The following is a 72,089-nucleotide window of genomic DNA, read 5'->3' on the forward strand; positions in this document are numbered from 1 at the left end:
TACTTTTTATAAAATATTATTGTTGAATAATAAAATCAAAATACTTAAAAAAATACTAATATTATGTTTTAGTGTGAACTAAATTAAATACCTTTACTCTAAATTAAAAGAAAAACTTATTCATTGTTTTGTTTTTTAATTAATATATGTCTTTTAATGTTTATATATAAAAACATAATATACTAAATAATTTTATGTAATATATACCTATATAATTTTAAATTAATTATGAAGTTACCCGATTTAACCGGTTCGACCAGTAAACAAGTTGTAGTATTGACCGGTTAAATCTACAGTTTCCAAAACATGTTTGTGATGTTTTTAATGACATGGTTCATGAAGATGTTGCTTTCAGATAATAAAAGCCAGATAGAAACATATTTGTGACTCATAGTTAAAAGGAAAATTCAGATCTAAGAGAATAAGAACATAATATAATGGATACGATGCTTGAATCTGTATAAATCTGGATCATAAATATATAAAAGAAGTACATAAGGTTCGAACTAAACCCAAAATTCAGATCTACACCTTCCGAATTAAAATTTGAAACTCATATTAATCGAATAGACACATCATAATTAAACACATAGACATGTGAGAAAATTTTACATACATATTTCTATAACACAATTCATGTATCTGATCATATATAATTCATGAACTCAAAATTAAATCAAATTCACGAAATATTTTGTAGTAAAAATTTACAGAGAGCACCTCCGTCGTTTCGACTCAATGAATTCGAAACTCGACTTAAAGAATGAGTCGATCTCGTCTCTAGCAACCGCTTCAAAGAATTCAAATTCAGAAATTCTTCTCTTGCACGCTCGAGCTGTCCTCCGCTGCTTTTTAGGTGGGGGAGGACAGCTCAGGACCGTTGGAATCCTGTGTTCCAGAGAGGTCGGCGTCACACAGATGTCGACCTCTTCTTCTGATTGAATTATGCATGATTCGTCTGTTGACTCGTTATCCGATGGCGGGATGTTGAGTTCGAGAGACGGTAGTTGGACCGGAGTCACCGGACGGAGGTCTTGTAGCCGGAATTGTAGATCTGCGGACATGGTGTCTGGAGAGAAATGGAAATGGAGGGAGATGCGTGTAGGAGTGTGGTTCTATATGTACAGGTATAATATATATGAGGGAGGCGTGCAATGTAAGGTAATCGAGTCATATGACCAAGGGTACTTTGGTCATTTCACTAAAGCATTTTCTAGAATATATATATGATTATTAACTAGTTTGAGATCCGTGTATTACACGGAAAATTAATGAAAATTACAATATTTTTAAACGTTAAACAAAATGCAATCAATAACAAAATTATCATTTATTGTTAATACAATTACAACTTTCATTAAAATTACAAGAATTACAAAGCAAAATATTACGCAATGAGTTTACAAATAAGAAAAAATTTCCTTGTACACTACATTTGTGATTGTATTGGTCAGATTACCTTGTTTATCAAGAATCAGAATCTTGAGCCCAAACCTGCTTGTAACTCTTGACAATGCGACGTATAGCTGTCCATATGAGAACACAGGTTCTTTCAAGTACAAACCAACCCTAGAGCACAAGCCATTATAACGCCCATGATTATTTGCTAACTATTAACCGAAAAATAAACTTACGGGCCATCTCCAAAATTACAAAATATATTCTCTCAACTTCTGGCCCACGTTTGCTAGACTGATCAACCACAATTTCATACTCCCGGAGCCTAGTATTTCAAATAAAATATTAAATGTCTTTTTAGCACAAAAAAATAATAATCACATTTAAGCTGAATTTATAATTCTCACATGTCTTTAATATAACTTGTATTGGCAAAATATATAGGTGAATCAATTCTAACAATCACAATGCCATTGTATGTGTATGCTTCCGGATATTGTTGGATGTTCCTGTAAACGGTGGTCCCCGGAAGTCGTCCCAACACAACTGCAATAATACAAATTTATAATCATTAATCATTCAGAAACATATTTTCTTAGAAAAGATACCCAATAAATAGCATCAGTTAAAAAAAATGCAAGTAGAAAAAAACTCGAATAATAAAATAATAATAACAACAACAACAGCGATTACGATTACCCCAACAGGAGTATGCTCGAAGTAAATGAAGAAATACTATAGCATCAACATTCCAATCGAGACTCCAATTCCAAATCCAAACGTCCTGGCAGTGGCGATGACAGAGGCGACGGCGGTGGCGATTTGATGCCCAATAAATAGCATCAGTTAAAAAAAATGCAAGCAGAAAAAAAACTCAAAGAATAATAATAACAACAACAACGATTACGATTACCTCAACAGGATTAGGCTCGAAGTAGATGAAGAAATAAGATCCCATGAACATTCCAATCGAGACTCCAATTCCAAATCCAAACTTGCCGGTGGTGGCGATGACCGAGGCGACGACGGTGGCGATGAAGGTAGAAGACACGATATCGTAGGCGGCGATGGCGGCGGCGAATTGGAAACCACATGTATCGATGGCGATGGCAATGGAAGAGATGAACGGCGGTTCCGGGAATTAAGCTTGTAGTCTTTGGTGTTGAATTAAAAGAATGAACGGCTGTTGAAAGAGTTAGGGTTTTCATCTTTGGTGTTGAATGAAAATAATGAAAGAATAACAAAAATGGATCCAAATAGCATTATTGGGGCGGGTTAACGCGAAAAAGATACCATTTTATGAAAATGGGTTAAAAATTATGAGAGTTAAGAAAAGATTAACAAGTGACATATAGTAGTACTCATTTATTAGAATAGTAAGATTACGTACACTGTTAATATGGATATGCCACTGTTTTATTCTAAAGTTAGAATTTTGGCTTTTTTAGGTCATTTTTTGTATGAATTGTGAGATAAGTTGGTTATGAAAATGTGAGATCTAGCAAGGAAATATTGGATATTAATAATTGCACTGGGGATGATTAAATACAATGCATTAAATCTCAGTTAATGTTTTTAAATGAAATAAATTGGCGTTCAGAAATTATATATTAAGGTTTTTATTTTTTTAATTTTTCTTTTTGAAATTAAATCACAGTTACGTTAAATGATGACTCCTTCCTTAGAGATCGAGGGATCGAGTCAAGCAGTAAACTGTGAAATAGAATTAGGAGTAAGTTAAATTGTGTGTGAGTTGGTGTTTTAAAAGGAAAACGGAAATAGCTTTTAGATTATATTTAAAGGTTTTACTAAATCAAATTACCTAATGCTCTTCAATTGCTTGTGTTTTTTTGTCTGAGTTGGATTTGATTTCAACAATAGGGTTTCATGATGGAGTGGATTTCATTTCTAACACTAGGGAGAAATTTTATCAGCAGTCGGCTTCAAGTTTCAAGGAATAAATTGTTCTATGATTCACGCGCAATTTGTGTAAAAATCACAAAAAGATTTGGTATTTTAACAAAGGTTAGATTTTCTTTAGAAAAGGTTAAAGATGAAATTAAAACGTAGTTATTCACATGGGTCATGTTCAAATTTGGAAATCTAGTAATGAATCGGTCTTGTTGGCGTCATTCTCCGGTTGCATGGTTTTATTATTATTTTTTTCTTTCTTATGGTTTTCTAATTTTAGGTTTGGTTAGGCTGCATTGTTTCTTTGATTTCATTGCGGTGTACATGTCTAATCCTGGATGTTTTGTCTAATAATTTTTATTTTGTTAATCTTCATCAAAAGATCAATAAAGTTCTTTTTTAAACGATCAACGATAAAACCTAGCTACCCAGGGTAACCTGATAACAAAAGAAAATCTCATACGTCTAGGATAGTAGAAATGCTTGGTAGCAAAAACCTATCAGCTTCAGTTTCGAAGAAAATCCGCTATATGTTTATTTGTATATATGTTTTTTTTACAAAGTGCATTAATGTGAAATAAAAGAAAATAAAACTATGAAATGCTATCATTATAGATTTTTTTAATCATTATAGATGATTAATAGAAGGATTTTAAGCATATAATTTTCTTTGATTTTTCTTTTAAAAAAAAATTAATAGGTCAACCCATATGCATATGATTTGAAATGTATGATTGTTTTTGGATCTGGGTGCTGAAGAAACACTAAGTGACCCTGGGCAGATTACGGATAATCTGGGGGCTAAGTAATGTTTCCCACGAGGGTTAGGTCCGGCAAAGATGGATGTTCTTCAGATGACCTGCAAAACAGACACCGTGAGCTCGTCACTGAGAAGGGGGGGGGGGGGTTCCTCCTTGTGACCATCCTCCGACGTGAGAATCAGACTAGATTGCTCTGAATATAAGTGTATATTGAGAGAAATAGCTAGTGAAGGTAAGATGATGATACCGTTCCAAGGTGTTGGAGTATTTATAGCCGAAGGTAGGTTTCCAAGCAGGTACAGCCAGCTGTATAATATTCCTTTTCTACCAACTGTGGGCTACGCACGTGCCATGCTGGTTGGTGGGTAGGCAGCGGCTGATAGTGACAAGGCCGGCTGTGTACTGTTCCTTTTCCACCAACTGCAGGCTATGTACGTGCCACGACAAGGGTTGGTGAGTAGGCAGCGGCTGATAGTGACATTTTGTACTAGAGCGTGCTCCTCCTCGTACTGTTGTCGATGAGCTGTCACCCTGTGATTGGTTCATGGGCTGCTCTGGTCAGATCTTGTCTATTTTGTCCATACCTTGGCAGGTATAGTACAAAAGACCTTCCAGAAGCGTACGACTGGCTCATTTGGGCGGGAGTATTCCCGCCTTGCTCATTCCTTCAGGTGACACTGAATTATTGAGTTAGTGCTTTGTGCGTGTAGCCTTGCTATTAGTGCGGGTAGCCTTCCCTGATGGCTTGTATCCGCAGCTGCGGGAACAGGCGAGATACTTCACCATTGGGAGGCTTTTCCTGCGGGAACAGCTGGCGTACTGCGCGTAAGGTCTTCATCTCTGAGCATGGTGGGTCCTGCGGGACCAGTTGGTCCTTGCGCAGACGTCCCTCTTCAAGGTGAGTCTTGCGGGTCCAACTGGGCTCTGCTGGAACCTACCTCTTCAGGTGCTTTTGACACGGCTTCGGGATTGCTAAAAACACAATCTTTCATAATAACTACAGCCCTAGTCTTTTGTCTCTGGTTGGTACTACAATTTGTTACAAAGTTGTTTCTTTGTTTTGTACTTTCTTTTCTTTCTAACGAAATGAGAATATATATTCTTGCTTAATAAATCAATTTATAATTTGTTATTATAATAAAAAAAATGTAAATGGACGAATTACCAACAGCTTGTGATGATTTTTTTAAATATTTGTTGGACCAATCATTTGTTCAGGTAAATGTTAACATATTTTATCAGGATGAAATACGTACAGTTTTATATTAGGTATCATTTTAAAGACAAATCTCTTTCTTTACTAGCTTGATTGTTAGGTGCACCAATTAAAATCATATTTTTATTTGTACGAAATACCTCTAAACAACTAGCTAGTAAATAACAAGTAGTTCATAATAGACCTTAGTTGAAATGTACGTTAATGCTAGTAGAATCGGAGGCAGTCTTCGTTACATCACCGTGGAAAATATTTACAAATGGAAAGCTTTTACTATTCCTAACCTCAGTTTTCATTTACTAGTTACCTAAATGCACACAAACTGATTGGGAGTGCTCACTTTTCTCACTTCATTATATAATTTCTTGTGGTTCTTCTCTAGGTGTTATGCACATAAATTGCATAGAACTCACATTAATATAGTCAATCTAATTGTAACCACCAAGGTAAAGTAAGGCCTAATAAAGGTTGAAGTAAGGCAAATGAACCTGAACTCAATGAGTATTTTGTCATGTTCTGGACGTCTTTCAGGTTGTCTTATGAAGCTAAGTTATTTTGTTGTAATAGAGTAAAAGCGTTAGTTATTTTGCTGCAATAGAGCGCATGACATGTTGATATGCCAAAGGGTTTGATTTTTGCGGTGGTTGATTGAAAATAAAAAGCTCAGATTGAATATATGAGGCAACTAGTGAAGCTACAAACATAATGAACAATTGATCTTAGGAGATTGTTATATCTCGAGGTGTCCCACTTTGACTAGATTACCCTTTGCATGCTCTCTTACTGATATACAAAACACAAAGATAACTCGAACACAGCCTACAAGCCATTAACTTGATTTTAACCCAAATTGACAAACTCGATTCACTTGTACAAGAAGACCCAAATGATTGTTCATCTAAAAATAAAGAAAAATTGCTTTGTGTTCAATAACTCGGTTAACCGGAAAAATTGAGCCAAAAAAACCCACCCATGTTACCCATAATCAATTTTTTAAAATTCTGGTTATAAGTAACCAATTTAATGAGAAATTACCGATTTAGAAATGTTAACACCTGTATATAACCCGTTGGCTTGATTTTACTAAAATTAGGTATATTAGTTTTAATAATCTCAACCATCACCTCGCCATGACATTTGGTTTTCCGCCGATGATTTTCACCCCACAATGAAATAGTGACACGTGTTAAGATGTTGACCCACACCCATGAGATTTCAAATGAAATCCGTCTGACCTGTGAGATATCAAACCAAAACAGTCTTCTCCGTGAGTTAGTGAAAAAAAATTAAATCCACCTCATTCCACCATTAATTCACCACCACCACCATTTGCCAGAAAATGGAAAAGACGACGAAACCATTGATTCACCATCACCATCGCCACTTGCCGGAAACCGGAGAAGACGACGTGATGCAGATATGTTGATGTTGGAAGATGATGAAGTTGATTCGTCACGAAATGGAGGCTAGCACGAAGACAACGGTGGCCGGATATGTTGATGTTGGAAAACGACAAAGTTGATTCACTACGAAATGGAGGCTAGCATGAATACAACGGTGGGCGGTGTTAGGATTAAACGCACACACGAAACTGAACACACACACGAAAGCAGTAAACGAACACGAGGATTTAACGTGGTTCGGTCTAAACTGACCTACGTCCACGGGTGGCAACTAGGTATTTCTTTATTGAGTGACCAAATATTACAAGTACATAATGTTGTTTATATAGAGACTGAACTAGGGTTAGTAAATTATTATGCAAGAAATCTAAACCGGGCCGGGCTTGGGCCCGACCGCCCACACCCGTCTCCTCTTTTGACTTCATATAATAAACCGGGCCAACAAGGCCTACGAACCCAACAATCTCCCACTCGGAGGCCTTGAGTACTCTCGTCTGCACTCCTGATTGTACTTCTGTAATCTGAACATTAAACTTCTTCTAGTTGCCACCGCCTTCTCATCAATTAACCAGAAGGCCCGTTGAAGCTCCCCGGAGCTCCAACACGTCAGTCATGGCTGAAACTGCCCTGACCCGTTCTCTGTCCCTACCGGCTCCCACTGTAACGAACTACCGGATCCTGAGATAACCTGAGAACAAACACTCTCCATATTCAGCAAGTAATTCATTGGAGAGACTTTTACAGCTGGAATACTGGTTTTCTTAATCCACTGTCGACCTGGAACTGTAACTGAAACACGACCTGTGCTCCCACTGTCACGATGTCCCCCAACTGATTTAACCTTCCTAGCTCGTTCATCCTGAATCTTCACTTTGGCTCTGGGTTTGTTACTTGCAAAACGAACCTTCTTCTGCCCACGAGATTCTGTGAACCGGATTTTGTCTTTCACCAAAACTGGATCCACTCCTTTCGGTGACATGCCGACCATATACAATGAACCCATTTTCGTGCCACGAGCAACCACAAGATTCCCTTTGACTACTTTCCACTGCCCATTCTCGAACTTAACATCGTGCCCTTGGTCATCCAACTGCCCAACTGAAATCAAACGTTTATTCAAACTTGGAATAACCCTCACGTCTTTCAAAGTCCAAGAAGTACCGGCTGAAGTTATCAAATCAACGTCTCCCATACCCGTAACCTCTAAAATATCATCATTCGCTAGTCGAACCTTTCCAAAATCCCCAAATTTAAGATTCTTTATCGTTTCACTACAGTGAGTGGCATGAAACGATGCACCAGAATCCATCATCCAAGCATCAACGCTACTCTCAACACTACAAACCAAAGCCTCATCACTACTGACCCCGTCATCTGTGTCGTCTTCTGTAACGTTCACCTCTTTCTTACCATTCGGACACTGATTCTTGAAGTGTCCTTTCTCTTTACAACCCCAACATTCAATATCCTTACGAGTCTTAGACTGACTCCTCTTCCTGCTCCCACTGCCTCGCTGTTTTCCCCTACCTCTACCTTCTGTGACTAGCATATTGCCTGATGATTCACCTGAACTTCTGCGTCTTGAATCTTCTCCCAGAATCAGATCTCGAATCCCATCGAAAGTAATATTTGTAGACGAACTACAAACTGCAGTCACTGTTTGCGACCAACTGTCGGGCAAAGAAGATAATAACAAGAGGCCTTGAACTTCATCATCAAACTTAATGTCAACTGACACTAAGCGGGACAAGATCGAATTAAGATTATTGATATGAGTTGTAACTGACCCACCCTCTTTCATTCTTGTTGTCACTAGCTCTCGGATAAGATAGACTTTATTCGCTGCCGAAGGCTTCTCATACATGTTGGATAGCGCCTCCATCATACCACGTGCTGTGGTTTCTTTCATGATGTTAAACGCCACATCTTCCGACAACGACAAAGTAATACAAGCCCTAGCTTTCTTGTCTAACTTCTTCCAATCTGCTTCTGACAGCTTTTCTGGTTTTTCATCCTCAAGCACTACATCCAAGTCTTTCTGACAAAGTAGTGCCTCAATCTGCATCTTCCACCAACCGAACTTCTGTCCGTCAAACTTCTGTATCGAAACCTTTCCGTCTTCTGCCATAACAATGACTAAAACGAAAAACTGGATAAAAACAGAGACAGACACAACAATGGCACGAGCCTGAACTTAACGGCTGTTCTACTGAACTCTGTTAAAAATCAACCTATTTAAACCGCAGCGGAAATACGAACTGTATATTAGAAACTGAAATTTTAAACTGAAACGATAAAACCTGACAAACGCGGTTGGCACTGGTTCTCTGTTTCTTTAAATGACTCCTTCTGATTGACAACGGTTCTTCAATGAAAAATAGAATCCTGATTCAACTTGTTCTTGGTTCGTTAACTTGCTTAATCGGTAATGAAACAACCCACACCAATAACAAAGATCGAAACAACGATCTATATTGGCCAAACAAAAAGTTCAGAACTGGTCTGGTAACAAAACTCCCTTTTGGTAAAATATGATCTTGACCAAAAATAATATATTTGGCTAACCTGCCAAAAAATATACATACCACCCAAATTAAACCAATTGGGCCTTTTAATCTAAAGCCCAAATAAAAAATTATTTAGCAGGCCTTTACTAAGCCCAATAAGGAGGGTCTGGTAGCAACAAGAATTTTTTGGTCAAACGAGGTCACATCACACCGCTGCTTTCCCACAAAAGTAATTTAATACGACTGCAACTTCAGCTCCGCGTTCTGATCTTCTATGGTGGCAATGGAACTGCCAACAATGAACCGATCAACGGGGGGAAACTAGCGACGGTACACGGTGGCGACGCGCGGATGACTTTCGAACAGAACCTCCACAAAAAGAACGTCGGTGGCTGGGAAAAAACCCTAACCGACTGTGACGACGGCGAACAGAAACTGACGGAACCCTAGCTCCGACTTCCGCGGCCGCGATGAGCAGAACTGGTTCACGCGTTCTCGTGTGATCCGAACCTAAGCTCTGATACCACTTGTTAGGATTAAACGCACACACGAAACTGAACACACACACGAAAGCAGTAAACGAACACGAGGATTTAACGTGGTTCGGTCTAAACTGACCTACGTCTACGGGTGGCAACTAGGTATTTCTTTATTGAGTGACCAAATATTACAAGTACATAATGTTGTTTATATAGAGACTGAACTAGGGTTAGTAAATTATTATGCAAGAAATCTAAACCGGGCCGGGCTTGGGCCCGACCTCCCACACCCGTCTCCTCTTTTGACTTCATATAATAAACCGGGCCAACAAGGCCTACGAACCCAACAGGCGGATATGTTGATGTTGGATGGAGAAGGCGACGGTGACCGGATATGGTGATGTTGGATGGTGAATACGACGGTCGGAGATGGTGAATGCGACTATGGTTGGAGATAGTGTAGCCGACGGCGGCCGGAGATGGTGATGTTGAAGGAAGGAGATGCTGACGAAGATTAATCGGGTTATTTCAAAGAAATGAGGTGGTGGTGAATCAATGGTGGATAGAGGTGAATTTAAAATTTTTCCAAATTTCACAGAGGAGATGGTTTTTAAGGAAATGGTTTTGGTATCAAAACTCACAGGTAAGGCGGATTTGGCTTGAAATCTCACGAGTTAGACGGATTTGGCTTGAAAATCTCGTGGGTCAGGCGGATTCAGCTTAAAATCTCACGGATTTGGCACGAACCCAAATGTTACCGACCAGGCAGATTTTGCTTGAAATCTTACGGATCAATGGATCAATATAGGATTTTTCAAAATTTGTAGCATAAATTAGAAATCTCTTACCTCACTTGACCTATTTTGAGAATTTTCCTTAAGTTAATTCATTTGTTACCTTTAATAATTTATAATATATATTTACGAAATATATTACCATCCTGATGGTAATTATATTTACGAAATATATATATAGGTCCCCATGCCATTATAGCTGTGATTTCATGCTTGAGTTTTTCCTAGAGATCCTTGTGTTTGAGAATTTTAAATCTATACCCAAAATCCTATCCTAATCTCTCCCACATTTTCAGGTTCAGTTTATTGGGATTTGAGTTATATCGGGTTTCGAGTATTTGACCTAGAAAACTAAAAAAAAATTCAAAATAATTTTTGACCTAAGTATTGAGAATAGAGACGGATCTGTTGTTAATCCTATATTAAACCAGTAACAATAACGCAGAAATAATAAACGAGAAAGGTTGAACCGGGCTTGTGTCTGACACAATTCCCTTAAACAGAATCGCGGTCTGTTCCCAGGGTACGCCAGTTCGTAACAGCCGTAGCGTGCTGCCGAACGAAATCAATAATAATGATGTTGCAGCAGAGGAAGAAAGAGCTGTGTGTATTAAACTTCTGCTTATGGTATGGTTTTATAACCACCAGATCATAACCGCATATTCAACTCCATAATGACCCCATTAATGGTCATTAGTGCAGAATATGAAACTGACAATCATGATATTAATGACACCATTAACAATTAGTTATGACCATTGACCGGTAGTTACGATTTCAATATCTCAAAAACAAATGCAAAAAATCGCCTCAAGTGGGGCTTGGGTTTTCGAAGCTGCATTCGCGTCTGCGGGCACGCATGAGTTCGATAGATTTTAGTCCGGAAACCCAAATTTGCACCCCCCCTGCGCGCGGGTAGGAGTTGTAGTAAAACACATCACAAATTTTCAAATATGTAGTGAGAATGACACCTTATAAACCATTCTCAATTTTGTTCCTCAACCGATGTGGGACAAAGTTTCACCACTTCAATTTTTGAGACATTTATTCACACTCACTTTGCTTAATCTTCCAACAGGATCCAATCGAACAAAACATATAGAATCAAACGAACTTGAAATCAATCGAGCAAAAACCTATAAAATTGTTGTTGATGAGAAATTGAAAACTGTAAAAATCGTAGGACTAGTAGAATAAATAGGCAATTAGAGCTTAGAAATAAAATAGCCATAGAATTTGAAATCAATAAAATGCCAATGAATCTATGATGGAATGCTAAATGAATGAACACACACTAATAGGGGGTTAACTCAAAACCAAGTTTCAAGTAACCATTAACCGAATTAAAATGGTTCGGGTTTGGGTAGCGTGAATTCAGATTCGGGTTCATGGATAAGAGAACTTTCAGGTTAGGGTTAATGATTTCTTAGGTCAGATTCCAGGTTGCAAAATAATATGACAGATATTGTGGTAAAGGTGTATTCCCCTAATTAAAAAAAGAAAAGGAAACATGCATGTGCTTAGATGTTTTTACAAGCGTAATATAAAGAGGGCAAGAGGGAAAAGGCTTCGATGAAAAAAATAAAGAAGGTGGTGATTGTTAGCCAAATATTATACACTGATATTATTGCCACTTATTGTGTATATAATATTTTGTAATCACATTGTAATTTGGATTGATTTGATTGTCATCCAATTAATCACCAATTTGAATCCTAAGTTAGAAGGAAAGGGACTTTAGGTCAACATTTTGGGGCTTACATATAAGTAATTGTGGATCTTGATAGAATACACATAAACATCGCGCCCATGAGGGCGAGAAGGGGGTGGGGGGGGATAGAAATTGATTGTTTTGCTCTCACATAGGGGCCACACGTCCTGATATAACGTCTAATAAAATAGACCAATGTCAGGCTCTAGAATGAAATGGGCAAGTTTTTAGATTAAGAAAAGAATGTTTTCCTTAATTTCTTAGTCTAAGGATTAAAGATAAATGTTACTGTAATTTCTTTAGTCTAAAGACAAAAGGTAAAGTTTTCAATAAAGTAAGAGATGAAAAGCGTAGTTTACTTGTTTAAATATTATTATATGGTTAACACGCAAATAATAAACCTTTATATGAATGCATACGTTTTATGCACTACCCATATAATACATAATATAGTTTAGATATAAAGAATACAAAAGTATACTAAGCAATACTCATCAACCAGAAAAGGAAGATTAGAATCCAAGAAATGTGAAAAGTAAGAGAGATACCTTTTTGCGAATTGAAGCAATACAACAAAGTGTGTCTCTTACTCTCAACCCTTTTTTTAGCCTTTATTCACATTATTGATATTGGTATCGATTACTTAAAAGTGAGATTGGTGAATAAAATGATTATCAGAACCAAGACCTACTAAGTTATATTTAAATGTACAGGTTTTACATAACATAATTAGAGGGTTTGGTTTATAACTGATAATAATAATCATTGATGGGTTAAAAGTCTTTTTAACCACTATAAATCACATAGTTTTTGTGACGGACATATGACAACCATCAGTTATCCATCGCCCATCAGTAAAGTTCCACAAGACAACCGGACATGGGTAAATACTTCACAAAAGGATATACACGAAAGTAAATTTACATATGGAATACCTATGGATATTCCTGAAAGATCACCGACAACTCGCCATTGACTGATCACAATGAACCTATCCGACAAACTTCGATAAATATCTTTTTATCTTTTTTGGGGTATCCTTCTAATCGTAGGTGATCACCAATAAACGAGGCATCAGCAAAAATTTGTTAGAATCTAGTAGTGAACGTTTTTTAAACACATAATTATTCTTAGTTTATGTAATTATAGTCTATAGTTTATAGATGTAAGGCTTTTTAATAATGTTTAACATGTTATTTATTTTTAAAGCCATAAAGTAGAACACAAGGTTAACTTAGCCCATCATTGTAACATTTTTTTAAATATACTTGCAACCACTATAAATCCACCAATTTTCCGATTTTTATCTCATGTTGGTCATTTAGTAGCAAGGTATTGGAAGTTCTTTAGCCTTTATACAACGTCTTAGTTATGGGATTAGGGAATTTATAATTTCTTTATTTATCTTAAAACTGTAAAGTGGTATTTTTTTTTATTAAAATCAGTACTGACATAACAAAGGTTTTATATGACAAACTATATCATACTTTGAATTACTTATATAACGTTTTCCACTACGTAAAAATGTGAACTAGCTATATAAATAATCACAAAAAATCTTGTTTCGCATCCTCACTCCATCATATTGTTGATGTTACACGGCCTCCCACGCATTAATTTGCTGTATCTGATGAATGCAAATGTTACAACCTTACAATCTATAAATAGACTAGATACATCATGGAGAACTAATACGTTGGCTCGATTGTTGTTAGATCCAAGTGTAGGGCCTAGCCCAAGAATTAAAAGAGGTTATTAATAGCTGCTTAACGACCATGCTAGGATTATTAGGTTTATTGTAAGCTAAGTTGAGTTAATTTTATAAATAGGGGCAACCAAGTTAGGGATTGTAAGAAGATGAGATGCAACCAAGTTAGGGTTAATCAAGAGTCAAACCGAGTCAGGGTTTGAGAGTTGTAATCAATCTTTTAAGTTATATTTTCTGATTCATAAACGAGAATTATTCGTTTAGTTTGTATTTGATTATCGATCTAGGACATGTATTGGTATCAGAGCCAAGTTCAAGAAATCGATAATCAAGTTAACCAAGAATCGGCGGCCAAGAGAGTTACGAGTCGGCGATCGGATTGCAAGTGTTTATTGGCGGTAGGTAAGTCGGCCCTACGGCGGAGGGCTAAGAAGTGTTCAGTGACAATGGTACACGAACTGATCGATTTTGAATTAAGCTGTGATCGAAGACGTGATCCAGAAGAAGACCAAAATTCACCAATCAAAGTTGCGAACAGATTCATAAGTTTTTGTTTGCAAGCCGTTGAACAACCTGAATAATTTTTTGGTGATTAATCGACCGAGTCGTGCTCTAGAATTTTTGGGTTCCAAGCGTTCTTGCAATTTTGGTTATAAAAGTCAAAAGGCAGGTTCATTATTTGGTGTCGAGGAATTCAAAGAAAAACAGGTTGATTTGGATTGTTTCATTCGTTGGTTCACCAAGTTTGTGTTAAGCAATGCGTATGTATTTTAATTGGGTTGGATAAGCATGTTTTATTCAAAGTTCGTATTTTGTTGGGTTAAACGAGTAAGGTTTTAACCATGGTTATTTTATTTTACGAGCAAGCATGCTCGGTTATGAAAAGAGGTCTGTTTTGTTTGTGTTTGTTCCAACGAAGTGGAGCAAGGGGGTTCGACATCGTCAATGACAGGTGACAACAAAGATCCCATATTCCAATCCAAAACGACCGGGGGGTGGGGGTGGGGATATCTCTGCAGGTTCCAAAGTTGACAGAACAAATTACATCAAATGGGCGATTGTGGTGGAAGCGATTTTAGATGATCAAGGGCTACGAGAGGCCATTCAACCAGATGCGGTTGGCGATTATTAATGTGAAGAAGAATAAAATGGCAAGATCATTTTTGTTTTAAGTGGTAGAATGTGATATTCTTTTTCAGATTGCTCAATACAAGAATGTCCGAGAAATATGAACAGTTTTGAAAACACGGTATGTTGGGGCCGAACAAGTTCAAAAGGCTTGACAGCTAACTTTGAAAAGTGAATTTGAGAAACTCAAGATCAACGAAAAAGCTCGACTTCTTCAGATTGCTTAATAAAAGGTAATCAAAAAATGGTTTTTCTGAATGAAGACGAGCCAATGGAGAAAGATGTTTGGTATCTCAACAATGGAGCATCTAATCGCATGACGGGTAGTAAAGCGTAATTTTATGAATTGAATAAACAAGTCACGGGAAATGTGGAGTTGAGAGACGAATCTTGTATTGATATTCAGAGAAAGAGGTCGGTCTTAATTGAAAGGAAAACGGGGGAGCATCACCTGTTGACCAATGTCTACTACATCCCGAGCCTACAGTGCAATATCATAGGTGTTGGTCAAGCAACGGAAGGTGGATGCGAGATTCACATGAAACACGATTTGCTAACCATTAATGATGATACAGGTAAGTTTTTGATGAATGCAACAAGGACCAAGAATCGATTGTACAAGCTAGAAGTCCTGGTAAGCGAGCTAGCATTGGAATGAGGAATTTTGCAGGTCGGGATCTTCAAAGAATTAGACGGAAAGAAGACGAGCCGAGTACGAGTCAGATTCTAATCAAAGATCATAGTTCCAAAATTCAAACTCCAAAGAAGAGAGTTCAAGAAACAAAAAGCGTGGTTAAGAAAGAGATTCAAACTCGAGGGAAGACCTGTAATGATCAAACGAAGCAAGTGTCTCTTCAAGCCATGTGGAGCCCAAAGAAAACTGCAAGAGATCGATCATGAAAAGCCTCAAGAGAATCAAATGATGACAATCGTGAAGTTGAAGACTCGCATATTTTGAGTAGGAAATTAGGGGGTGTGTCGGATGCGTCAGATACAATAATTTTTTGGGAAGGGGGGGGGGGTGATTGTTGGATCGATTGTTGTTTGGCCCAAGTGTAGGGCCTGGACTAAGAATTAAAAGGGGTTATTAATGGGTTGGCTAATGACTAGTTAGGGTTATTAGGTTTATTGTTAGATAAGTTGAGTTAACATTATAAATAGGGGCAACCAAGTTATTCGTTTAGTTCGCGCTTGATTATCGATCCAGGACTTCATAATCCACGTAATGTTAACCCGACTTTGACATTATAACATGTTAACACTCATATGTTGTTCATTTGTTCCATAGCAATATAGCATATTATATATTTACACATCGTAGGCAACAATGACATGACTGCCGAGTGCAGACATACAAAGAAGCTTGTGAAAATAGTATATAATGTTGGCCCAGATGGATCAAACAATCAGATCAAACACACAAACAAACACGAGATATTGGGGTGACAATCCTCGACTCTTTTCATATAATCAAACGAACATAACTTCACGAGCATACAAGGAGAAGAGACTTCTCTTGACTCTCTCACACATAAACTAATATTCTAGACCCTATTTATAGACCTACTAAACTTGCTCTCCAAGCCAAATCTAACTTGGGAAGCAAGCCAAACTTATTCTAGAATAATCCATAATATTCTTACCATACTAAACAAATATTAATACCAAACTTAACAAAACAAACCCTCAACTTTATTAATAATTCAAGATTATCCTTTATTCACCCTTTAATCTTGAATTGTTCCTCTTCTCACTTTTATTCCTTCTTTTCAGCTGACCACAACATACTTGCTTCACCGATTCCTCAAACTTAGCATTCGTTCCTTTCGTGCTTAACTTTGAATCCATACTGTTATTTTCCTTCTCAACTCGCTTCTTCTCATCAACTCGTTCTTGACCAATACTTTCATGAACTCCAACAAAATCATTTGGAATCGTTCCAAACTGAATATCCTTCATTTCATAATCGGTTTCACATCATAACTTACTTTCTTTTCAACTTCAAAGTTGTTAGAATTACAACATACCTGAAGCCTGATGTTGTATGTCCTATTCAGATTTCTCTGAATCTTCATCAACAATCTCTCTTTCTGATCATATAGCCTCAATATCCCATTGGCTATTTCAATATTACATCCTTCTTCATCCAATTGACCCAAGCTAAGAAGATTGGTCTTCAACTTAGGCATATAGAAAACATCACAAAACATTTTCTTCTCACCAGTCTTACTTACCACGGTCACATTACCTTTACCTTTGATTTCGATCTCGGATCCATCACCAAACTTCACTTGACCCGAAAATCGTTCATCCAAGGTAGTAAAAAACTCTTTCTTTCCTGACATATGATGACTTGCACCATTGTCTAAGTACCACGTTCCTTCATTCTTTTCATCTTTTTCAAACACACCAGGGTTAACCCTCTCTTCATTCAAACTTACTTTCTTTATTGAACAAACCGTCATGAATAAAGAAAGATCAACATCATCTTCTTTCCTTGTCAAATTCACTTCTTCTTTCCCTTTGCTTGGCTCTTTACATTCATTCGAGTAGTGCCCAATCTTATCACAGTTGTAGCACATTACGTACTTCCTTCTATCTTGCCATTCTCCCGGGTTCCTTTTCCGATATTCAACCCGTTCATCATTCTCACGTTCATTATTCCATCTTGGATTCCCTCTTCCTCGTCCATTATATCATCCACGGCCTCTGCCACGTCCTCGGTAGGTTTCTACTTTCTTTTCGGTATGGGTGAACATGAGCTGACTTGGGATGAACTTCCATTCACATTCTTGAACTTGTTTCTTTCTTCATATGCCTTTAAACGTCCAACCACATCTTCAAACGCCATTAATTGTTTCGATGTCTGCGAGTAGCTCCATCGAAGAAACAACAGGTAAATATTTATCTGGCATAGAGTTCAAGAATTTTCTTACCAAAACTTCTTCTTCAAGTACCACTCCCAAGCTCATGTACTTTGACTGTACTCCACCCAACTTCGCTGCATAATCATCAATGCTTTCTGTCTCCCCCATCTTCAATCCATCTAACTTGGCTCTTAGCATTTGAACACGAGCTTTCTGAGTTCTTTCTGCACCAAGATAATGAACTCTTAATGCTTCTCAAACATTTTTCGGTTCTGAATACTTGGACATCTGAAGCATCACGTCTTCAGGTAGGGTTGGAAGATAACACCTGAGGCCATAAACTTCTTTCTTTCTTCAATTCCAATCTCCTTTTCCTTATCAATCGTATCATGCAAACCATTCGCACCCAAGATAATTTTCACCATAACCGACCATGATGCGTAATTGGTCGAAGTTAACTTCGGTGCTTGCAAAACGAAACCACCCATTGGTTCTGTCATTGTTCCTGAACTCCCAGCTTCTTTATCACCGGACATACAACAATCCTAACGCGGTCGGCGACGAATCGAACAGTTACGGGTTTTTTTTCTTTTTCTTAGATCCGTAAGTCGGTTGAACGTGGCTTTTCCCTTCTCGATCAAACTCAGAAGCTGTGGCTTTTAGCTTTATTAATAACCTGCTTGCTTCTTTTTACCTTAATATACAAGAAACAGTTTGTTTCTTTCTCGTGAATGGTGCACAAATTTGAAGATAATGAAATTCTTTTCCCCTCACAAACAACAAAGGGCAAACGGAAGTACCCAACGATCGAACAAAATAAAGCAGATAATCAAACTCCCTTCTTTGAATGAGCCGAATCTCTTATACCAGTTGTTGGCCCAGACGGATCAAACAATCAGATCAAACACACAAACAAACGAACACGAGATATTGGGGTGACAACCCTCAACTCTTTTCATATAATCAAACGAACTTATCAAACGAACATAACTTCACCAGCATACAAGGAGAAGAGACTTCTCTTGACTCTCTCACACATAAACTAATAATCTAGACCCTATTTATAGACCTACTAAACTTGCTCTCAAAACCAAACCTAACTTGGGAAATAAGCCAAACTTATTATAGAATAATCCATAATATTCTTACCATACTAAACAAATATTAATATCAAACTTAACAAAACAAACCCTCAACTTTATTAATAATTCAAGATTATCCTTTATATAAGGTGTGGGGATAAAGTGAACCCACAGGTTTTCTCTATGTTATATATATATATATATATATATATATATATATATATATATATATATATATATCCTAAGAGATTTCAAATAAGAATCACTTTGAGTTTTAAGAATTTGAAAAAACTCAGCATAACAATTTTTTTTTGAATTTTTTTTACACATACGTAATATATGTAGGTTACATATACGTAAAAAATTACAGAATTTTTACACACCGAGTCGACTTATTACATATATGTAACGGACGTTTAAATTTGTGTAATCACTGTATATCTTTATTCTCTCTCTTACTTTAATTTTTAAATCGCATTTAATCTCAACCACATAATCTAATCTATTTTATTAAATGTGTGGTCAAGAATGAAGTTCTTAAGTTCTTAAAACTCAACAAGGTTCTCAAAATATCCCTCCCCTATATATCATTATTCGATCGACCTCCCAGAATTTTGAACGCCGACAATACAAAGAAAAACTTACCTCCCCTGTAAGTTTTTATAAATAAATTTTTAGCCCATAAAAAAATAAGATAGAAGCCCATATTTTTAAGTAACAAGCCTTGATTGAAAGTCCATTTTTATTAAATATAATGAACCAAAAATCCATGTAGTTTTGATTGTTGATGGTAAATAGTAAATACAAATTTGAGTTGAACTTCGACCCACATTGATCATTTAAAGTGGATTATGAACTAGATTGTTACATAAAGAGGATACAGACACTAGGATTAACCCTTGTTTAACCATTTTATTTGTTTTTCCTACTTGTACATCATCCGTTAGATGTCAGTTTGAGCCTTTACTGTTCGTTTGTTAAACACACCAAAGCAACTAGTTAGCCTTGAAGCCTTTTGTTTTAATTTGTGTGATGAAATCCGATATGGTTAGTACTTAAGCCATTTGTTCTTTATATACAAATCTTGAGTTTAGCGAGAGGAATTCAAATATGGTGATACTTCGGGCTCACAATTTGGGTGCATTCCATGACACACTTAATGGGCATGGCCCGTATGTTTCCCAGTCGCTTACAAACCCTAAGAACACCTATTTAAGTCACTTTGCCGGCTATTACTCGCGTTCTTCGACCATGGTAACTTTTTTGGCAAAAAAACAAACAGTTTTCTTGGAGCTTCTTAATACCTCGATTCCACTTTTATTCGTGTTTCCATCATCTGAATCAAGATTCAAAGATCATATGATGCCGAGGCAAGACTAAACATTCGCGATGATCACTTCCGGGTGTAGGATTCGAGTAAGTAATCATTTGATTGTGGATAAAGTGTGTTTGGTTTATTTAATTAGCCGGATATTGTTTAATTTCAATTTGATTTCGTCATTTCTTGATTTCTTTTCATAGGGAATAATTCAATATTGATTTGGTTTTATTGTCTAAATTGGACTGAACAATTTAAACGAAGTCAGGTAATTGTGATTTCCTAATTGTGTAATTACATCAATTGGTTTTCTATTGAATCTGAAATCCAGAGTGATTACTTCGTTCTTAATTATTTTTGCAAACAAAATCTATTTTGCTTGTTTCTAAAATTAGTTTTTATAATCAATTAGAGCAACAACCTCAAATCTTCTTTTCGATCACAACTAGTAGTAATGGCAACTGTTTACTAATTAGCATTTTCAATTAATTTTAGTGGATACGATAACATACCCTACTTCTTATACTACACTCTGAAGAGGTAGGTCCCAGCAGAGCCCAGTTGGACCCGCAAGACTCACCTTGAAGAGGGACGTCTGCGCAGAAACCAACTGGATCCGCAGGACCCACCATGCTCAGAGACGTGACGTCCTTACACGCAGTACGCAAGCTGTTCCCGCAGGAAATGCCTCCCAATGGTGAAGGACTCCGCCTGTTCCCGCAGCTTCGGATACAAGCCATCAGGGAAGGCCACCCGCACAGCAAGGCTACACGCACAAGGCACTTAGCTCTCAATCACTAAGTGTCACCTGAAGGAATGAGCAAAGCCGGGGACAATCCCGCACAAAGGCGGGAGGGGGAATACTCCCGCCCATAAGCCAGTCCGTACGATACGAGAAGATCTTCTGTACTGCACCTGACGAGGTATGGGCAAAAGATCTGACTAAAGATACGACAGCTTATTGACAACAGTATGGCGAGCAGCATGCTCCTGTACTGTATGTCACTATTAGCCGCTGCCTACTCACCAACTCCTGTCATACCACGTGCATAGCCGGCAGTTGGTGGAAAAGGAATAGTGCACAGTAGGCCTGGTCACTATCAGCCGCTGCCTACCCACCAACTACCAACAGGGCACGTGCGTAGGCCACAGTTGGTGGAACAGGAATACTATTCAGCAGGCCACACCTCCTTGGAAAGCTACCTTCGACTATAAATACCACAAATGGTATGACCATCTCATCTCATCATATCTTATCATATTATCATCATATTATCATCTGATATCTCATCTTATCTAGCAATCTCTTAATATACACTTATATTCAGAGCAATCTAGTCTGATTCTCACGCCGGAGGGTGGTCACAAGGAGGAACCCCCCCCCCCTTCTCAGTGACGAGCTTACGGTGTCTGTTTTGCAGGTCATCTGAAGAACAATCTTCTCTGCTGAACCTCATCCTCGTGGGAAACATTACTTAACCCCCAGATTATCTATAATCTGCCCAGGGTTCACTTAGTGTTTCTTCATTGGCGCCATCCGTGGGACAAGTTAGAACTTCATTTTTCTCCAGTTTTTTCAAACTTCTGGAAAGATGGTTAAAGAAACTCCGGTAACCACAACCCCAGCTACTGGGGGGAATACCGGCTACACAGTTTTTACAAACACTACCCCGGTTACCCAAGCCGGGGCAAGTGAAGTAATTTTTACGAACACTACCCCAGTTATCCAAGCTGGGGCAAGTGCAGTAAATAATCGCTCACCGGGATTCACCGATACCCAGTTAGAGAAACGAACAAGACTCCCCCGCCAAACACTCGATGAAGTTAAGGCATGGGCGGAGGCACGTCAAAAGGAATTCCAAGCTGAGTTGGACGAACGCTTGCGTTCCGTCCAACAGGCTGACGAATTCGAAGAATACGACGATGACTCGGAGGAATCCGACTCCGACGCGAACCCTCGCCATAGGGCAAAAGGGAAGCGTAAGGAAACGGACTCCCAACCGAGAAGGCATTTTGGAGAAGCCTTCAAACCAAAAAACACAGGTGGAAGTCCACGTGACTTCACCAAAACATTCAGACCAAACGTTGCAAATGCGGGAACGTCCAAATTTGCAAGGGACATTGCGGAAGCAATTGCCCCAAAAAGTGCCAAACAAATGTCCAGCATAGGCACATATGATGGTATATCTGACCCAGATGATCATTTGAACAGATTCATAGCGGGGGCAACCGTCAGTAGTTGGACGGAACCTACGTGGTGTTACATGTTCCAAATGACGCATGTTGGGGCTGCTAGAGCGTGGTTCGATCGTCTACCGGTCAACCACATCTATGACTGGGCAGACTTCCAACAGAAGTTTAGCCAACACTTCAGCCAGCAAAGAAAGTATACCGAGGAGCAATGGACAATCCTCAAATGCATTCGAGAGGAGGATGAATCTTTGCTAGACTTCATCACTCGCTTCAACTCGAAGAAGCTAAGTCTGGGTAACATTCACGAAGATCTTGTTCGCGCTGCTTTTATCCAGGGCGCGAACGACCCAGAGCTCATCCGCACCTTAACGGGTAAAGATGGCATGCCATCCACATGGGATGCCATCATGACAGCAGCAAAACGCTTTGCGGAAACGGAGAAGCAACTGGGTAGAGATCTCCCTCAGAGCACAAACCTCTACACCCAGAAAACAAGGGAAGACAACGTCCTTACCGCCCGATTAAACAAAAAGCGAAAGCTAGGCATTTGGCAGTCAAGGGTAAACTTTGACACCTCATCCGGCTTGCAACATCGGTTAGGCGGAAGGGATAACGTACGGTCGAACCAGAACTCCAGATGGACGCCACTCACCAAAAGCGTCACCGAGATATTCGCCACTGAGGAGCTCCCATGGCCAAAGCCTCCAATAATCCGACATCGTCACAATGCTGATCGGAGCAAATACTGTGACTTTCACAGGACAAAAGGCCACAACACTGAAGAATGCATAGACGTAAAGGACATAGTCGAAGCATTTGTCAGAGATGGGACGCTCGCGCAACTCGTGGCGCAATGAACGCTGAGCAGGCTGATGCGTGTAGAACCCCAGCTGGGGAAAACACGAATAAAAATTCCAGCTTCAATGTGGAGACTACATGTTGCGTAAAGAACGAGATCCCGAACCAGGTGCGTATCGGCTCGATGGCACTCCCATCCCAACAACATGGAAGGGAGCTCAATTACACAGTTTGCATGTAGATCAATTCCAAATTTGTAAAGAAAAGGCCAAGAGCCACTTCTAATGGAAATGATTCTCCTTAGAACATCGATGCTGATGATTTTACATTTATACTTCATGAACTATCAACACGGATATGCCGGTTTTCACCGCATAATTACGTGAAAAGTCGTTGCATGGGGAAGGCGGCAAAACCCGCATAAACCCAAAAAACGGCAAACCTTCACGCAGGTCAGTTGAAGGGGAAAAGTTCAGTCATCCCACTAAATGAAAGTGCCGGTCTATCCGCATGAATCATGATAGAGGAAACTGAACACTAACCTATTAACAACCGAGCGTCGAACGGTTAATTTATTCAACACTAATATGCCGGTTTTCACCGCATAGTTACGTGGAAAGTCGTTGGTTGGGGAAGGCGGCAAAACCCGCATAAACCCAAAAAATGGCAAACCTTCACGCAGGTCAGTTGAAGGGGAAAAGTTCAGTCATCCCACTAGATGAAAGTGCCGGTCTATCCGCATGAATCATGATAGAGGAAACTGAATACTAACCTATTGACAACCGCGCGTCGAACGGTTAACTTATTCAAGAGAATTTCTAACAAAAGGATGAGGAAAACCTACACGCAGGTCAGATATAGGTAAAGTTTAGCCATCCTACTAAGTGCAAGTGACGGTCCTACCCGCACAATCACGAAAGAGGAAGCAAAACTTCACACCTATTATTTACCACGTTCAAAGGTTAACTTATCCTAAAGACTTAGAAATTTCAAAAAAGATGAGGAAAACCTACACGCATGTCAGATGGTAAAGTTTAGCCATCCTACTAAGTGCAAGTGACGGTCCTACCCGCACAATCACGAAAGAGGAAGCAAAACTTCAACCTATTATCTACCACGTTCAAAGGTTAACTTATTCCAAACACTTGGAAAATTGCTAATTTAAACTAAAGTATGTAAGTCATATAACGTTTATAAAGCAAGGAATCCAATGAAAGTAGCGGTCTTACCCGCATAAAGATTTATATTTCATAATATTCATTACAAGAATGGCCGGGTAACTACCCACCTACAAGAAAATAAATCTGTACAAGCTAAATCTATCCTAGCAGTGGGAAGGGATCTTCAGGATCAGGCTTCAGGGCCACTTCCACTTGGACCAGCACCATCAGTAGAGCGTGGCAGTTCAAGGAAAGCCTTAAGGATAGCTAGCCCATCATCAGCAGCAGCAACTTCGTTTACCTTCTCCACCACTGGATGCGGGAAGGCGGCATACTGATTCACTGCTTGGTCGTATACAGCTTCAGTATCTACATCGAACAAAGGGAAGTTGGAAGGCGGGATGCCTTTCTCAACGAACCCTAGACCAAGCAGGAAGCCGGCCTTTTCCCCATCCTCATGAGAAGCGTTGAGGGCTGCGCTCATAGCATCGTCATAAGACGTCTCAGTAAAGACTCGATGCACAACCTACAAAAGAAAAAATACAAGTGTCAAAACCTTTTCTATTTACAAAGAAAAGCGTGAAGACATGAAGCTAAACATACCTGAGACAACGCTTCTCGAAGAAGCCATTCCTTGGCAACCAGAGCTTCTTGGAGGGCAGCTTGAGCTTCGTTATGGGCGCGTTCGGCTTCACTCTTGTTGAGGTTGGCAAGCAACACATCTTTAGCCGCAGCCTCTTCGACGCCCTTTAGCTTACGCTCGGTATGGTCAAGCACCCCCCTTTGGTCCAGGATTTCTTGAAGCTTCTTAGCGTCCTCCATCGCCAAGGCATCATGAGCCTGCTGGAGAGCCTCTAATTTGGCTGTAAGCTCTTCATTCTCCAGGCGTAGAGGCTCAGCAACAGCTTCAGCCTTGGTGACCCTTTCAGTTGCGTTCCTAGCAGTCTCCTTAGCCAGCCGAAGCTGTTCATTAACAGCTTGGGCAGCCTTGGAGCGAGCCTCGAGACGGGCCTGAACCTCAACTTCAAGGGCCTTGAACGCCTTCTCCTTCTCCGCCGCCGCGGCGGAGAGCCTCCTATTCTCCTCCCGGACAGCCCGCGCCTGAGCTACTTCCTGAAGGCGAGCTGCTTTTAACTTGTCGTTTTCACGACAAAGCAGCTCGACGCGTGGCTGCATCCGGGCCAGGAGAACTCGAAGCTCATTGCTTAGCCTACCCTCCTGGTAGCTAGCCATGGCTTCCCCCAACGCACCACTAGGAGCAGCGTGACGAGCCCACTCCACGCACTCCACAGGGGTGCGAAGGGTTGTTCCTCGGCGAATGTTCCATCGTGGAACATACACTTCATTGGAATCCGACACTACAAAAAACAAAGAGCAGTTAGGAAAAGATGATTGAAAAATATAAAATAGGCCAAAAGAACCCTACGCACCTGTAGGGTCAATAACAGGCCAATAGCCGCCGAACCCATCACCTGAACCCAAGGGAAATCCATCCAAGAGGTCAGGCAGATGGGAAGGTGGCAGAGTTTGGCGATACGCCCCATGCATACCTGAAGGATCGGCCGTCGTTGCCGATGACGGAGGAGGCATGGTAGCGGCCGCCGCGGTAGCCGCTGCGGAATCCACAGCAATATTAACCGCCGGCTCGGTGAAAGATGCTGTAAAAATAGCACTCACAGCCGGCGGTGACGTTATCACAGCTGGAACAGTCGGCTCAAAGGAGTGAGCAACTGAACCAGCGGAAGCAGGCGCAGGCGCCTGGGTCGTCGCCTCAGGTAGGCTGACCAAGCCTACCGTCATTGGCGGAGAGGTACTCCTCTGCGCTCCACCCTGGAATGCGTCAACATCCACGCCTGCGTAAAGAAGATAAGTGTTAATGATATTAAGCTATGAAGTTAAAGATAAAGGAAGTTTGTACTTACGGGTTTTCTTGAGCCTAAAGGTACGGAGAGGCGGGGACGAACCCGATGGAGCCGGCCTCTTTGCGCCGCTCACCGTCGTCTTCTTGGGCTCTCCGGAGGTGACAGTCGCAGCCTCCGGAGCGGTGGTCTTATCACCACCGGGATTCCCCGCCACCTCTTCGCTCTCGGTCTCCGAATCAGACCGAGGCACCGGATCGGCAGTGGAGGCCACCTTCTCCTTCCCCTTCCCGCCGGCAGCCTTCTTCTTCCGCACCAACGGAGGACCATCTGCGGATTCCTCATCAGAACATACGATTAGAGGAATTCCAGCAGAGGTTTCAACATTGAGGGGTCGAGGGTTGAATAGCGCCTTACCTGGCCGCCTGGCGCTAAGGATCTCGTGGCCTAGCGGGTAGACCTCCACGAACCGATCCGCCGTTTGTTCTAGGATGGGCAACTCGTTCTCGTCTAGAGCGCGAGTACCCATCCGAGCGGGACCGTCAGCCTCCCGCGGGTTCAGGAGCGACTGCAAGTCGTTCCCCTCTGAAATAAACAGGAAAGAAGTTAGAAGAAATTCAAAATCAACAAAAAGAAACAAAGCATACCGTAAGGAACAGAGTTCGAACCTTATTCAAGGACGATTGGGATCTTTTGCGCATCCGCCTCCTTCCACACCCGGCTCATCCCCAGCATCACCATCCCGGACTCCGCAAACCGGTAAACCGGAGATTGGACCCGGGATATCTTCGAAAACCATTCCGCCTCCTCGTAGTTGGAGGCGTGAAGGCTGGGAAGTGCTTGCCCGTTCTTGAATTTCATGGCAAGTGGGATGGCGCGAGCGGAGATGTAGAAGAACTCCCGCTTCCACGAGCGAAGACTGCGCTCGGTTGCGCAGATTTTCAAACCCTTAATCCGGGTTATCAATGTATACCACCCCTGGATGCACCTCCAAATGTAGAAGGTCATCAGGCGGTCAACATAGGGCTCAATGCCCAGAATCCGGCACACCCACTCGAAGTGCCGAATCTTGGCAATCACCATCGGGTGCACCTCGGTCAGGTGCACACCGTGCCTCTCCAGGACACGGTAAACAAACTTTGTCAATGGGAACCTAAGATTCCCATAAACAAAGAATGCAGCATATACTTCGATCTTGGCTCTGGGGGCATCGTACACCGTCTGATGGGGTTCAGGAAACTCAGGCTCGAGAGACTCGAGCATGAACTTCCTGACGACGTACTGGTACAGATCGACAGGCAGAGCACACTGGCACTCGCCAGCAGTACTCTTGTCATCGGCTGTAGATTCGAGATCATGAGACGACATCTTGCAAAAGAAAGAAGAAAACGATTTCAAGAGAATGCTCGGCTGAAAGATGAGTATTCGCCGGAAATCGTTCTGAAGATGAAGAGAAGAGTGAAAGTATGAATTACAAAGAACCCTCTCCCCCTTTATATACTAATCGCAATTAATGCGATGCATTTAATGAGGAAGAGAGAGAAATCGAAGGTGCAATGAAACTATGACACGTGGCAAAAAGCAAGCTGGCAACAGCTGTTGACAGGACGCATACCATTAATTTGGCGGCCACGCGCCCGAAAAATCGCGCCCACGCGCCTGATAAGGCGTCTGGAATGACCATGTACTGTCACGTCACCATAACTTCCTGCACGTCCTGACACAGTCAGAAGAAACCGTCGCACGACGTTTCAGAGGTTTGGACTGTTCTTATCCTTTCACCAACTCTTCGAATTTCAAAAAAATTCAAAAAGATTCAAAAGTAAGCGGGAAAATACCCCTTACCTTGGCAACCAAGTAACCGTAAGACGGATGCGGGTACAGTGTTAAGGCAAAACCCTTCACATACCTAGCACCCGCAGGGAATTGAAGCCAAGAATACCTTGGCAACCAAGTAACCGTAAGACGGATGCGGGTACAGTGTTAAGGCAAAACCCTTCACATACCTAACACCCGCAGGGAATTGAAGCCAAGAATACCTTGGCAACCAAGTAACCGTAAGACGGATGCGGGTACAGTGTTAAGGCAAAACCCTTCACATACCTAGCACCCGCAGGGAATTGAAGCCAAGGATACCTCGGCAACCAAGTAACCATAAGACGGGTGCGAGTACAGTGTAAAGGCAAAACCCTTCACATACCTAGCACCCGCAGGGAATTGAAGCCAAGAATACCTTGGCAACCAAGTAACCGTAAGACGGATGCGGGTACAGTGTTAAGGCAAAACCCTTCACATACCTAACACCCGCAGGGAATTGAAGCCAAGAATACCTTGGCAACCAAGTAACCGTAAGACGGATGCGGGTACAGTGTAAAGGCAAAACCCTTCACATACCTAGCACCCGCAGGGAATTGACGCCAGGAATACCTTGGAAGTAAAGTAACCGTAAGACGAGCGCGGGTACAGTGTTAAGGCAAAACCCTTCACATACCTAGCGCTCCGCTGGGAATTGAAACCAAGAAGGATCTTCTGGGCAATGCTTGCAGAAACGGAAATAACATCCCCGCATAGCGGGAACGTCGAGAACTACGTTGTCTGAAGCTCCAGGATGGAATTGGTGGTTTTAACATAATTGATCACTATGTTCAAAATTACCAAAACCTCATGGAGACTCCACACAAGTGGGACTCAACGCTCCTGACTTGCGAGGAGGTTACAGACCTACCCGCATCATACCCAAAGATCAAGCAGGAAACTCGGGGATTTCTGCAAGTGACAAGGACTTCCGCCGGAAGAATCCCCATGGAAAACCTTAAAAAACCCTTTTCAAAACCCTTTGCTTAAGTCCAAAAGTTCACCTCACTTTATTAAACACTCATGAGAAGAACATTGGACTGGGGGGACTTGAAGAGGTAGGTCCCAGCAGAGCCCAGTTGGACCCGCAAGACTCACCTTGAAGAGGGACGTCTGCGCAGAAACCAACTGGATCCGCAGGACCCACCATGCTCAGAGACGTGACGTCCTTACGCGCAGTACGCAAGCTGTTCCCGCAGGAAATGCCTCCCAATGGTGAAGGACTCCGCCTGTTCCCGCAGCTTCGGATACAAGCCATCAGGGAAGGCCACCCGCACAGCAAGGCTACACGCACAAGGCACTTAGCTCTCAATAACTCAGTGTCACCTGAAGGAATGAGCAAAGCCGGGGACAATCCCGCACAAAGGCGGGAGGGGGAATACTCCCGCCCATAAGCCAGTCCGTACGATACGGGAAGATCTTCTGTACTGTACCTGACGAGGTATGGGCAAAAGATCTGACTAAAGATACGACAGCTTATTGACAACAGTATGGCGAGCAGCATGCTCCTGTACTGTATGTCACTATTAGCCGCTGCCTACTCACCAACTCCTGTCATACCACGTGCATAGCCGGCAGTTGGTGGAAAAGGAATAGTGCACAGTAGGCCTGGTCACTATCAGCCGCTGCCTACCCACCAACTACCAGCAGGGCACGTGCGTAGGCCACAGTTGGTGGAACAGGAATACTATTCAGCAGGCCACACCTCCTTGGAAACTTACCTTCGGCTATAAATACCACAAATGGTATGACCATCTCATCTCATCATATCTTATCATATTATCATCATATTATCATCTGATATCTCATCATATCTAGCAATCTCTTAATATACACTTATATTCAGAGCAATCTAGTCTGATTCTCACGCCGGAGGGTGGTCACAAGGAGGAACCCCCCCTTCTCAGTGACGAGCTTACGGTGTCTGTTTTGCAGGTCATCTGAAGAACAATCTTCTCTGCTGAACCTCATCCTCGTGGGAAACATTACTTAACCCCCAGATTATCTATAATCTGCCCAGGGTTCACTTAGTGTTTCTTCAAATATTGATTTGGTTTTATTGTCTAAATTGGACTGAACAATTTAAACGAAGTCAGGTAATTGTGATTTCCTAATTGTGTAATTACATCAATTGGTTTTCTATTGAATTTGAAATCCAGAGTGATTACTTCGTTCTTAATTATTTTTGCAAACAAAATCTATTTTGCTTGTTTCTAAAATTAGTTTTTATAATCAATTAGAGCAACAACCTCAAATCTTCTTTTCGATCACAACTAGTAGTAATGGCAACTGTTTACTAATTAGCATTTTCAATTAATTTTAGTGGATACGATAACATACCCTACTTCTTATACTACACTCAAAAGTAGCTAAGAACAAGGATTTTATTATATGATTGACCTTAAAACACCTCGATCAAATGTTGATATCCGAATAAATCGGATGGATAATCTTTACTTAGGTCATCACTGATAATGTTAGTCGTTGGCCATTGTTGATGGTTGAGACGAAGAATAGGATAGACTGGGATGGTAACAGCGTCTGTGATTAACCACGTTTGATATTTATGGCTCTGATGCAATGACTATTTTAAGGTTGTTATTGATGAATAAACATTATAAAGAAATGAAGAATCCCTCTATATACAGGAGAAAAACCCACAAACAAACCTAGAATTATGGTCAATATCAAATGCTGAAAAACTAAAAATAACACAATTATACTCCAATTATAATTCTTCAAATATACTCTAAATACAATCTCTAATAATATGTAAATACAAATAAAAAGCCGGTGATCGAAGGCATTTTCTCACATACCATGGATTTGCGTTGACATTTTGTAGTTTTGGATTGTTGCAAAGACGGGTTCTTGTATAATACTTCTATGCAAACAATTGTCAAATGATAACGTACGTCTGACTTTAGCTGTAAACAGTTTTCTTTTCCAAAGTCAACTCTAACAACATAAGACTCGCTTAACAAGTTACCAATAAATGTTTGACTTATAGAGTTATACATCCAAAAGAATGTTAATGTCTCTAAACTTGATTTATTGCAGTTTTCTTGACTCCAGGAATCTCTTACACTTAAAATCCGAAGAAGAAAGATAATCTACAAAATCGGCATAGTTTGTGTCTCGATAAAGTCTTGGGTTTGACTCATCAATGAGTATCGGTGATGGTGTAACATTAAAGTTTGCATTTAGACTATGCAATGACGCCACTGATAGTCGAGATCTCATGGAGTTAACCACCGCCCTGTGCACCACACTCTTGTACCTTCCGTTGCTAAATATCTGTCACAAAATACAAAATTTAAGATTATGTAAATCGTAGTTTATGCTAGATGAGTAGTCTTCAATAAGTTATTATAGAAAACAACAAAAGTAAGATTCAAACATGAGACTTCCGCTAGAGGAGACTCTGGTTGTGGAACAAATGTAAAGTGTATTGAGTATATATGTATTTTATGTTAAAAATTAGGGTTTAACAAGAAGAGACTGACCTCAAATTGGTCGCCAATATTGACAACAAATGAATTAGGGATGGGTTTAACAGTAACCCATTTGCCTTTGTGTTGTATTTGAAGACCTTCAACTTGATCTTGAAGGAGAAGAGTGAGCAAGCCATAATCCGAATGAGGTGGGAGACCTAGTGTGAGTTGAGGTTGTGGACATGCTGGGTAACAATTCACGACCATAAGTTGGTTTCCTTGTTCGTAAAGTGTTGTCTCGTGTGTCACTCCAAGGCTTTCGAGTACCGCCTCCATCACCCTCTCGTATAAATGTTGGATATTTGTTGAGTACGCACCCATGGATTCCCTGTTAAAAAGATAACAAACATAAGATATCGTTACAAACTTACATTACAACAAAATAAGTGATTTCTTCACGATTCGCTCAAACACTAAAAATAATTAACAAAATGATGTCACACATAAAAGTACTTAGAAGAAGATTTACAAACTTATAAATAAGTAGAGAAAACAAAACTATTTGTACAGAACCAAATTAAGTATAAAACCGTAAGAGATGCGTAACATGCGTGTTGGTAAGGCATCGTAGCAAGTTTACTGGATAACGTGTCAGGACGATGTTAGGTGTCAACAACGCATCATGGGTGTATCTATTGTTTTTACTTTATTGTTACTTTGATACATATGGAGGTTGATTAATCACGTAACCATTGATCTCTTTCTTTCTCTACTATATTTCGTTGACAATATGTACAAATGCTTATATGGTTCTCTACTTAAATCTGGTTATGTATTACACAAATCCTTATATATGTGTGTTTTTTTTGGGTGGGGGGTTGGTGGTTGGGGTTGAAAGATCAAATTAAGGAGACGTTTATTATAGATAATGCATATTGACATGAGCATACAATAAAACTGTGACTAATTATTGATTAGGGTTTACCTCAAATCAAGAGGAGAAGAAGGCCAGAAGGAAGCATAATCTTGCATGGGATGACAACTTAGCTTCAAGAAGTCTCTCCAGCAAAAAACCTTATCATTGTTCTGGTTAAAACTGGTGCCGTATCGAACCGGTGCATGCAAATCTGATGACATGTACCGTTGCCTCTCCTCAAACGGTAGCTCGAAAAATCGTTTACTCACATCTATCATCTTCCCGATTGTCTCATCACCAATCCCGTGGTTTATCAACTGCATCAACACCAATTACTCTTAACAATATTACTTCATGTGTGAACTTTTAATCATAAAACTACTAATAATTGATAAAACGTGAATAACTATCTTAATATTCGAACTACAAAACAATAAAAATTAATCAATAAGCAAACTTAAGGATAAGCGATGAATAAAACAATACTAGTTATAACAGATAATAAACTCGCTGCCATAATTACCTGAAAAAACCCGAACTCCTGACAAGCTTTTGAGAGTGATGCAAGCACACGAGGTCGGTCTGAACCTTGAAGCTGCGCAAAATTAATTATTGGCAAACTGATGCAGCCATCAGCAACTAGATTATGTGGCCTTTCGGGTTCGGGTAAAATGTATTTGTTCGGAACTTGTGTGAGCCCTTTGTCACACATATGTTTTACACCTTTTTGGTACATGTGTTGTTGATGGACGTTGGGTTGAGCTTGCAAAGGCATTATTCGAACTTGCAAATCGATGAGAATATTGTGTGGAACTAAAGGAAGATTGTGTGATTTATATAATATTGATAATTAGGGGACGTAGACTGATTCTTTTAAATTATAATAGGGGTTCATGAAGACTTGGGTTGACTTGGTTTTCGGTCAATGTAGGGGATATGTAGCGCGGTTTTGGGAGTTAACTCGTTTGGACCTTGTATGCATGCATGAATAGTTTACTTGCCAAATCATCAAGACTTTTGAACCAAATCTAGAACTTAATCAAGCGCGCAGATCGTTTTTGAAAAGTGGGATCTAATAAATATGCATAGGAAGTAAAATGTAGGATGTAAATGGCATTATTGTTTCTTAGTCTTTTAATAGTCATTAAGAGGTTGGCTTTTAACGATTCATAACCTCTTAACCAGTGATGGATCCAGAAAATTTTGTCAGTGGGTGCCAAAAGCGGTCAAGCTAGAACGGGTCAAGTCAAACTAAAACGAATCAAACCAAAATGGGTCAGGTCCAACGAAATTACATTAGATAAACCACGTATAGAAATGTAAGCAATAAATTTTCCCAAAACGCAATAAACAAAATGTATATTACAATTGATAAAAACCTTTGCATAATTGTCACGACACAAAACTCTTATGTACATATAAAAAAAATTAAAGTTAAATAGTGTAGAATTATAAAAAAGAAATGATACTCTGAATACTATTATATTTTGGTCTAATTTTTTTAATAGTCCGATTAAACTAACAAACTATATCACTATATTAATAACTAATTGATGAAGTGGTCAGACAATTAAACAATCTAAGCTTAATTGTTATTTTGTGAAAGAAAAAACTAAACTTGTGTTTGAAAAGTTGGCTCGGAAAGATGAGCTTGGGGCACTAAAAGAAACACGGATTGGGCAGTTGGGGTCTTTGAACCTAATATATTAGAAGTTTATAAAAGAAAATACGAATTTGATGAGATGCCTACGCTCCCCCTGGCTCAATACTGAATCCGCCCCTGCTCTTAACCATTAAGAGAGGTCATGCACCATTAAGAGGTAACATCTTAATGACAATTAAACAGCTACCAAACACCCCCTAAATAAAGTCGATGATTTAGAGAGAGATCGACCTGACTTATTTCGAATTCTATGTATAATTCTATATTTAAAGCTGGAGTATAACTTGTGAATTTAAGCTTGACTGGGAATCATGTGGTTTATGATTTATTCGTTAGTTAATTTATTGAATGTATTTAAAATCATTTTTCACTATTTAAAGTTGTAACTTTTGTACATTACATGATGATGTATATATTATTTAATTATTTTTATCATTCTTTTATAATATTATATATTACGGGGTTATTTTACATTTTTTGTTTCTCATATTTATATATTTTTTTTGGATTTTAATTTTATTTATTGCAGGGAAGTTTATAATATACTTAAGATTTGATTATGAAAGAGTTTCATAAATAAATGATATGTTATAACCCGTTTTAAAAAGCAACCTGAGTTTGGTGAGACCCATGACATGCTTATTTTTGTACTATAAAATTATTTTTTAATTATAAATAATATCTTTTTTTTTAAAAAGTCAGATATTGATTTTTAGTATATCGCTATTTCATAAGATTTTCATATCAAATATTTGCTGAGATTAATTTCTAATTTAATGAGATGTTATAACCCGTTTAAGGGCTATCCGGGTTTGGTGAGACCCATACCCATGAATTCGGGTCAAATGCATGAGAAGCCTACATTTACAAATAAAGTTATCTAGTGACTTGAGAGAATGTAGGAAGCAAACATAGAGCTTTTAAAGGTTTTGTTTATATATATATATATATATGGGAGGATAATTTGATAACCTTGTTGAGTTTTAAGAACTTAAAAACTTTATTCCTGAACACACATTTAATTAAATAAATTAGATTATGTGACTGAGATTAATTGTGATTAATAATTAAGTATGTGAGAGAATAAAGATTTACAGTGATTACACTAATTTAAACGTCCATTACACATATGTAAAATGTCGACTCGGTGAGTAAAAAATCTGTAATTTTTACGTATATACAACCTACATATATTACGTATGTATAAAAAAATTGAAAAAAAATTTGTTATGTTGAGTTCTTTCAAGTTCTTAAAACTCAAAATGGTTCTCATTTGAAATCTTCCTTATATATATATATATATATATCCTTATATATATATATATATATATATATATATATATATATATATATATATATATATATATGAGTATCATTACAGAACTTCTAAATTATTTAAGAACTTGAAGGAACTTTTAATAACTAACATTTTTTATAAAATTTTTTGTATGTTAATGTTATTTTAGTATAGTCTTATCATTCTTTATATCTATATTTACGATTACAATTATGAAAATGAGTTTTTACATATATCTATTTTTTTAAATATATGTAAATTTGCTATTACATAAATTTTACACATATATAAACTTGTGATTTATATATGTGATTAAATATTTATATATAAAATATGGTAAAACTAGTCTTAAACAATGTTAGTATATGAAAAAGAATTAAAAAAAAATGTTTGGTTATTATGAGTTTCTAGAAGTTCTGAAAGGATACCAACCTTAAATATAGTATATTAAATAAAAATTATATAAGGAATAGGTTCGTTTAGACTTACAATCCTACTCGAGCTAAAAAAAAGTTTGATCCGAGTTAGTCTACTTAATGAGTTACAATAAAGAGTTGAGCTCATTTATAATCAGTTCGGTTCTTTCTTATTATAGAGTCGATCTTGAATTAACTTACGAGTGACGAATCTTTTACATTCAAATGAACACATGGAGTTACATAATATATGCAAAGGTTAAAGGGTTACAAACCCTAATAATATATGCGAAGGTTATAGGGTGAAAGTCTCTTTAAAATGTGGAGATAATTATGTATTTATTAGTAACTTAAAGCAATAAATAATGAAAGTATGAAATTATGAAAGTGATAAAGTATGAATGCATGTAAGTATGTATGAATGAAAGGTAAACAGGTTAAGCATGTAATATGTATCTTCGGATGCGTATATGTAAGTATGTGAATGTAATGTATGTTGCCTGATTAACTAGAACTCACTCAGCGTAGTTGACTTTTAGTATGCACGCAGGCAAATTGAATAAAGCAGTTGGCTTGAGGGAGACAAGGCATTGGACTGAAGATGTTGGCATCTTGAGAAAAAATGTTATGATGTTTTATGTTATGTTTAAAACGAGTTTGAATTATGTTAAGGCAATATTTAACATTTATGTAATATATGATTGAATGTTAAGTCTTCCGCGCAAAGTTTTAATTCACTCTGATATTTAGAACTATGTAATGAGTAAATCCAATACCTAATGTAGGGCGCTAGGATTGGGGCCTTACACAAAAGGGAATACTAAGTTGCAAATGAGAATACTTGTTTGCAAATGAAAATTCTATTTGCAAATGGAAATACTAAGTTGCAAATGAGAATACAAATTTGCAAATGGGAATATTGTTTGTAAATGGGAATTGTGTTTGCAAATGAGACTGGTTTTTGTAAATAAGACTACTAACTTGCAAATTGGAATACTGCAAATGGAAATTATGTTTGCAAATGGGAATGGTCTTTGCAAACGGGAATGCTCTTTGTAAATGAACCTTGGAAATACTCATTGCTAGATATTTAACCATTTTAGAGAGCTCAGTTATGCTAATAATGATAGTATGATTAGTTAAGTTAATGGAATTTTAACCCGTTAGCTTCGCTAACTTAATTAAGTATAATTAAGTTTTAGAATCATTAAGTAACGACTAATATTTAGCAGTTAAGCATGCTGATTTAAGGAAGGGAATTACTATTAGTTCAGAACGTAAAAGGATCCACGTGAGTTCTAGCCCCCTTTTACCTTTAAATGTTTTTGGGTTGTATGTATACTCAAGAAAGAATTTAAAAAGATGAATGTGACATGCTTATATAAGAAAGTAAATGAGTAAATTAGTAGCAAATGTACATACGTAACTCTTTTATGTTAAAGATGTATGAAGAATGTGGGTAAGTCATGACGTGGACATCAGGCGGGTCTTAGTACCTTAAACATGTCCACATCATAACTGATTATGGGCAGAGTGCGAATGTTTATATGATAGACAAACCTTCTTTTTGTGGATATGAATGGATGTTTCTTTATGGAAGTTATAGTGTGTTGTTATGGAAAGGAAAGCATGGGCATGAACAGAATAAAGGACTAAAAGCTTATACTGTGTTCAGGGCACGTGTTGCTACGATAATGTGGTCTAGTTATAAATACAAGGTACTAAATGTGGATACAATATACATATATGTGGTCTAGTTATAGATACAGGGTATTGACTAATAGAATAATATGTGTGTAGCATGGTCCAATTATAAATACTATTGTAAGGTGGTCCAGTTATGGATACAAAGGATGATGTGGTCTAGTTATGGATGCAAAGGATGATGTGGTTCAGTTATGGATACAATGAATAGGTGGTTCAATTAGGGATACTAAGGTAGTGTTTGGTATGCAGGAATGGATGACAGAATGGAATGACCTATTATGATAGAATGGAGAAAAGTGTGTTTGGTTGATCAAAGGAATGGAATGACCTATTACCTAGTCCATTCCATTTCTCCACAACACCTCAATTTCATTCTATCCATACCCCATGTTTTTTTTTCATTCCATCTCCCCTTTCACCCAACATCACCTCCACCACCCTCCCACCATCCACACCACCACCAGCCACCGCCACCAACCATCGCTATCAATGCAAGCCACCCACCATCGCCAACCGCCGCCGCCATCAACCGTCGCCACCGCCCATCACCAACCGTCTCCGCTGCCCACCACCACCACCTGCCACCTCCACCGTTACCCCATCACCCACCTCCAATCACCATTATCTCTCGTCGCCCACCACACTCGCCACCATTAACCACCATTACCGTCCATCACTGTCATTACCATGACTGCTACTACCTCCCACCACCGTCAACGCCAATCACCACCATTTTAATTTATTTTTGTTTTTTTCCTGCTTACCAACAACGCAAAGTAATGATTCATTTCATTCCCATGTGGTACCAAACATCCCATTAGAATGCCCATTCCATTCCTTTGTACATTCCATTACCACGTTCATTTCATTCCTTCGCGTATTTCATTACCTCATACCAAACAGACTCTAAGTGTGGTAGTTAACAAATATGTGTATATATATGGTACGATTGGATGGTATGATAGTTAATGAATACATAGATATACGTTGTGTAATTGTATGGTCCAGCTATGTATACTAATATTAGGGAGAGTGTGTATGAGGCATGCTCCGATATGGATGAAGAAGACAAGGGTAAGAGTGTAATGAATGTGCAAGAGTTATAGGTTATGCTCAATGTATCTTCGGATATGAAAGAGTTATGTGTCAGTTGTTTTAAATTGATCATTTGTAAAAAGAAAGAAATGTTAGAACTCACTCAACGCGTAGTTGACTTTTAGTATGCATGCAGGTATTGTTAACGACGTGGCAAGCTTGAGGTGCGTACAAAGCAATCCATATTGAAGATTAGTTAGAGAAAGAAGTGTTTATGTAGAAGTTTTTATTTCCGCTGCAAATTGTATGTGCTTTCGCCGTATTAAATTGAGTTAATGTATAAATCCAACGCTAAATTAGTAGGGCACCGGGTTCGGGACCTTACAAACATTGTTGATTCTCCTTTGGGTATCTCTTTTAAAGTTTTCCCCCCGTATATGAACATATCAATCGTCAACCGTTAAAGTTAAACCCGTCTTGATTTCCATGTGCACAACACAAAATTATCTGTGTATGGTCCTTATCTTTGGAATCTGTATTAACAACATGCATGTATCCACGCGTCAATATGATTAAATAGAAATTATCCATAGGTAGTTAATATTTAATAATCTTTGTCAACTAATAATCAGATTTATTTACTTGCTTATTTTTAATTATCAATTTTGTTAATTTTTCTTAAAACAATTGGTATAATAATAATCACAATCAAAAGTATTCACAAAAATAAAAACAAAAAAAAAATCTTTATTTGCATAATAATGCTATGGAGGGTCTCTAACATACATAAGCATTAGAATATATTCCAAATTAGAGTCCGTTCAGAAAATATAATAAACCATGTCTTACGTCCAATACAATATTATTGAAAAATAGTTACGTGTATACAAAGTTAAGTGATACAATATTGAACTTCTTAGGATTAGAATGACAACTACTAGGATATGAGCCATCGGTGCCTAACAAATATCACCCTAGTCAGATATTTGTTCTCGTACATTGCATCTCTTTTTGGCATCATCTATGCTATTAATGCTAGTGTATGTGTTAATGGAAGCATGTTATAATTATATTTATACTATACTTTCATAAACCAAGTTAACATCAAAAGGTGACCAGTACGTAACTACAAAAGGAAAAGAAGAAAACTATGTCCGGAGAACACTCACGCTCATTTTTGAATACCGACCATGCTCTTTATAAGAGTGTTTACATGCTTCAGATTGTACAAGTAACAAGTCATATGTATATAGTCACTCACATGCATTAACAATCAAGGGTAAAACGATTATAGAATTGATGATAAGAGTGTGCAAATTTCTTAAAATTATTTTTATATAACCTGTTTTAATAAAACCGATCAAGTTTTTAATAATATCTTCTATAATTGTCTGATTAAACAAGGAGTTTGCCATTTAATTAGGAGTAAGCCGAATGCATATATCCTCTATATCCTCTCTGTGTTAAAAAAAAAAGGACTTTGAACAAAGTGAAAAAAACATATTTTAAATTGGAAAAAACATTAAGCACGTTTTCTTCCATTGTCAAAAACCTACTTTCTATTGCTTTCATATTTAAACAAATCTGCTTCTTTTATAATAAAAAAGTAACTCTTTCCCAAGTGTATTAAATTCACGTTCTAACATGGAGTGTTTGAATGCTATTTTCTTAGGAACAAATAGGTCATTTTTATTTACAAAATAAAAAAAGTTAGTTACAGGTATAGTTCATATTCGTAGGACGCTATTCATATTTGAGAAAAAAGGCATGTTTGGTGAAGTGATTATCATTTTATAACAAGTTTGAGTTTTGACACTAATTTTCGTAACAAGTTCGTATAATATGAAAACAAAATGACCACATATAGAAAAAAACAAAAAGAGTTATTATACTTTTAATATTAGAAACCAACTGGTTCATTCCGGCACGACAACTTAATACGTACCAAATCAAATTAAACATCAAAATCCTAACATGATTACCGAACATCATAAATAAATCAATCTACGATTATTATTAAAAGACTAAAACCAAGCAGCATCCATCACCACTGAATAGAGATTTGCAAAAATACAATCATTGAAACATGGGTTTACAATATGATGGGTGGTTGTTCCAATGATGTGGTTGATGTGGGGTTGATGATTTCAGTACACAATTTGAAATTCTCTGAGCGAGAAAGAAGAGTAGAAGACAGGTGAAAGGCTTACAATTTTAACAACGTTAACTTGTATATTTAACAAATATTACATTTAAACTCAAAAAGGCATTAACTGTTTGACAACTCAACAAGTACGATGAACTACTCCCACTTTCACATCTAAAGTGTCATAAACCATGTGACTTCGTTGCGTGCATTTAACGGGTCACAAACCATGTAATTACTCCATTAAATACAACAAATGATTCACAAAGTGGCTCCATTATACACCAATATTTGAATCGTTTTTTCTGTGACTCAATACGCAACAAGTGTCAATCATCATGCCATAAAGAGCTCAAATGGAACTCAATCGATTACAATGCAACAAACATACATACGTTTTAAGCTACAAATCACTCATCTATTTGTGTAGAATTTTTTTGTTGACTTCCAAATCTTCTACTTTACTAGGAATTGGTTGTATGATCCCTTGATTTCTAGTCTTAATTTGCTAGAGTACTTTGATGTCTTTGATCTCTTCCTTTGTCATTTTCTTCTGGAGGTCTTCACACACACACCATTTTTTTACCGCGAAAAATGACCAAATGTTGATATATTTAATCCCGATTCGTTAAAGATAAAACCGAGGGGTGGCTAGGTCGATCTCAAGGGGAGGATAAGGAGGAGATCAAATTCAAATATATTAAGTTTTATTTATGTTTATCTTTTATTAGTTTCTTAGTTGTAGTCAAATTGTTTTTCTAGTTTCCTATTTCTAGTCAAGTTATGATTGTTAGACTATAAATAGTTTGAAGTTTTTATTAATGAGAAGAGAAGTTGAACTTTAGTTTTTGGAGTTAAAAAGCCTTCTCTGCTTTCGATCTCATTATTAAAGGCCATCACCACAAAATACTTTATTTAATATTCTTCACATATACCCACTGATCGATCTAATAATTGGTGACGTCAACTTCGATTATGTATTTCCGTTTGTGTGTACAGAACTCAATTTAGAGTTCTAAATCCAAATTGATTTTCCAACAATTGGTATCAGAGCGTAGGCGATCTACGATCTTTGGGAATTCAAGAACGGTGTGGGCGACTAACCACATCAAATCGGAAACTCGAAGACCGGGTATTATGGCGGATGAAAGACCGGTTGTGCAAGCAAGGGAACCAAGTTCAACTTCGTTGCAGTGTCTAAAGTTAACAAAAACAAACTACAACACGTGAGTTGTAATTATGGAATCAATTCTTGATGCTCAAGGATTATGGGAGGTGGTGAACGGAGAAGCCGTAGATGACAGAAAGAACAAGATGGCTAGGGCTATTATTTTACAAGCCTTACCGGAAAATGTGTTGATACAAGTTGCAAGAACCCGTGATGCTCAGGAGATTTGGGAATCACTACGGGTAAGATTCCTTGGGGCTGATCGTGTGCAACAAGCTCGCTTACGATCATTAAAGCGAGATTTTAATCAATTAAAGATGGGTGAAAAAGAATCGTTGAAGACTTTGCCGGGAAGATAACGGAATACGCCTCGCAATTTGATAGTTTGGGTAGTCCGATGGAAGATCATGAACTTGTAAAAAAACTGCTCGATAGCGTTCCAGACCATTTTATTGCTATTGTAGCAACTATCGAACAGTGGCCGATCATAACACTATGGTGTTTGAAGATTGTATAGCAAGGTTAAAGGCTTTTGAAGAGAGAATCAAAGGCAAGGAAGCAATGGCCGAGATGGGAAAGTTATTGTATGCCAAAAACGATAATCAAGGTAAAAAGGACACCGATCATGATCGGAAAAATTATGCTCGAGGTCGGGGCTCCTCAGGTTATGACCAACGGGGCCATGGAAGAGGCCATGGTAGAGGTTCAAGTAGAGGACGGGGTTGGTTCAATCAGAACTATGATAACCGAAGAGACGGTCATCAACCGAACACTAACAACCAAGGCAGAGACGGCAATCAAGGTAATAATCAAAATAATCAAAATCAAGGTAGAGATAAAAGCGGTGTTCGGTGTTATAATTGCAATGTTTTGGGGCACTTTGCGTGGGAATGTCCGAGACCACCGACTCAAGAAGCGAATCTTAACCAAGCCGAGGCTAAGCCGCCGACTCTTATGATGGCCTCAGTTGAAGTTGATAAAGAACAAGTTATGTTGAACGAGGAGAAGGTTCATCCAATCCGTTATGCAAACGACTCGGTAAGCGATTCAATTTGGTATTTAGATAATGGCGCGTCTAATCACATGACCGGGTGTGAAGCCCACTTTGCCCAGATTGATTATCGAGTGAGCGGTTTGGTGAAATTTGGAGACGAGTCCAAAGTGAATATTAAAGGGAGAGGTTTCATTATTTTCGATTGTAAGAATGGTGACCAGCGGGTTATGAATGACGTCTATTACATACTCGACTTATGTAGCAACATATTGAGCATCGGTCAGTTAACTGAAGAAGGGTGTAAGGTTTGGATAGAAAACGACCACTTGTGGCTATACGAGGAAGGATATTGCTTGCTAATGAGAGTCCCGAGAAGTCCAAACCGTCTTTACAAGATCGAGCTCAGAATTGGAACCCCGGTATGTCTTTTAGTTTCCATTAAAGACCAAGGATGGCTATGGCACGCTAGACTTGGTCATGTTAATTTTGATACATTAACTAATATGAAGTCTAAAAATATGGTGCATGGCGATATTCAAACTTTGCATGGTGAGAATGTTTGCAATGCATGTATGCTTGGCAAACATAGTAGAAACCTGTTTCCTAAAAACACCACGTTCCATGCCACGAGACCATTCAAGTTGGTACCGATTTATGTGGACCAATCTCACCTCCTACTTTGGGAGGAAATCGGTATTTTATGCTTCTTGTAGATGATCATACGAGGTACATATGGGTTTATACTATTAAAAATAAGAATGATGCTTTGGGTATTTTCAAAAAGTTTTAACAGGAAGTAGAGTTAGAGCATTCGCTAAAGGTAAAAGCTCTAAGAAGCGATCGAGGAGGCGAGTTTCTCAACAAACTTTTCACCAAATACTGTGATCAAGAAGGAGTAAAAAGAATGTTTACGGCTCCTTACTCTCCTCAACAAAACGGTGTAGTCGAAAAGCGAAATCGAACGGTCCTAAATGCAACAAGAAGTAAGCATATCAATATTAGATTTTACTTCATTCGGGAATGTATTGAACGTGGTGAAGTCCAAGTTGAGCATATTAGTGGAGAGAACAAAAGGGATATTCTTACAAAAGCGCTACCCAAGTAAAAGTTTGAAGAGATGAGGAAATTGCTCGAGATTGAAGATCTGAAAGGAACAAATCAAGATTAAGGGGGTGAATGATATATTTAACCCGATTTGTTAAAAATAAAACTGAGGGGTGGCTAGATCGATCTCAAGGGGAGGATAAGGAGGAGATCAAATTCAAATATATTAAGTTTTATTTATGTTTATATTTTATTAGTTTCTTAGTTGTAGTCAAATTATTTTACTAGTTTCCTATTTCTAGTCAAGTTATGATTGTTAGTCTATAAATAGTTTGAAGTTTTTATTAATGAGAAGAGAAGTTGAACTTTAGTTTTTGGAGTTAAAAATCCTTCTATGCTTTCGATCTCATTATTAAAGGCCACCACCACAAAATACTTTATTTATACATATACCCACTGATCGATCCAATAATTGGTGACGTCAACTTCGATTCCGTATTTCCGTTTGTGTGTACAGAACTCAATTTAGAGTTCTAAAACCAAATTGATTTTCCAACAAATGTGTGTTTCCTTCAAATTTGGGTAACACGTATTAAGTTCACCTTTTTTCCAAAACTAGTCCCTCTAGTATCTACATGTGTTAATTGTTAACTCGACTTTAATGCCCATCATTAAACACAAAAGAGTAACATACAGTAAAGTTAAATAAAACACTTCACGTCAATATAAATTTATTTTCCTAGAATATGAACCCTTTGGTTCATGTTTTTACCCTTTAGAAACACTTAAACTTGTATATTTCATTTAGTTTACCAGATTTCTAAGTTCTAATGCTTGAAATGCATCAAATTTGATATATATACATTTATTCACTAAACAAGATTGTTAAAACCAAATAGAAATTTTTTTACATGGGGGTTTAACACTAATTTTAAGGGGGGCGATCGTGATTTTTACAATCGTATAACAACCCCCAACCACCAACACACACAGACACAAGAAAGAAATAAAGAGGGGGAGGGGGCTTGGTCTGTCTGTGAATGTTACATAGAACACATCTTTTAACTAACCACCAATATTTCATATTTAAATTCAAGTATTTGTTCCTAATAACACTTACATGATGATATTTGTTATTTTTTGTAATCGTATAAACGATAACACGAAAGAAAAGAAAGAAATGCAGAGAAGAGAGAAAATGTATTGCTCTGGAATCAAAAGTTACATACAAATGAAAACAAACAAACTATATATATACTAACATATGTGGCGCATATGTTGGGCACATAACATATGCGCTCACACCCCCCCCCCCCCCCCCTCAAGTTAGAGGTTGAGAAAACCCCAACTTGTGCAAAAGCTCATGAAAATGAGGCCCTGGTAAGCTCTTGGTGAATAAATCTGCAAGCTGGTCATATGTATCAAATTGATGAGACCCTCTTGTAATTTCTCTCGAACAAAATGGCAATCAATTTCGATATGCTTTGTTCGTTCATGAAAGACCAGATTCTTGGCGATGTAAATTGCATCTTGGCTGTCACACTTAAGATTAACCGGAGAAACGTTAGGAACATTAAACTCAGTAAGGAGTCTAGTTAACCATGCAAGCTCAGCTGTAACATGACGAAGTGAACGATACTCAGCCTCAGCAGAACTTAAGGAAATAGTGGACTGTTTCTTAGACTTCCAAGAAATTGGAGAACCTCCAAGAGAAACATAAAACCCACTGACTAATCTTCTTGTATTAGGACATGCCGCCCAATCTGAATCACAGAAAGTCTGTAATTCAAAAGATGAATTGTTGTTGAAAAATAACCCCTGAGATAAAGTTCCCTTCACATAAGAAAGAGTATGAAGAGCCGCATTCCAATGAGGAAGCCTCGGATCTTGCATGAATTGACTTAAGAAATGAACAGCAAATGCAATATCAGGTCTTGTGTGGGTAAGATAATTGAGTTTACCAACAAGTTTTCTGTATTGTAAAGGTTCAGTAATAACAAGACCGTCATGAACTTGTAGCCGTAAATGATGAGGTAAAGGAGAATCGGTGATAGGAAGATTAGAAGTGTCAAATTTTGCAAGCATGTCTTTGGCAAATTTACATTGACACATGATGACACCTTTAGAGGTATAAAGAACCTCCATCCCTATAAAATAATTGAGTGTCCCCAGATCTTTAATCTTGAAGGAAAAATCCAAAAAATGTCTTCATCCCATGCGGTGGTAGCATATAAATGTCTTCATCCAAATCCCCATGAAGAAAGCATTATTTACATCAAGCTGAAAAAGAGGCCAACTTCGTTTGGTAGCCACAGCAACTAGACTTCGAATGTTGGTCATCTTAATAACAGGAGAAAAAGTCTCATTATAATCAATCCCTTCGTTTTGAGTATCTCCTCTGACCACTAAACGTGCTTTACAACGTTCAACAGTGCCATCTGCTTGTTGTTTAATTTTAAACACCAATTTGCTCTTAATAGCCTTCTTTCCAGAAGGAAGATCAACAACAACCCAAGTATTAGTATTCTCAAGAGCCTGAAACTGTGCTTTCATGGCATCTTGCCATGCAGGAATAGTTGCAGATTCTTTGTACGAAGTAGGCTCATGTAATTTAGAGATAGCTGTGATGAGAGTTTGACTAGAAGGAAAGAGTTGAGAAGAAGAACAAGACACAGAAGAGGAGCACGAATTAGTGACAGTGTGAAAGCAATGATAAGAAGAATCAGAATGATTATAGACATGATCATTCAAATAAGAAGGAGGAACATAAATTCTGGAAGACCTTCTAACGGTCGAATCATTAGAAGAAGGAACATGAATATTAGAAGCAACAGAAGAATTAGGAATTGTCACACCCCAACCTAAGGCGGAATGTCGGGGCATGATCCGATTGCTCACAGCTTGAAGATACTATCATAATATAAATGTGACAATATCTAATTAATTATTTTATTTCAATTATACACACAATATCCAAATACAATAAACAATTTAAATATACAAATATAAACTCAAATAAAGGTTAACTTTATTATCTCCTAAGGTCTTGTCTACATGTCCAAAACTTCAATCTTCAATACAAGCAACCTGCATGTGCATATAAAATGGATTTTTGCCAACATAAATTTGAGTGAAAATATCACCGGTTTCGACACAACAATATAAATAAGCATGACATGATAAGTGCGGTAAATATAATTAAAACACAAACAAGTATGTGGACCGTTGCCAAGCGAATCAGGCATTGGTCACCAACAGGAACACCCGCTATATGATTGATTGAATAGTAATCCCAATATACAATTGATTGACTGGTAACACAAGTAAGTAAGTAGCACGTATGTTTGATTAAATCACTCGCAATAACACGTATGCATTTGTTTGAATATATATATATAGTATGAAATACGAATACGTACGCATATGTCCCCAAAACATTTAGAAAAAATGAGTAAAATAGGGGAATGATAAACTCACCTTAGATTAACGACAAGTGAGTATAATTAAGAATAAACGAGTCAACGAATAAGCGAGTTGTCCAATACGCGTCAAACGAGATAACCTATCAGAACCTGAATCTTTGAGATATGATAATATAAGTAAAAAAGGAACTCGTGGCCGCTGGAATCAATCCAAACGGGCATTTAGAACTCAAGTTATGTTTGTTTTAAGATTTAAGCGAGCTGGTACTGACCAGAATCCGAACAGCGAGTCGGAAGTCGGGTTTTGTTCAGTAGCCTTAAAATTTTGTTACGAGAATAAAAGTCTTCTGGACCGAACGTTGAATCCGACCAGAAGTATGAGAAAATGTTAAGTCAAACTTGTTGACTATTATGCCCTTAAACGGGTTTGAGTCCAACTGACCACCGAGACTCCCTCAATCGGCAAAATTGATTGAGGGCTTTTGTTCTACAGATAAAAATCTACAATATTGAAGAAGATAACTTACTCTAACTATGAATGAAACAAGAGATAATCGAGGTCAAAGGGTCTTAAAGCTTAAAAGTCAACGAAGGCTTGAAGAACTGGAAGAAATTAAAGAAACCGACAATGGTGAAAGGTAAATTTCGTGGATTTTAGATGTGTTGGCTGGTATTGAAGTAATGCCTTGTTTTATGATATGTCTTGTTTACATATTAAGGGTTAAGGCTTGTTTATTAGGAAATAGTTATTTTAGGAAGTCGAATAATTAAATAAATGACAAAATCAGGTTTAATAACTTAAAAGATTCGGTTTGGACAGTAATAAAACAAAATTTGAATATTTTATATAATTAGTTGGCATATCTTGAAGCTTAAGTTTCGTTAATTTAATCGAAAATATGAAAGAATTGACAAAAATAGTCCCTGTAGTTCCCAAAACTGCGATTTTTAGCCGTTTTAAGCGATTTGAAAGGTTTCTAAGGATTATTTGGCATAATTGAAAGTTATGAAATTATAAAATAAGTTAAACCAAGTTAAATACTAATAAATACAAGTTTTAAATAGTTCGAAAGATCCGAATTACGTTTCCGAATCGGTTTAAACAAATACGAAAAATCCGAGATGTTACAGGAATGAAATCGGGAATCGAATTAGAAGCGGAAGCAGAGGAAGGATCATCAAAGAATTGATTGATGATATCAATGGATGGAAAAATAAATCTTTCTTTGGAGTTTGTGATTGAAGGGAATAAAGCTTCAAAGAAAACGACATCTCTTGATATGATGATCTTATTTGTGTCAAGATCATAAATACAATAAGCCTTTTTACCAAGAGGATATCACAGGAAAATACAAGGAACAGATCGTGATTTGAATTTGTCTCTTCTATGACTCAAAGTAGAAGCGTAAGTAAGGCAACCAAAAGACTTCATGTGAACATAGGAAGGAAGTTTTCTTGTTAAGACCTCATATGGGGTTTTATTGTTAAGGATCTTAGTGGGAAATCGATTGATTAAATGTGTAGCTGTTAAAACACAGTCACCCCAAAACTGAACAAGAAGTATATATTGAAACATTAAGGCTCTCGATGTTTCAAGCAAATGTTTATGCTTTCGTTCAACAACACCATTTTGTTGAGGAACAGCAACACAAGTCGTCTGATGAATAATGCCTTTACGTAATAAGTAAGCACGTTGAACTAGTCCAGTCCCTAGTCAAAAGCATTATCAGATCGAATGTATTTGACAGTGGTGCCAAATTTATTGCTAGCCATTTCAATGAAAGATTGAAGAATAGGAAAAGCATTGCTTTTAGTGGAAAGTAAATTTGTCCAAGTGGTTCTGCTATAATCATCCACAATGGTTAAAAAATATCTTAAGCCATTATAAGTAGCTATATGATAAGGCCCCCAAACATCAATATGAATTAGCTCAAAAATTTTGCTAGTAGATGTAGAGTGTCACACCCCGACTTAGGGCCTAGGCGTCTCACCACTAGTTGGTACCTGTTTTGTAAATATATCAGAGTTATGTTCTTTTGCTGGAAGTCTTTTCGAATAAAATATCATTATTTTGAAATCTCGCGAATTGAATACCCGTTTTGATATTTCAAATACCTATCATTTTAAAATATGATTCTTCACAATATTTTAATTAAAATATATGAGCCATCAGATCACCTCTAATGACTATGTCCCCAATCTTCTAATCCGTCTTGCTTGTCTATAACACCCCGGCTAATGCGGAAATGCCTGAGTGTGACGTACAGATTGCTCAAACACACGTGACACTATTAAGGTACCATAAAAGCATTATTTCATTTAAATCATCATGTAACACAAGTTTATCAAATAATACAAGTTGAAACAATAAAATGATAAGTTGTTCTTTGAATATCCTATAGGCATGCTATGTGTCTTATGTGTCTTCTAACTTTCATCTTCGTATCTTTACACCTGTAACATATGTATAAAATAAAGTAAGCTATGAACATAGCTGGTGAGTTCCCACAGTTTTCTATACATACATAAAAACCATACAATTCATAAACATGTAATAAACGAGCAAGTAAGCCATTTCCAATTGGTAACAACCAACGTACTTGGGTAATCGCGCAAGTAATGTCCTTTCCAATTGGTAACAACCAACGTACTTGGATAATGAGACCCTTTTCCACTCGATGCAAATGGACCGGAGTGCAAAGGGGGGCGTATGATCATAGTTAATGAGGCTTCCCAACGTGCAAGTAATATTCGTGCAAGTAATACAAGTAACACACAAGTCCATATACGAATTGTAGTTTTGTAATAGAAGAAATCAATACTTGAATTTTAATTTGGATACATATGCTACCCCAAAACAATAAAACATTAAAAAGGGGTGGTGAAAAACTCACCTTAGAGATTGATGATAAAACTTGTAATAAAACCGTAAGCATGATAACAAGACCGAAGCAACCGAACTTCTCGAACTATAATTGAAACAAAACGAAATCTAACTAACGGAATTCATAAAGTTATAATTAAATTTTAGGATTAAGCATTATTCGCATTTTATGGCATTTTTAACTTAAACGGGTTTTAACGATTAATATTATAACTTCAACATTAATATGAAAGTCACGATAATTTCGAGGTACGGATTTTAAATAGGGATTTTATCTCGAATAACTATTATTGGATTAAAGCTAAAGAATTATAGTTAACGAATTTAAAGCTAACGAGTTAATGTTTACGAATTATAAGTTTAACGGTTTAAGCTTACGAATTGAATCTAAGTGATTTATTGTAAAGTATCGGAATAAACTTATTTTAGCGGTGTAACGAATTATGATCAAATTATTAAAGTAACGGAAACATAAATTAGTTTTAATGATTCTAACGAAATATATTATTTAAATATTATTTAATTAATAACTTAATTATTAATATGCGAACTTTAATATTTATGAAATACGAATTTTTAAGGGTACAAGTTTTATCTCGAAACTTTACGTAGTTGTATTATAAAGATTAACGAATGATATAATAATATTATATTAACGGGTTTAGAGTTAATTGGCTTAAAACGCGTGATACGGATGCTAATATACAATTAATTAGTTGATTGACATTTAATATCGATGACTAAAGCCGTTTGGAGGATTAATTGGGTTAAAACGCGTGGAATACGGCTAGAAATGAGGTCGCCGAAGCCGTCGGTTTCCGTCGCCGGAAAGACTGGGGTCTAGGAGGGTGGTTTGGGTTAAATAATATAATTTAAATACTTATTTATACTTTATACCCCTCAAGTATTAGATTCTTTTTAAACTTAAGTTAAATTACAAATTACAGAAATGAACCCTAAACTTTGAGGATGTTATATTTTAAGTTAAATAATCATGATTTTGGATATTTATGCGTTTAACCCGAGAAGTTCGTTTTAACGATCAAACTTGAAGTTTTATAAATAAATCCAAGATAGAAAATAAATGAACGAGTATTGAACATCAAACGTCGGGAAAATCACATAATAATAAATGATAATATATCGAAATGAAACTTGAGAATATATATTTATATATATCCTTTATAAACAAAAACCGAAAAATTCGAAATAGGTCGGGTTTTCGGGTTTGAAAATAACGAATGTTACATTGTCTGTTCTAACCTTTACTGTTTCACTAAAATGTGGGGGAAAATACGTCAGCTATGTGCTGGTGAATAACGCTGACTCAATAAAAGTTTTTTTTACAATTTATCATAACATTACCATATCCATTAATACAAAGTTACCTTCATTATGATACAACACCAATAGCGTTCAACGACTCAGTGGGTCTCAATCCCATCTCATCGGAACTAAAAATACCCATAGACCACATAATTGGACTTCACTCGCCCTAGAGACAGTCACTTGCCTCATGGTCATGTCTGTAGTGTGCCCACTACAGATATGTAAGGATCCAGACACATGTATTTTAGCCTGAGTGTTTAGTACTACCTTGTATCAAAATGTTTTTAGAGGATTTGAACCAACCCTCATGCAAATACTTTCATAACTCTTTACATATGGATAACAGTCCATAGTTTATAAGAGTAAACATTTCATAAATATAGAGGATTCGTACAAATCCTTATATAAAATCTTTTCTGGCTCTTTTACCTATTGATAACAGCCCATAGTTTACAAGAGTAAATATCTTTCAAAAAGACAGTACATACACGTATTCACGTCATAAAACATTTCACACTATAAAAGGATTGGACGTATTCACCTTTATTCTTGATCAGTATATCTTACTGATTTATGCATTCTTTCTATCTCGGACCTATAGTACGAGAACAACCTTTGTATAAATATCTAGATCAACGATCTAGCTTCAGACCTATAGTCTGTTTCGTATAGCTTTAACCTTGACAATCATTTCTTCTATAAAACATTTGGACCTTTAGTCCATTTGTCTATTCATTAATCATATACTATGTTTCTTCTTCAGGAAGAAACATCTATATTGGGTTTCTTCTTCAAGAAGAAACTTTAATTTAACTATAACCTTTGCATATATTTCTTAATCATAAAGAAATATTATTTTATTTCTTACATTTCTTAATCACAAAGAAAACAACTTTGACTATAACCTTTACTTATGAAAAGATATATTATGCTTATCAGTAATCAAGGTTCAGGCTATACCCCCAACTATGGTCTAAGCTATTATAATAATAATAAAATAATAATTTAATCAGAACCCCTACCTCGCACGGGTATTTGAAATTAAATGCCTATGACTGATCGAGCAACACTTCTACTCTATATCACGAACTAGAGCTTAAACTGTCAAAGCTTCAGAGCTTGGCACGTTCCACGAGACCGGCATGCAAACCGAGGCTAAGTGTGTGTAAAAGTGTGTGATTTGTGGTGTGAGATGAAATGCCGTGAACCCTCACTTTTATAGCTGAGTTTGGGTACCATCGCGTAGCGCGATGGCCCCTTCACCTTGGGCATCGCGTAGCGCGATGTCGGGGGCATGACACGTGGCTGCTGACTCAGCCCTAGCGTCTGCCACGTGTCTCCCTGTCGCGACACGTGTTTGATGAGTCATAAGACTCCATCGCGTAGCGCAATGGTCATGTTTATGGGCTCATCGCGTAGCGCGATGGGTTCCTGGAATCAATTTTTCATTTTTAGCCCCTAGTCTTTGATAGCTTGTCACTTCTTGGTCATACTTCCATTTTCCAAAAATACTAAAGCGGCCCTTATGCGGCTCGCGGCGATGCGAGCATGCGAAGTGCAAAGGGAGCCATCAAAACACCACATTACGCCCATCGCCCGAGTCCGAGTCCGTGTCCGTGCGCGTCGGGTGCTTCGCACCCTCCGCCAGGACTAGTGAGAGTGGTTAGCCATACAAGAACATTGTCAAGGAAAACTCCTTCCTTATAAAGTGCTTTCATTTCTTTCCCACTTTTCATGTGGGATGGAGTTTCCTTCCTTATTCCTTTAACATATAATGCTTTCTTTTCTTTCTCTCATTTCTTCCTATTACTTATTTTATAAATATTTTTCATCCTTTAACTTTATAAATTTATCAAATTTAAATGAAATTTTTGTGGGTGTTACATCGAGCTAACAGGAAAAGGCAATTTATGTTGTCTTGCCTTAGGACAAATATCACAATGCTCAATAGACTTGAAAGATGAATTAGAAATGAAAGATAATTGTTTCAATTTGTAAACTAGCAAATGTCCTAGACAATTATGCCAAGTTTCAATGGTTACAGCAGAGTTACAAGATTTATTGAAAATAAAAGAATTAGTAGCAAAAGTTTTGGTGGCTTCAAGAAGATAAAGTTCATTGAGCATTTCATCAAGAACCAGATGGCTCTTCAGAAAAGAGGCCTGTAAAACACAATTGTGTTTAGAGAAAAGAACAGTACCATCAGTATCAGAACATAATCTTGAAACAGAAAGAAGATTATTTTTAAAATGTGGTACCAAAAGAACTTTGGACAAAGAAAGTTTATCAGTTAAAGGAACAATCCCATACTGATGAACAGTAACACTGGTGCCATTAGGAAGAGTTATGCAAATTGGATTTTGTATAAAGAAAATGCTTGAAAACAAATTTTGATCATGACACATATGATCATTTGCACCAGTTTCAATAATCCATTTCGAAGAAGATTTAGAAGAATTACAAGACATGATACCTCGGAAAGAATCATAATTGATGGTTGTAGCGTTGTTAGCAGCAAAAGCATTAGAAATCCCAGGTTGGAGTTTGTTTTGTTGCAACAAAACCATCAAGTCATGATACTGTTGTTGAGTTATTCCTTGCTGATCAGAATGTTTTTGATCACTTTGTCCTTGTTCTTCAGCAAGATTAGCAAACTTCTTTCCTTTAGCAAATTTATAGTTCTTTGGAAAACCGATCAACTTATAGTATTTTGCTCATCGAATGCCCATTCCTTTACAGTGAATACACACCAGAGTTCTTCTATTTTCTCTAGTTCCACCACTGACCGGTCCTCCAGTATTAACATGCATAGAAGCAGAGGATGCGATGAAATCAATGGTGGTGGTGTGAATTTCTCTCTGTTTTTCATCTTGTATCACGATTCCATAAACACGATCGATAGAGGGAAGAGGCTGCATCATCAAAATATTGCTTCTGATCATGTCATAATTTGGATTCAGTCCAACAAGAAACTGAATTAACCTTTGATCTTCCTCTCTTTTGGCAAAAGCATGAGCAGCCCCACATGTGCAAGAAGGAATGGAATTGACAGCATTCAACTCGTCCCAATGGTACTTCATCTTAGCAAAATAAGTAGCAATGTCACTACTTCCTTGGGAGATTTGACAAAGATTCTTTTGAAGTTGATAGACTCTAGCACCACTTGCTTGTCCATATCTAGAGTTAAGCTCGTTCCAAAGAGTTTGAGTTGTTTCAGCATACAGAACACTATCACGAATATTGTGATTAAGAGTGTTGAGAATCCAAGATATCACCATATCATTACACCTTTGCCAAAGGGCAAGATGTGCTTGATTAGCCGGCATAGGGACGGTGTTATTAATGAACCCAAGTTTGTTCTTAGCGGAAAGAGCAATAGACATTGCTCGTTTCCAGGCTCCATAATCATTCCCATCAAAACTTTCGAGACCAGAATCATGCCAGGATGATCGAATGGATGAAGATAAAGGGGATTAGACGAATCAATCCCGAGATTTTGAGCAAAAGAAGTGTTAGGGACTTCCATAAAGGAGACTTATGCGCTGAGTATCAAGAACGAACAAAAGACAAAGAACAAAGAGACTTATGCGTTAAGTATCAAGACAAAGAGACTTATGCACCGCATAACATATGCGGCGCATATGTTGGATATGTAGACATATGCTGGAATGAATAGAAACAAATATTGACATTTTGGATTGGATTTTGAGGATGAAACTTTGTAGGGTTTAACACGAAAGTATAAGGAACAATTGGTGAAAGTTTAAAGAAATTTTGACGGTTGAAAACCCGAGAAAGAGACAAAAGAGATGAAAAAGAAGGAATTTACGGAAGAAAAGAGAAGAAAACCAGCTAAAAAAGAGTAACAACCTGAATATTGATCAAAAGATCAAGAATCCAGAGAAAACAGCTAACAAAGAAAGAAAACCAGAAAAATGAAAATCTGGTTTAATTTGAAGAGCAGGCCTTAATAATCATGCTCTGATACATGTAATCGTATAAACGATAACACGAAAGAAAAGAAAGAAATGCAGAGAAGAGAGAAAATTTATTGCTCTGGAATCAAAAGTTACATACAAATGAAAACAAACCATATATACACTAACATATGCGGCGCATATGTTGGGCACATAACATATGCACCGCATATGTTGATGATTTCAACGTATGCGCTCACATTTTTCAAGTGGCAATTATGATCAAAACAACATTTTATAGAATATTCCTCTTTGGATCAAGATTCACCCAAAAAAAATGGCAAGAACATTCATATACCTAAGTTCCAATTTTTGGCACTATGATCATGCTTTAAGTTACGAACATTTATACCCAAATCCCATATATATTAAGATTTCCATAATTTGAGCTTTCAAGCTTTACCAAAGAAAAGTTTGTGACCAGGTGTGTAGCTTTAAAGGGGGCGGGGTATTCCCGGTCATCACCATTTTTTTCGCTTCGTAGGGTAAACCCGATTTCTTCCGAAAATTTTTATGGGTATAATCCCAATCACCCCTCAGTAGTTTCGGTCACCCCTATGACTTAGTCCAAGCTTCATCACTATTTGTGACACCAAACAGGCAACACCTAAAAGAGATGGTAAGATGAAAAGGGACTGAGTTTAGTTTCAATTTTATGAATTTCTTGAAGATTTTTCATGGTTTCATTCCTGCTCTTTGTTACCCCTTCAGGAACACACAAAGGCTTGTAATTAATATGATGTGATATACGTGCCTTGCAAAGAGGATGACCAACTCTTTAAATTGAGGTTTAGCTTGACCAAGTTTGGTCCCTCAAGTAACAAGGTTGGCCAAAGTTCCACCAGACTTGATAATTCTAGTTTTAGGCCTATAAATTAATTGTTTGGACACTTTAATTTCACTTATAATCTTGTTAAGAAATATCTTCAACGACATGTTGTCAGTTGTCACGTCATAGAGATGATTCATTAATGAGGTTAAGTATTCTGATTTATACAATAAAAAATTGGACTTATAGTTATGCATAATCTTTAATTGTTTTAAACTAATAGGGACCTTTTATATACATAACACAAAGTTTACTAACTTTATAATTGAAGTTATTTGTTATAAAATAGCAAACAAACAAATTATTTGTGCAATTAACTCTGAATAAATTATAGACTTTGAAGATGTCACTAACTATTTGTGTAATTAACTGTAAATATATTATTTGTAGGAAGTAATATAGTAAAATACCTTTCAGAAAAGAGAAAATATAACATAATAGTAATCAAGTTTCAAAAGTGTTTCAATTAAGTTATTTATGTATTTTTTTTCTCAAATTTAGTCGATCACTAAATCTTCAAATTGAGACTCATCCGAGTTTTTATGTGTCAGGAAAGGAATGGAGGAGAAGATGTGGGGTCGGGATTTGCAATATATGTAGTTATATTCACTCAACATCAGAAAGGAAAATAAAAGATAAAAAGATTTCTTTATTGAAAAAAAAACATGTTAAAACCTATAATTTAAATAAAAAGGAAATTTAAGTGATTTAATTAAAACACTTTTTGAACTTGAGTGAATTAATTAGGGGTGTTCATCGAATCGAATAACGAATTTTCAAGTTAAATCGAATCGAATAATCCGAATAATTGTTTTTTTTTGCCGGTATTCGTATTCGATTAAAAGTTGAACTATTCGATTCGTATTCATATTCATGTTATATGCCCAATTCGAAATTCGATTCGAATTCGTATTTGAAATTCGAATTCGAATCGAATTCGATTTTAATTCGAATAAATACAATCTAACTCAACTTTACCTATGCCAAAAATTCGAAAACCATAATCATAGTTGTAAAAGAAACATATAAATTTAAATTAACTACAATACCACATGATAATAAATTCAAAACTAAACTACAAATAGTATAAATTCAAAATATTCAAAACGAGAAATAAATAACACTTATATTAGTATAGGCTAGGAAACAATAATATGACATATTGGGTTTAATAATTTGTAATAGACATTTATTATTTATGGATTTGACACAATAAAAAAAGTATTATATGTATATATATATGTATATATAATTTGAATTCGAATTTCGAATCGAATAATAAATCATAAATTCGTATTCGATTAATATACTCGAATACGAATCGAATCGAATTCGAATTTTTTAAAACCGAATTCGAATCTTAATAATCGAATTCAAATCAAATCGAATCGAATTTCTAATGTTTCGAATGCGAATCGAAATCTGAACACCCCTAGAATTAATTGAAACATTTTTAAAATTTTATTATTATTCTATAAAGTTAACCCAAAAAATAAGTTATAAGAGAGTTACACATTAAATACATTTGTAAGACTTTTAACTAGTATCTTCCATGATATCATATTCTGTTGCAAGAATAGAACGAACTAAAACCTAGTGTAAAACATTAGGTCACTCAAAAAAATTTCCCATCCAATTTCTTTAACATATTATCCAATAGATAAAAATCACTTTGTCGGTGCCATCAAAAGAAATTGAAAGCTAATTATCCTATAGATAAAAATCACTTTGTCGGTGCCATCAAAAGAAATTGAAAGCTAATTGTCTATGCGTATATTTGAAATGTTTGGGTTGCAAAATAATTTGACTGTTATAGTCCAATGGATGTTATAATAATTTAAAAGGCTTTGGGTTTTCTTAACGCATGCGCATGCTCGAGCCCTTGCTCTATCATTTTTTAAGTTAAGTTTTCTATATATTTGTGTGCCAACATAGACCACCAAGTCCAGCAATTTGTTTACGCTTATGACACATAATTTTTCTTAGTTTTTCTCATTGTATTTATGTATCAATTGGTTAGCCACTCTTTTGTTTTCGATATGTTTTTTTTTTTGATTTTAAATATTTTAATTTGTTGTATTTTGGCATTAACGAATTTTAGTTTCAGTACCGTAATAAACGTAACCGGTACTGTCTAATTCACATCGACTCGCCGCATTGCTGCGGCGAGGTTTATACCTAGTTTTCATATCAAACACACAATTTTAAGCATGAAATCTCACTTATCTTATTTTTATTTTGGACACGTCTTAGCTCGTTATGAATGTCTCACAAATCCATTATTAAATAATTATATAATACTAATTGCATAAGTTTCTATTTATCTCCAAAGTCAACTATGTTATTTACCAAAACCAAATTTTCCGAGGGTTTTTTAGTATATGCAATTGGTTTATTTGAAAAGAATATAAAGAGCATCATGTGGAATGATTTGCCAAATTATAGCTAAAATAATGAAAAAGATTATATAACTTTTCAACAAATTAAGGCGAAATAAATTAACATAAAATTGTGTAGGGTTGAAGGAACCGTATGAAAGAAAAGAAAAAAAAAAAACTAGAGGCTAGAAACCACCGGAGACTGTGTGTTTGAATTCAGAAGATTGTAGGGTTCTTGTTTGGTCAACTGCAGTTAACCAAACACAATCGTCCCTTGACCAAGCCCTAAAGTCTTTGGTTTTCAAAATAATATTTCTAAAATTCAAAACCAGTGAGCTGAAATGTTGGTTGGGTTAAAACCATGGAATAGTTATACAAGTTTTTCCATGGAATAATAGTTAGAAAAGCCTTAGGTATGAATATGTTAGATACCTGTGACTCGATTACTGAAATAGTATCTCTCCCCTAAAAAGCATGTTTTTTTACCGACGCACAAAGAAAATATTTTGTTGCGAATGAACAAGATATTGAGGAATTGTCCATACGTAAAATCATAATTATTGATACGGGCCTTTTCCACATAAAAGGGGAATCTTTTGTTACAATAGAAGCAGAAGTGATGTGGATTATTCAAGAATCGAAGTTTATTTCCTTTATAAAAAGAAGATCTCAATGAACTTCTATGAAATGATTTCACGGGATTCAGCCAATTGTATTGATCGTGGAATATCATTGAGAAATAGGAATCCGTGTTATCAAAGGATTTCCTGCGATTCTTTCTAGTATGGAATGAGTCAATCATCCACTTTGGTATCTTATTGAACAAAAATGGTGATATTGTTCCTCCATTGATCAAGAATTTCGATTTTTGGCAAGTTTCACGATCATCCAATAAGAAGGGTTTCAATTTTTTCAAATGATATAAAGATGGCGACTAGGGTTGCTGTTTCCATTATTATATAATTTCAAGACCACAATGGATCTATGATAAGATCGTTTATTTACAATGGGATGGTATACAAAGTCAACATATTTCAATGAATAAAATAGGATTTATGGCTACACAAACTGATGAGAACGATTCTAAATCTGGTCCAAGACGAACTACTGTAGGGGTTTTATTAAAACCCTTGAATTCTGAATATGGTAAAGTAGCTCCTGGGTGGGGAACGACCCCTTTGATGGGCGTCGCAATGGCTCTATTTGCGGTATTTCTATCTATTATTTGAGAGAATTATAATTCTTCCGTTTTATTGGATGGAATTTCAATGAATTAGATCTATAAGAACCCCCAAGTCCTAGCTTTTAAATAAAAAATGAATCCTTTAGAGCTCGGATTTCTAGCTAATTTGATTTTGGTAGTTCGATCGTGGAATTTCTTTGTTTCTGTATTTCTGGAATATGAGTGTGTGACTTGTTATAATTGATCCTATTGATAGTACAGAGAATGGGTCTGTCATCTTGATAGAGATGGTTCTCCTTCGTCGGATATTTATTCTAGTATCTGGAACACGGAATATATGAAATAGATTAAGAAATATTTAAACTATGATTCATACTTAATATTCAAACCTCGCAGCCAGACTCCAAAAAATTTCCAAGAATTAGAATTTAGAAATATAAATCGAAATTTTTTCTTCTTTCAAATTTCAAAAGCCTTTTTATACTTATTTGACGCAAAGATAAATCTTTCTTCGGATTTTTGGTTATTATCTATTCGTGGAATAAGCGATGATCCGATGGTTCTTACTCAGGGAATCTTTGGGCTTAACTTAGTATTTTTATTGAATCATCGTGGTTCTAGTATGAATCTGAGGTTTGAATCGATTCATGGGTCTTAACAAGAGAATTCCTATAAATAATAAATAAAACAAATATAATAAAAATGATAGACAAAAACAAATCAAATAAAAAAAATAGGGAAGAGATAATTCAAGAGGCCCGTAAGGATCAAGATAAAGACAACTGAGCCAACTTGAAATTTTGATATTATCGCCACAAAGAAGAAGAAGAACTTTCAGATTTTTTTTATTCTTATCTTCATAGCAGATTGAATCGGAAAGTAAGAAGTTTCAAACTTTCTATTAAATATCCGTTCCAACCAGTATTTGGGTGTTTTTGCTTGAGCTGTACGAGATGAAAGTCTCATATACAGTTCTCGGAGGGGGGATCGCACCTATCTCAATAAAGTTTATGATTGGTTTGAAGAGCGTCTCGAGATTCAGGCGATTGCGGATGATATAACTAGTAAATATGTTCCTCCTCATGTAAACATATTTTATTGTCTAGGGGGGATTACGCTTACTTGTTTTTTAGTACAAGTGGCTACAGGATTTGCTATGACCTTTTACTACCGTCCGACCGTTACTGATGCTTTTGCTTCTGTTCAATACATAATGACTGAAGCTAATTTTGGTTGGTTAATCCGATCAGTTCATCGATGGTCGGCAAGTATGATGGTCCTAATGATGATCCTACATGTATTTCGTGTATATCTCACCGGTGGATTTAAAAAACCGCGCGAATTAACTTGGGTTACAGGTGTGGTTCTGGCTGTATTGACTGCATCTTTTGGTGTAACTGGTTATTCTTTACCTTGGGACCAAATTGGTTATTGGGCCGTGAAAATTGTAACGGGTGTACCTGACGCTATCCCTGTAATAGGATCACCTTTGGTAGAATTATTGCGCGGAAGTGCTAGTATGGGACAGTCCACTTTGACTCGTTTTTATAGTTTACATACTTTTGTATTGCCACTTCTTACTGTCGTATTTATGTTAATGCACTTCCCAATGATACGTAAACAAGGTATTTCTGGTCCTTTATAGATACATAGAAGATATACAAATACAAGTCTTTTCATGAACCAATGACAAGCCGCTATAAGGTGTGAAACGATTAATGCAAGACAATCCGTTAAAAATTCATAGTTGATATATAGATATTTTTCCAATAAAGAAAAGTATGCAAATGCGCAATTACACTATATTCAAATGAGATGTTTGGTTTGAGAGAGAGATGAGGAATTTCGTATCGAACCGCTACCAATCGAACATGATCGGAATCAGTATCAGTATTTGTATTTTATGTTTTATAGTAATCCCATTTGTTTTCGGGAGTTTAAATGATACCTATACCGAATCGATAAAATCAAATAGTATTCGGTTTATAGTTTCACCTATTTTCGATTCAATATTTTTCGATTTCTTCCCTTGTTTAGTTTAAAAAAACACAACATTCAAGCATGATACTTGTTTTGTGTTACAATGTAGTGGATGCATTTTTTATCTGAAAACATGCCTAATCGTTTAATATATCACTCTTTTAAGAATTTTATCAACATACTAGCTTTAAAGCCTGTGTAACACACCGAATGATCCTAATTATAAAGTAACAAAGTAAAACACAAATAATTACATAACATATATAGAAAAATGTATTACATCTATACTATGTGTACATAAATTAATTTTATTTATTCATAATTTTTTTTTTAAATTGAACTTAATAAAGAAAAACAAAAAAAAATATGTGCGCGCAAAAACATATCCGAGAACGCTCCTATTGGCAATTTCAATCTCGGAATTATATATATATATATATATATATATATATATATAAGGGAGGGTTAACGTACAATTGAAATTAACGTGCTAAACATGAGAATCAAGTAGAGTAATTAAATATACAAGTAGAGTAATTATGTAATTACACCATAGAGTAATTACGTAATTACTCTATGATTTAATTACATAATTACTCTACTTGATTCTCACGTTTAGCACATCAATTTCATTTGTGTTTGATCCAAACCATATATATATATATATATATATATATATATATATATATAGGGTTATGTTAGAATAAAAACTACTTGAGTTGTGAAAACTCTAGAAACTCATTCTCAACCACATGTTTTTAATTAAAGATTAAATCTTGTGGTCCACAATTAAAGTTAATAAAAAATGTTAAAGTTTATTTACATTTTCTCTTTCCTGAAAACATATATAAAAATTTTAAAAAAAATATAAAAAAAATAGCAAAACGTTTTTTTTTATGTTTCGATATTTTGTATTAAATGTAACAACATATATTACATGTAACAAAAAAAACAAAAAAAAAACGATGTTACATAGGGTTTTCACGGGTTTTCTCAACTCAAGAGGGTTTTCAAACTATACTTCTCCTATATATATATAAAGGTTAGGTTAAAATAAAAACCCACTTGAGTTGTGAAAACTCTAGAAACTCATTCTCAACCACATGTTTTTAATTAAAATTTATTGTGGTCCATAATTAAAGTTAATAAAAAATGTAAGCATGAATATAACTTTTTCTCTCTCCTGAAAACATATATAAAAATTAATAAAAAATGTTAAAAAATAGCAAAACAATTTTTTTTATTTTTCAATGTTTTGTATTAAATATAACATATATTACATGTGAAAAAAATAAAAACAAAAACGATGTTACATAGGGTTTTCATTCTATATTTTCCCCATATATATATATATATATATGAGGAGGATATTTTGAGAACCATTTTGAGTTATAAGAACTTTAAGAACTAATTCTTGACCATGCATTTGTTAAATTTTATGTTTTTTTTTGTTGTAATTAAACCACAATAAAAAAATAGAAGAGAAAAGAGATAAACAACATTATCAAATTAGAAAATGGTATTTTTAGGTAAAAGTTCAACACCACAAACTACCATTTTCTTTTTTAATTTTAAATGACAAATAAAAAAGTTTGATTTTTATAAATAAAATCAGATATCTAGTTTTTATAAATAATAGAAAAACCGATTTACCTGATTACACATATGCAACATGATAGAAAAATGAACTCAAATATAATATAAAAAATTAAATAAAAAAAGTTTAATACAAATTACGAAAAGTACCCCCATTACACAAATTACCAAACTAACCGCACAGTACACAAGTTACATAAATTACCCAAATAACATTTACGTCAACTACCTAAATTACATTAATTGCTCAACCATTAAATACACAAAATTACATAAATTACCAATTACATATACTATACAAGGCACATAAAATACACAATACAAAATACATATATTACATAAAGTACATAAATTAATAAAATCAACCAAATTACAGAAATATACAAGTTACATAAAATACAAAATGACACAAATAAATATTTTTGTGACTAATATTAAGTCAAATACATCTGTACTGATAATAAGAATTTATGTTACTCGATATTAAAAGTTATGGCTGAAAATTAAACACATTATTGACATTAGAAATTAGTAAAATTAATTTTTTTGGCTAAGAGGTAAAAATATTAAGAAATAAAAATATAAAAATAACCGAAACTTACAACTTGATGTCTTCATATTTTACCAAATCTAACAAGTTTGAATCTGAAGAAATTAAAAAGAAATATAAGAAAAAAATAATTAAAGAGAGAGAAAAATAAATGACTTAAAAAGAATGATAATGTCAGGTTTTGTTTTCATGAATAGGAGAGAGAAAAAACAATTTCCAATACTTCATTTTTTATTTTTAAGTAAAGTGTTATTTTTGTTCTTGTGATTTGACAAATAATGTGAATTTAGTCTAAAAAGTTTATTTTTTGCATATGAACCCTCCACGTTTTCAATTCTTGCCAATTACATACAAATCACTAACCTCGTTAAATTTAGTCGTTAAGTCAGGGATAGACATGTCTTTTCACTATTTCTTTATTATATGAGTAAAATGCCAAAATCGTCCCTGAGGTTTGGTCATATTTGCGAATTTCGTCCAAAAAAATTTTTTTCGCAAGTAGACCCTCGATTTTCCCAATCGTTGCCAATTTCGTCCAAATTGTTAATTCGATCAAAATTCAACGTTAACTTATGAGTGTTACTTTCCTTTTACATGTCCGTTTACATTATTATTATTATTATTATTATTATTATTATTATTATTATTCTTATTATTATTATGTGTTTGTTCGATGACATATATAACACTTCACGATTCTTATGTTTGAATCCAATATAGTATGCGTTTGTTTATTTTTCTTTAGTTTTAGTCATATAAGGGGTTTAGCTCAGCGTAATAATAATAACAATGTAAACAAATATATAAAAAGACAGTAACACCCTTGAGTTAACGTTGAATTTAGACCGAGTTGACAAATTGGATGAAATTGACAACAGTTGGGAAACATTGAGGGCCTATTTGCGAAAAAAAATATTGTTGGACGAAATTCGCAAATGTGACCAAACTTCAGGGACGATTTGGCACTGTACTCATATAATAAAGAAATAGTTAAAAGACATGTATACCCCTTACTTAACGACTAAATTTAACGAGGTTAGTGATTTGGATGTAATTGGCAAGAATTGAGAAACGTGGATGATCCATATGCAAAAAATAAACATTTTGAACTAAATTCGCATTATTTGCCAAACAAAAATGACGAAAACGGCACTTTACTCTTTATTTTTTAATGAAACAATGGTATGGCTTAATTACATCCACACAATTAGTTCTAAAGTTCTCATAACTAGAAAGGGTTCTCAAAAGAAATATTTTGGGTATGAACCAATTTTGGGAAGAAGACTTCTCATACGTTATTAGTATAAACCACTCAGTCTAAATATAGATAGAGCGTTATCTATTGATATATTTATCTATTTACCACTCATAGAAGGAAATGAGAATATTAAATTGTAACGACGGGTACTCTTCAAGAACCATGTTTGTCTAAACTGCGCCATGAAAATGATTTGATAAGTTTGAGAAGGCTTCTCGACTTTGTCATAATGGCAACATAGTCGATAGAAAATTAGTCAATTTGTTCAAATCCTGAACCTTTTTATTATTTTCAAAAATGCCCTTGAAAATAAACTTAAAACCCCAATCATGTTTAAAATTCTAACTGTTATCCGTTTGACATTTTCGAGTCAACACTTTGAACCCGTAACAAATTTGACGATAAATCTATTTGGATTCTCAGACTTTTAAAAATACTCAAATAACTCATTTTTGACTCATAACAAATTTTGAGCTAAATGTAGGTAACTTGTACAAAACAATCTATTTATCAACTTTTGACCCGTAATAATCAAATTTAGGTTCCACAAAAAACCCAAAACAATCCTTGATAAAAAAAATTAAGAAATTAAATATGATAAAACTTTTTATATATGAAAGTGATTGGTATATATTATCCTTACATTTTAACATATATATAGTTTACTAAATTAACCGAAAAATAAATAAATAGATTTAAAGCATATATCTACAATTTATAAATTTATATGACAGTATACAAAATAATAATATTAATAATAATAATAAATAAATATATAAATAAATAAATGGATTGATTTTAGAAAAGTGGGTCGAATTTTTAAGCATATATTTTTTCTTTAATGATTAAAATTGTTTCATAAAATAAAAACATATCAAGTTTTGTTTTTCTTTACAACTTCAACAATATAAACGCTGTTTATATTTTTTTCAATCTTTAACAAACATGGTTTGTTGTTTATTTTTGGATTTCACAAAATATATTTTGAAATTTATAGTAATATAATATGCTAATATTTATTTTTATAAAAAATGTATAGATTTAGGGGGGTGTTTGGGATTCCTTATTTTACCTCCTTATAACTTTTCATTAAGTTAATGAATTACAAAAGGGTAACTTACCAATTTTTCCCTCTCACATCAAAAGCAATCCCAAACACCTTCTTTTTCAAAAAGTTAATAAGTTATAAGTTGATGAAAATTAGACGAGTGCCCGCGTGATGCAGCAGGTGTTTGAACCCGGACCTTGTTAATCACGTAATAATTATGAGTGTTCATAGTTCAGTTTAAAACCTTGAATTAAACCAACCATCAGTTTGGTTTCATGGCTGGGTTTTTTTACTTTCAGTCGGTTTGTCGGTTTCAAAATTTTCAAACCGTAGCAAACGGTTTGATTCGCGTCTTATACCGAAAACCGACCATATGAAACCATACAAGACTACAAACATTGAATGCATTTTAATTTTTTTTTATTATATAGTATTAGATATGTTTTGTTATATATAGTTGGGTGCCTGCACGATGCAGCGGAGTATGTACGCAAACATGAGATCGAACACGTAACATGTGTAATCGAACACGTAACACTACGCGCGCAACCTGGTGAGAGTATGCTCGTAATGCGACATTGGAAGCTTAACCGGCGTTAGTAAACACGTCACACATCAACTGTAGCGCGCAATCAGGTGTCGATGCACACCTAACGCTACATTGAACGCGTCTTAACTCGCAACCTTGAACGCGTATTGACCCGCAACCTGTTCTGCCTAACACTGTTCTAACATGAAATTCGTTCTGACTTGACCCCTTTCGACCCGAACCCGTCCCGACCCAAACCAGATTAACATTTTTTGTATCGACCCATTCCAACCTTAACTTAAAAGACTCATGACCCGAACGGCCGAACCCGCCCAACTCATTTGCCGGTCCTTAATGGTAATCATGTAACACATTAAGTTTTTAACATGAAAAAAGTATAGCAATACCATACTCTAATTAAAGAGAATAAAATACTCGTTTTTATGGTAGAATGTTTTTTTTTAAAATATTAACGTCTAAAAAAGTTATAAGCGTTTAAACGTTGTGAGTGTAGTTGGTTTAAAATAAGGTGTGTATATGTAACTATTTTATAAATTAACAAAATGTGATTAAAATTAAAGGACCAAACTTGTAATTATTTTTTAATAAATTAAAATCAATTATACATGATTTGCTAAAAGACAAAATTGTCAAAAGACAAAATTGCCCTAAAATGTTTTAATTTTATGCATTATGATTTGTACTTAAAACAATAAGTTTGATACCTCTTAAAATTTAAAAGGTCCCTCACTAATTAAATAGAGTGTATAAGGAAAATGAATAATTAGTAATATATGACATATTAGGATTAGTTAAGATTTTTGTTTATAAGAGAAAAGAGTTGTGAGATTTTTAACTAAAAAGCGACACGCGACATAATTCGACACAATTATTTTCTTTTATTAGAAGAATAGGATTGACTCATTATTCTTTCATCACCACCTTTACATTATTCATAATTTAATTATCTATTACAATAAACTAAGTTTTCATATAAACTTTTTATTAGTTGTAAAACTCTTGAAAACAATCTTATATTTTGTTCAAACTTAGCAAAATATCTTAAATTTTACAGAGTTTATTATATACCTAAGAATATTAGAGAGTTTTAATATAATTAAAACATAAACAAAATTAAAGAAATAGAAATTAAAAAAAAAAGGAAAATGAAACAAAATGAAAACTAAACAGACCATGAAATCGTTTGTGACCTTGTCCGTCCCACCAAACATCCCTTAAAACACCTATAGACGGACCTATAATATTCAACTTTTCAACTTCAAAGGAAAGAATAACGAACATGATAATCGAACATAGAATATCCACTTATAAGTTATAACATAACATAAATGGTTTCGATAACATTAAACCTTCTACAACAGCCTCTTGCAAAAACCTATGTTTCTTCTTGTGTACTCCTTTTTATAAGACGGCTCGCTCGTATGTTAATTCGACTTCACTCTCTACTCCATTACATATGATATAATAAAGATTTATAATATTAAATAAAAACACTAGACGAAATGTGACAACCAGTTATCACAGTTTTAGTTGATCGACAGATTCTCGACCGGCAGATCCTCGGGAGCTACATCCGGAGGCGGAGCCGAAGCTGAAGAAACCTTATGCATTATCATCGCTTCAGCCACACGGATCGCTCTTTGTGAACCCGTGATTGTTACTCTCCTAAAAAAAATATAAAACCATATAAATTGCATTATTTATCTGATCAAAAAGTATACAATTATTTATTTGAAAATACTGCATACCTGTCACATGTCCCGGGTATGAAATCACCTCTTTCAGAAATCTTGATCCTACCTCCACTAACCTGCAAGGAGAGAAATTAATAAGATGAAAAAATGCATGTGATGAATTCAATTGGCATATTACTACTACTCACCTGGCTGATTTCCATGATATTCCGACCACCACGGCCCACAACGAGCCCTATATGCTCATCTGCAACTCTTATAGTCACCGAGTTACTCGCATCTTCCTGCAAATGAATGAATTTCAAGATACATGATTAAATAATTAGTTATACAGATGAGCATTATAAAATCGTTGCTTCCAAGTAACTGTTACGCCATTTTTTAAAAGTTTGGCCATCTAATACTTCTAGTGATAAGTCACAAGTACCATATATTAGCACTAGGACTGTAAACGAACCGTACGCTCAGCGAACAAGTAATTCTGTTTGATTAATTAAATGAACGAACATGAAGAGAGGTTCAGTAGTTCAATAGTATTCGTGAACATTCAGTAATGTCAAATGTGTTCATGAACGTTTACTCATTTACATTCGTTTGTTTATCTTTGTTTGTTTACATTCGTTCATGTTCATTAAAGATTTTTTTTTATATTTTTAGTTTCTAATTATCACTTTTAAGTCGGTAACATATAAACTTTTTTATATTTTTAAATTTTAATTTTTAATACTTTACTTTATTATCCTACTTTTAAACTAGTAATTATCTTGGTTTGTGTTAGTTTGCCTTATGTATATTTGTCTGTTTCTGTTTATGTTCGTTTGTTTTTATTTGCGTTTCTTTGTTTGTTTGCGTTCATCTTTTAAATTAACGGACATGCACGAACAAATTCATTTCCTTAATGAACGGACATGACGAAAAACTTCGTTCAGTTGTGTGCTCATGAATCGTTCGTTTGTCCTGTAAATTCTTAACGAACGAGCACAAACAAGGTCTCGTTCAGTTCGGTTCATATACAGCCCTAATTAGCATGAATGCATGATTGGAGGAATGTGAAACAAAGCAAAGTTATTAGAAATGCAATAACCTTATTGTTATGAAAGCGGTTGTTTTGAAACTTTGGTGGTCCATAATTAGGGACATTGTAAGGTGCTGCACAACAGACAAATGGAAACAAAATAAGCAAACTGAAAAACTATTAACATAAAGAGAACTAGGCTTCTAAGCAAACTAAATGAACACGAATGGAGCATATTCGTGTTCGTTTGTTTAACTTTAACCTAGGGGTGGGTGGGTGGTAAATGTGACCCATTAGGGTTGATATGGGTTTATGTAAAATGTATAATGGGTCAGAATGGGTCAGACTAAAAGAAGAAAAAGGTTGAAATGAGAATATTAAGATTGTGCTCAACAGCCTATAGCCACAAATCAGAAATGCCTCTCAAAGGTATAAAAAAATAAAAATAGATATAAGTAACATGAAAGAATACCAGCATATGGAAATGTGGGGCCAATGGACTGCACATAGTAGCCATCCTCAGACAATTTCAATAGGATCAAATTAATGGCTTGTCCCAGCTGTTGTAAGGTACCAATTACGGTTACCAGCCTATCATTTAATCCAACATAACCGTTATCCTGAGCCGAGATCTTAATGTTAGCTCCAGATTCTTCAATGAAGGACCTGTAATACAAAAAGATGGAAACTTGAAGTTGTAAAACACTAAAACCTTAATAAACACATGACATTAAACACATCAAATGTGGTGAGCAGCATCTTACCTTATCATGGATCCACCCTTTCCAATGATTCCGCCACAAGAGCTATTGGGGACTATAAGTCTAACTTTTGATCTTGGTTCAGCCTCCTCACCATCATCAGCATAAAACTGATAAACAATATACAATACTCTGTAAGTTTAGTAACACGGGGAGGGGGGACCAGATGCAAATGTTTATCAAGGTTTACCTCATTAACCAACTTAGTTAGGATAAGTTCAACAGCCTCAAGAACCTCTTCAATTGTTCCAGACACCATTATAACCCTATCAGATGTTCCTGGAAAATACTCGTAATTGCGCGACAGCTGGATTCGTGCATTAGATCGTGACTGAAAGTCAGAAATTGTCGTCCCACCCTTTCCGATGATTGAACCAGCTTCAGCATTTGATGCAAGAAACCTCAGATATGTGATCTCTGCAGTCTCTTCTACATAAAATTAAATGTTATTACTAACAGATCCCATAATAAGATAAGATGACTCATGTTTATGTAAGCACCTTGAACATGAAGACAAAGATTTATGAAAGAAAAAGAAACATGAATTGCACCACAATTTCTATTATTTAATGTTTAAAACTTTAAATCTTATTGCTTTGCATGCTTATTACGTAATGAATCTGCTCAGATTTATGTTCTCCAAAAACAAATGCCAAATTTTCAACTTCCTATCCCATCTTATATTACTATTGTAGCGTGCACCTGCTGAAATTTTATGTATAAGGACTTTACAGGACGACCAAAGCTTAAAACTTTGTTTGTCAAACAACCTGTAGTTTGCATGATTGGCCGAATAGCTTAAATTACTGGCATTAAATCACAGGTATTATCCAGTATGAAGTATCATTTAGCTGCTAAATTCAGTGTAAATTTTAACTCAAAATCTATCTTATATTACTATTGTAGCAGACACCTGCTGAATTTGTGTATCATGATTTTGCAGGACGATCAAAGCACAGACTTTGTTTTTAAACCAATTTGTGATTTGTAGCTTTGTATAATTAGTCAAGTAGCTTGAACTACCAGTAATACATAATAGAGCAATCCAGTATCCAATTAGCTCAAATCTATAGAATATACACAACTACAAGCACAAAAGGTTAATCAAGTTAACTGTGTATTTTAACAAACATAGCGGTTACCAATTCATCAAGTGCCAAACTTTCAGCTTCCTAACCTATCTTATATTACTATTGTAGCATACACCTGCTTAAATTTTGTGTATAAGAACTTTGCAGGACAGCCAAAGCTTGAAACTTTGTTTGTCAAACAATCTGTGGTTTGCATAATTAGCCAAGTAGCTTGAACTACTAGTATTACACAATAGAACAATTCAGCATCCTTTAGCTGCTAAACTTAATGTATAACATTTAGCATAAAATGAAAAACCAGAACCACCTAACTATTAGCTAGGAAGTAGGAACCACAATAACCTTGTAATTTGTTCATGATCTTTTTATAGTGATTACATTGAAACAAAAGGCATGCAGGCAACAAGTTGTGCCGCTACCCAAAAAATCTAGAGAATATAAACAACTACAATCACAAAAAATTAAGCAGGTTGATTGCGTATATGTGCAAAAGAAATGAAACTTTTGAAGATCAAAGGCCTGATTGATCCAGTAATTCAATAAAAAATTCAAAAACTATCCTATAGGACCTAAACAT

The 72,089-nt window shown here is 36.1% G+C and overlaps 4 protein-coding genes across 5 annotated transcripts in view; all 4 read right to left on the bottom strand.

Moving 5' to 3' along the window:
- Window positions 1-707: 707 nt before the first annotated feature.
- On the bottom strand, window positions 708-1,064 carry LOC143612247 (cyclin-dependent protein kinase inhibitor SMR2-like). The gene has a single exon (XM_077086276.1). It carries the CDS (start codon window positions 1,062-1,064, stop codon window positions 708-710), a length of 357 nt encoding a protein of 118 aa, XP_076942391.1.
- Window positions 1,065-31,198: 30,134 nt separating this feature from the next.
- Window positions 31,199-33,609, bottom strand: LOC143612251 (putative 2-oxoglutarate-dependent dioxygenase SLC1). Its single transcript, XM_077086280.1, has 4 exons — window positions 33,021-33,609; window positions 32,567-32,814; window positions 31,654-31,969; window positions 31,199-31,444 (listed from the first exon to the last, which is right to left on the bottom strand). The coding sequence occupies exons 1-4, from the start codon at window positions 33,270-33,272 to the stop codon at window positions 31,199-31,201; spliced, it is 1,062 nt and encodes a 353-aa protein (XP_076942395.1). The 5' UTR covers window positions 33,273-33,609.
- A 12,566-nt stretch (window positions 33,610-46,175) lies between these two features.
- LOC143612248 (uncharacterized) lies at window positions 46,176-54,985 on the bottom strand. Its single transcript, XM_077086277.1, has 4 exons — window positions 54,389-54,985; window positions 53,861-54,283; window positions 53,656-53,764; window positions 46,176-46,828 (listed from the first exon to the last, which is right to left on the bottom strand). The coding sequence occupies exons 1-4, from the start codon at window positions 54,983-54,985 to the stop codon at window positions 46,176-46,178; spliced, it is 1,782 nt and encodes a 593-aa protein (XP_076942392.1).
- A 13,470-nt stretch (window positions 54,986-68,455) lies between these two features.
- LOC143612245 (protein BTR1-like) overlaps window positions 68,456-72,089 on the bottom strand; it is a 5,136-nt gene continuing 1,502 nt past the window's right edge. The window contains exons 2-8 of one of the 2 annotated variants that reach the window (XM_077086274.1): window positions 70,612-70,850; window positions 70,425-70,531; window positions 70,133-70,326; window positions 69,730-69,794; window positions 68,834-68,929; window positions 68,700-68,761; window positions 68,456-68,616 (exon numbers count right to left, since the gene is read on the bottom strand). In XM_077086274.1, coding sequence (XP_076942389.1) covers window positions 68,478-68,616; window positions 68,700-68,761; window positions 68,834-68,929; window positions 69,730-69,794; window positions 70,133-70,326; window positions 70,425-70,531; window positions 70,612-70,850 — 902 coding nt within the window. In that variant the 3' untranslated portion in view covers window positions 68,456-68,477. The remainder of the gene's footprint in view (window positions 68,617-68,699; window positions 68,762-68,833; window positions 68,930-69,729; window positions 69,795-70,132; window positions 70,327-70,424; window positions 70,532-70,611; window positions 70,851-72,089) is intronic. The other variant, XM_077086275.1, reaches the window with a different exon arrangement.

Source organism: Bidens hawaiensis, unplaced genomic scaffold, assembly GCF_021521415.1.
Source record: "Bidens hawaiensis isolate Kalapana, Puna unplaced genomic scaffold, B.hawaiensis_p1.1 tig00034038_1, whole genome shotgun sequence".
Classification (NCBI taxonomy): domain Eukaryota; kingdom Viridiplantae; phylum Streptophyta; class Magnoliopsida; order Asterales; family Asteraceae; genus Bidens; species Bidens hawaiensis.

What these genes read in the sequence shown, in the direction of transcription:
- LOC143612247 (XM_077086276.1), bottom strand. Translation starts at nt 1,064, where the DNA reads ATGTCCGCAGATCTACAATTCCGGCTACAAGACCTCCGTCCGGTGACT.
- LOC143612251 (XM_077086280.1), bottom strand. Translation starts at nt 33,272, where the DNA reads ATGCCTTTGCAAGCTCAACCCAACGTCCATCAACAACACATGTACCAA. An exon ending in AGGAGTTCGGGTTTTTTCAG is followed by an intron (nt 32,815 to 33,020) that starts GTAATTATGGCA and finishes GTGTTGATGCAG; the next exon opens with TTGATAAACCACGGGATTGG. An exon ending in TCTTCTCCTCTTGATTTGAG is followed by an intron (nt 31,970 to 32,566) that starts GTAAACCCTAAT and finishes TCTTTTTAACAG; the next exon opens with GGAATCCATGGGTGCGTACT.
- LOC143612248 (XM_077086277.1), bottom strand. Translation starts at nt 54,985, where the DNA reads ATGTCTATTGCTCTTTCCGCTAAGAACAAACTTGGGTTCATTAATAAC. An exon ending in CTTTGTCCAAAGTTCTTTTG is followed by an intron (nt 53,765 to 53,860) that starts GTACCACATTTT and finishes TGTGTTTTACAG; the next exon opens with GCCTCTTTTCTGAAGAGCCA. An exon ending in TTTTATTTTCAATAAATCTT is followed by an intron (nt 46,829 to 53,655) that starts GTAACTCTGCTG and finishes ATTCCGCCTTAG; the next exon opens with GTTGGGGTGTGACAATTCCT.